A 51,777-nucleotide genomic window follows, 5' to 3' on the forward strand; every position below is an offset into this window, starting at 1 on the left:
AACATAAAAATAATAATTTTTTGCTTGTAAAAAATCAAGAAAAGAGTATTTTCAATATTAATTTCAATAAACCTTTCTATTAATCCTAATCAGTAAATACTAAATGTGTTGCATAAGTGTTATTTGTTTATCCAGATGCGTTTCATGAAAATATGGTCGTAAAATAACAGTATTCGAAATAAAAACACATTTATTAACTTTTATAATCAACATATATATATATATATATATATATATATATATATATATATATATATAGATATATATATATATATACAAACTGTTATTTTTACTGGTTCTTGATCTTTACACCATGTAAAGGAGGTTCTTGAAAGAACGGTTTTAACAGTGCTAACTCTAAATTAAATTTGTTGAATAAAATGATGAAAGACGGCCCTGAGTTTACTAAATTAAAAACTAAAGCGCTAAATAAATTCATACATGTAACATTAATATAGGTGGAGCTACCATTTTTCGGAACATGAAAAACGTTGCAGGATCTTGTAAAAATAATTTAGGGACGTATTGTTTATTAAGATAGGCTTTTGTTTAATATAACCACAAATGTTTATAAAAAACATGAAATAAAATACAAGACCTTTACCTTTAAGACTTTATTATTATTGTATTACATTATTAGCATTGTATTACAAGTGACATTGTTTTCCAGTCTTTTTAAAATCAAATGCGCCGAGGATTGTTTTCAATGATAAAACCGTTTTAAGCTATAAGGCTTCTAAAACTGCCTATTACGCAAATATTATTTGGGCAAATGTTACATGGGCAATAATAAACTCCGTACCTATATCCGCGTCACAATTAAAACTTCTGAGTTTTATATATATCATTTGCATATATATCAATATACACAAAAGATTTTAGAAGCCACTCCTGGTATCAATGACAAGGAAATCAAGGGACACAAACTACCAACAAATAAACAAGTAATTTTTTGCCTGCTTGTAAACCTTGAGGATTTAAGTTTTAATGATGCATTTTCTCTTACAATTGATAATGTCCTGAAGCATTACATGAAGACGAATATCCCTCCGATGAGTGGAGGAAATAATATTGGCAAAATTATCAAGGAAGTACATGATAAGCTTATGAAGTTAATGAAAATCAAAGACATTTGGATAACCTAGAAATTTATGTCAACAATAGATGCTACCATGAAATTTTATTAAAAAATCTGTTCTCCAAGATATGGAAGCTTAGAAACGACATAAAACAACAAAGGAAAATAATTGCAGGCATTGCTATGTTCAAAGAACCCCTCAATACAGACATTTCAATGATCAAAGAAAATTTTGAATTTCAGTTAACCAGCAGTACTTGTGATGAATTGGTTGGGGGGACTGCTGGACCCAGCTCAGCCTGCTCTGAAATACCTGGTGTTTGGGAACAAAATTTATAATGCTAAGATGAATTCATTAGTTCATTTGATGATTTTTGTCTGCGAACAAGATGTTTCAAAGATAAATCTAAGTTCCAGTTCAGCCCATCGGTATCGAGCATTAGTACTACCCCATATCGGTAAGCAAATAAGAAACAAATGAGATTCGTCCCCAAAAATGGTGGTAGATTGGGATAGAAAACTGATGGCTTTCCTAGACTTCAAAGACACAAAAGATCGTTTACCTGTTTTAATATCTGGATTTAATGAAACTAAACTTCTAGGTGTACCACCCCTTCTAAATTCAATCACAAAAGAACATAATAATGACTTTCTTTAAATGAAGACAATTGTTCAAAGTCTTCAAGTAGCCAATAAAGCTGTTGAAAGAAGAGTAAATCTATGTCATGATTTCTTGGGTGTAACAAAGAACGAAGAAAAGCTTCAAGTTGTACTCCAAGTAGTTGAAAGTTTACGGGAAAAAGTTCCACATCAGCGCAAACTATAATCATGTTTTCAAGAGAAGTCGAAGCTCCAGTTGGACTGGCGTTAATTTTTAAAAACCATAAAAACACATACAATTCTAGTGTTTATATAATAAAATACAGTTGCAAAAATTTGAACAGCAATTTTGAAAAAAGTGGCTGGGTAACCCTATATATATATATATATATATATATATATAATATATATATATATATATGTATATATATATATATATATATATATATATATATATATATATATATATATATATATATATATATATATATATATATATATATATATATAAATATATATATATATATATAAATATATATATATATATATATATATATATATATATATATATATATATATACATATATATATATATATATATATATATATATATATATATATATATATATATATATATATATATATATATATATATATATATATATATATATATATATATATATATATATATATATATATATATATATATATATATATATATATATATGGTGGCCGGTTCTAGACAAGAATTCAGGAAAGCCTTTCTAGGAAAGAAACATGAAAATTCTTGCTATGATAGAAAAAAACATGATTACTTTTTAGGATAGAATAATTGAAGGATAGAAAAGAAGAAAGAAATACATATATCCTTTCTGGCAAAGAAAAATGAAAAACTTGCTAGCAAAGACTTTTTTAGGATAGAAATCGCACAAGTAAAAGTCATTTTCTTTCTAGCAAAGAAAATTGGAAAAACGTACTAGCAAAGAAATTTTAGAAAATAAATTTTAAAAACGTGCTAGCAAAGAAATTTTAAGAAAGAATTTGCGCGCAATTTGGTAATTACAGTTATGATTTTTAATTGAATAAATGTTAAATAATTATAATCGCATTAATTTTGGTTCGATCAGAAAAATTCATTTAAAATTCAAAATATTTTATTAATAAAATATCTCAAATTTACTATATAATATTCTATTTGCACAAATCTTAGTTGCATTTTTTTATTAAATTAGTTTACTGCATAAAGCCCTTCAAAATATTTATTCTAACGCAACAAAATGCTAAACTATGAGTAAACCAGTTAATTCCAAATTGATGTACAAAACAGGTTTAGAATATCAGCCCTTTTAAGCCTTGCCTTTTAACGGGTGATGCGGAAGTTATCGGACAAAATAAAAACGTCAATAACTTATTTATAAATAAAAAAACAAACTACTATTATATATTTTTTAAATAAAGCGTTTATCTTTTAATAAAAATATATTATTATTTTTTTCCTATAAAACGAACACTTTCTGGGCATGTCTTTTTATTGTTTGTGTAGTATCCAGAACTTCCAGGCATGTTGTCCCCTGCAAAACAAAAGTATTTTTCGTCATCGATGACTAGAATGGTAATTCTGTCGTAGCAAGTTTTTTTGGATTAATGAAATAAAATTCTGTCGTAGCAAGTTTTTTAGATTAATTAAATAAAATTCTTTCCTAGCAAGTTTTTCTCATTTATTAAACAAAATTCTTTCCAAGCAAGTTGTTTACGTTTATTAAAAAATATTCTTTCTTAGAAAGTATTTCAAGTTTTTTTTCAAAATTTCTGCCAAAAAATATTCTTTTGTAAAAATTCTTTTCTAGTAAGGTTTCTATCATAAAACATTCTATTCTGAAATTATTCTTTCCTAGTTTTCTATCCTCATTTTATTCTTGTCTAGCATGGCACACCCTAAATTACTTATATTCTTTTTATGATTATTGTAATTATTTTTATTGTCGTCATTTTATTTTTATTAATATCATTATACTCTTATCATTGTATTGCTATTATTGTTACTACTACCACTTTTATTTCTATCATTATTAGTATTTTACTCCTTTGTTAATGCTAATAGTAATATTAATCGTCCACTCCAGTGGACGATTAATATTACTATTAGCATTAACATTATATTTAATAGCTTTTATTTACAAAGTTTTTACTTAAGATTGGTACATGTACTATTTGTAAACTTCCGTGAATGTAACAACTATTTCAGAATATATGAAATGACGAAAGACCTAAGATACACATAAAAGATGACCATTGATTTTCAAAGCAATTATTAATTGCTTCAGACCGAACACATTCTTTATTTTTAGTGAGATCTCGATCACCAACAGTTTTAGACAACGTCATCTTTAAAATGTTATCATAAGAAAAAGTATTATATTTACCACTGTTAATTGTATCATTAAATATTGGATGTTTCGAATAAAAATCAGCATTAACAAACAATTCCATTGAGGTGAGAACCCTTAAAATATCAACTAATGAATTATTTCCTACAATAACTAATGAGCTGTAGAGACAGTTACCAGATGAAGTTGATCTAAAATGATTTTAAAAATTTACTTTTGCAATTAAAAATTACAATACTTACATATATATATATATATATGTGGCTTTATTATTACGGATTTCTTGATATATATATATATATATATATATATATATATATATATATATATATATATATATATATATACATATATATATATATATATATATATATATATATATATATATATATATATATATATATATATATGTATATATATATTTATAAATATATATGTATATATACTTATATATATGTATATATACTTATATTTATATATATATATGTATATATATGTTTATAAATATATATGTATATATACTTATATATATGTATATATACTTATATTTATATATATATATATATATATATATAAATATTTATATATTTATATGTATATATTTATATATATATTATATATATAATTTAACTTATTATTGCAGTATATATAAGTATATATATATATATATATATATATATATATATATATATATATATATATATATATATATATATATAATATATATATATATATATATATATACTTACATATAAATATATACAAACATACACATACACACATACATGTATACATATACACATACATACATATACATTCACACTTATTCGCACGCGCTAATCACAAACACTTATACATAGATACACATATCTTTGGATTTATAAACTGTATCCGATTAGGAAGTAATGGAATAAGCTACTTTTAAAAACATTGATTGAATGGAGAGCTTTTAGGTCATAGGGAAGGTTATTTCAAGATTTTATACTTTGGTTTTTTATGGACGTATATCCATAAGTAACAGAACGATGATTTAAGACTGCAAGATTCAGATTATCAGTTGATCGAAGATAGTATCGGTTATTTGCAAATTTTGGGAAGAAATTGTTGAAAGTAAGAGGTAGATTTTTGTGTTGGTGGTTCCAGACAAACTGGCAATTCAAGAATTGAACAAGGTCACATAGTTTAATGATCTTAGAAGTAAGATAAAGCACATTAGGATTGGATTTGTAATTCTGAAAATGTATTATTTTTAAAACTTTGTTTTGAAGATGAGATATCCTTAAAACTTCTTGCTGTTGAGATTGTCCCCATTTTTGACAAGCATATCGTATATGCGAGCCAAAAATGGCATGATATATGTTTAATAATCTTTTCAGATTGACATAATGGCGAACTTTAGCCAGCATTCCATTTGATCTGCTCAATTTTATGGCTAAGTCTTTGAGGTCGGATACAAACGGTAGATTGGAATCAATTATAATTCCAAGATATTTGATTGAGTTTACAGGAATGATTTTCTGGCCACTTAATCTAAAGTTTAAAGTCTGTTTCAATTCACCAGTTGTCAATTCACAAAAATTTTTGTCATTATTCTGAATTTGGACTTGATCGTTTTTTTTTTTTTTGCATTTAATAGATTAATACAACCAAGGGTTAACGAGTTGAACCCAACAAGAAACAAAGTAATATATATAATGATCTGTCAGATAGGTAAGTTACCATCAGGGATTGCTTTTACACCCAATCATTTTGTACCGCTTGTTGTTTATGATTTTAAAGAGTCACGTAAAAGAATTTTTTTTTCTGTTATGATGCCAGCCAAATTAATAAATTTTGATGAAACTCCAACAAAGGAAAAAAAGCAACTTTTTTTGAATTTTTTATCCTCTAAAGGAGCTACTAAAGCTTCAACAACATCTTATAATTAGATTTGTCTGCCAAAGATAATTTCAGTGGTGATACCATTAAATGTTTGATTGTACCTAATGTTGAAAGCTCAATTGACTTTGTTAATAAATCTTTTGACGAGTTTGATGTTGCAAATTTTTGAGAACATTGAAGAGAGTTATGTAATGTAACAAAATGCTATTTCATCAAAAAATTCTTCATTTAGGAAAGAATGTGTTTATCCCAGATAATTCTTTCAATTTTCCAAAAGGCAAAAACAATAGAAATTTTTCAAGGAAATGGCTAGAGACATTTTCTTGGCTTTGTTATTCTAAAAAATTAAATGATGGATTTTGCTTGCCATGTGTATTATTTAGAGATGATTTTCTAACAAGAAATTACAAGGTTTCAGTGCTGTTTAAAGAACCACTGAAAAATTTTAATGATGCTTTCCCAGCCTTAAAACGCTATTGTAATCCGAACATAAATGGTTTGCATTCTCAAATGCAGAGTCTGTTTAATGATGTTATGAGGCAAGCTGCTGGTGATACAAAACTTATTTATGATATCATAGATCAAAACACCCTTGCAGAGATATCTGAGAATAAAAAAAAACTTGGGCCGATAATTGATATTATTATTTTGTGAGGCTGTCAAGGACTTGCTCTAAGAGGTCATAATGATGACTCTCAGTATCACTCAGAAGTTGGCCAATATAGACCTCTTGTTATGTTGGAAACTTTATGGAGATTCTTAATTATCGTGTTAGAGACGGTGATACTGAATTAAAAAATCATCAAAAAAACCACAAGAAAATGCATCATATCTTTCAAAAACTATGCAGAATGAATTAATATTCTGTTGTGGTGAGATAATTTCTGATAAAGTTGTTTCCAATATAAAGACTGCCAAATTCTTTTCTATTTTATCAGATGAAGCCATTGATGTTTCAAACAAATCACAAATGCCTTTTGTGTTGCGTTATGTTGACAGTGTTAATAACATCGTTGAAGACTTTGTTAAATTCTTACACAACAACAATAGTTTAAGTGGGGAAAGTTTATCTGTTAACATTTTAGACACCTTTGCATCCCTAGGTTTAGATATTTCTAATTGTCGAGGCCAAGGTTATGACGATGCTGGAGCTGGAGCTGGAACAAAAAAGGGAGTTGCTGCACGAATTTTAAAGTTAAACAACAAGGCTTTATACACTCATTGTTTTAGCCATTGATTGAATCTAGCTGTATGTAATTCTTGCGAAGTTCGATTTCTCTGTAATGCAATGAACCACATAAAAGAAGTTTCTTATTATTTTATTCTTTCTATTAAAAGAAATTCTATCCTCGAGACAATGATTTCAGAACATGGTCCTGATTAAAAAAACTAAGAGATGTTTGTCGAACTAGGTGGCTTAAAAGAATAGATGGGTTAAACACATTTCAGGAGTTGTATGTTCCAATAGTTTATACCCTTGAAGCTATAAGCAATGACAGAAATAAGTTTGGGGCAGACTCCCAAACAGCTACATCTTTATTTAAACTGATTACTACCTTTGAACTTTGTTTCTTTGGTTGTGACTAGAGCTGTTTTTGATGAAACACATGTAATTACTAAGATGTTACAATCTAGCAGTTTAAATATTCAAACCTGTATAGATCTTATTTTCTGTTTGACTAATAGAATTAGAGCTATTAAAAACAAAATTGATAGTTTTCATGATAAGTGTTGTCTTGATGCCAAAGTTATTGCTGAACAAATTGGGGTTGATGAATGTCAAAGAAGAGCTGTTGGGAGGCAAATCCACCGCGATAATCATCCAGCAGAGTTTACATCAGAATATTTTAAACGCGTTTTAACCATCCCTGGGATTAACAAAGTCAATTGAAACAGATCTTTCACAAGAACATGTTGTCACAGGTGAAGTTGCTAATAACTGCAAACAAACAAAAATATAGGCAAAAGTTTTTATACATTTGACTTTAGAGTATCAGAAACATTGTTTGAAATGGGATAATTAGTGGTAGTCCAGTATATCTCCCAAAGACCACACTCTGCTTCTAAAGCTAATTTATATATATGGATATATATATATATATATATATATATATATATATATATATATATATATATATATATATATATATATATATATATATATATGTATGTATACATATGTTTGTATATATATACATATACATATAAATATATATATATATATATATATATATATATATATATATATATATATATATATATATATATATATATACATATATATATATATATGTATATATATACACACATTTATATATACATATATATATATATATATATATATATATATATATATATATATATATATATATATATATATATATATATATATATATATATATATATATATATATATTTAAGCATCTTTAAAATGTATTTTACATATATACATGTATATATATATATATATATATACATGTATATATGTATATATATATATATATACATATATACATGTATACATATATATAGCTTCTAAAGCTAATTTATATATATGGATATATATATATATATATATATATATATATATATATATATATATATATATATATATGTATGTATACATATGTTTGTATATATATACATATACATATAAATATATATATATATATATATATATATATATATATATATATATATATATATACATATATATATATATATGTATATATATACACACATTTATATATACATATATATATATATATATATATATATATATATATATTTAAGCATCTTTAAAATATATTTTACATATATACATGTATATATATATATATATATATATATATATATATATATATATATATATATATATATATATATATATATATATATATATATATACATATATATATATATATATATATATATATATATATATATATATATATATATATATATATATGCGTATATATATATATATATGTATATATATTTATTTATATATATATATATGTATATATATATATATATATATATATATATATATATATATATATATATATATATATATATATATATATATATATATATATATATATATATATATATATATATATATATATATATATATATATATATATATATATATTTATATATTAGGGTAGGCCACAGTCCCACATATATTTTTCAAAGTATCAATTTTTCTAGTAGCTGCATAAAATATTGTTCCTTTTACTATAAAAATCATTTTTTGTTATGAAAGTGTTTATGTAGCTCATCTCTAAGTTCTGCCGAATTTCATTTTAAGTTTCAGTTATATGAATAAATCCAAAACACAAAACTTCCATTACTTCTGTTCCGTTTTTTAATTTGTTCGGCATAATATTTACTAATGACGGCATATTTCTATTGTATTTCATGTAAACAAACGATACACGCGACGCATTCTTGTTTATTTAAAAATAATGTAAGCAACATAATCTACTGCAGCATGCAGCAGTGTTTTTCTATTTTAACTTATTTGTTGTATTTTGATTCGAATTATTCTTTTTTTTTTAAATATTTTGCATAAGTAACAGCCGCTAAATCATAAAGTTTACGTACAAAAAGAAATGTAATTAAAATTCTTTTTTATATAATTAAATACCATGAAATTTTACGATTCTTAAAGATTTTTGATTTAAAAATAAAATAACTTGTTATTTTCAAACAACATAGTTAGCTTAGATGTGTTTAAAGATAATTTAAAAAACAAGGTTAATAAAAAAAACGAAGAAGCACGTATCATAACACTAATATATTTTTTAAGAAAGCAACTAAATTTATTAATTCTATAATTATATTCATCTTTCCATTCGTTTTTAAGAAATGAAGATGTTTTACGTTTAATTATTTTTCTAGCAGTCATAAAATTTAATTCATTTTAACATTTTAACATGGCATCGCATACACAAAAAAGAAAAGAGAATTTGTCTGTAAAAAATAACTTGACTGAGTCAATTAAAAAGAAATACTCAAAAGTATTGAAATCGACAAATGAAATATGGTTGGTTGGATATCCGCTGGCAGATATTAACACCAGTTCTCTGCCTACTACTAGAGATGTCTACAGATTTTTTAGGTTTATACTATTTAAAGATTTTTATAACTTAAATTTTTTATTTCCAAAAATAACTTTATTTTTCAATTTGAAAATAAACTTAAATTCATCTTCTGTTTTGCTTGTTAAGGTATCAATTAAAAATGATGAACAATTCGATTCAAGTGTTTTCTAAATGTACAAAAGAATTAGGTACTAAAAGCAACATTTCAAAATTAAAATTAGCTGCAAAATTAACAATGAAAATCGTTAAAGTTTTTTGGGATAAAGCTGATATTCCTTGCAAGCAGGAAAAGTATATTATTGAAAGTATTATTAAGTTACATGATAAATGGAAAAGTCTTGCAAAGTCTAAACATAAATGTTTTTCAAAAAAAGATTTACTTATTCAAGGCTTTAAAAAAATAATGGATAATTTTTTTGATATTAGTTCTCCGAATTGGAAAGAATATGTTAAAAAAACCAGATCAAATTTAAATGCAGAAGAAGATATTCTCTGGTTTTCAACACTCAAAAGTGGAGTAAAAACTGGAGGACTAGGTGGAAAAGATAATTTGTTAAAATTGAGTGTCAAAAGAAAAATAGAGAAGGAGGAAAAAGAAAAATTAAGAATCGATGAAGAAAAGAAAAGAAAATTAAATGATAAAGAAATTGATTTCAGCGTTTATAAAAGTGATAGTGACTCAACTAAAGAATCATTTTTTGCTGCGTCTAGAGGTTCTATGTACTCAGATTCTCAGAGCTCTTCTAAAATTGATTATGAAGTAAATAATTTTGAATCTTCTGCAGGTGTAATGGAAAATGTTGTATCAGATAATATCAATTTAATTTTGCCAAGAAACTTTGTTTGTCATCCAATGATAACAGCAACTGCTGATAGATCTAAACTATCAAACGCATAGCTTATGATGAATGTTTCAGCAATCCTGGTTCTAGGTTACTTTTTGATTGATATTTAAATCACTAATCAGTTTCATGAGTTTTTTATTAGTGTGATTAGTTGATAAGAAAAATTATATTTTGTATTTTTTAGGTGGGGTTAAAGCTAATAATGTAGATATTTCACTAAACACAATTAGAAGAGCACGTAAGCAAAATAGACAAATTATGGCAAGAAATATAATGGCAGAATTTAAAAAAAAAGTTAGATTAGATTATTTAACTCTTCACTGGGATGGGAAACTTATGAAGCAAATATCTGATAAAAAGTTTGACTATTTAACTGTTTTAGTAAGTGGTTTTCCAAACTGCGAGGAAGGTAAAATTATATCTATTAAACCTATTCAGTCAGGCACAGGTCATTCTATATGTAAAGGAATCATAGAAGATTTAGAAAAATGGGATCTTAAAGATAATATTGTTGCCCAAGTTTTCGATACAACGGTTTGTAATACTGGAGTAAGAAACGGAGCGGCAACTCTTCTTGAAGAATGCAAGTCTATAAAAACGCTTCTCTGGCTTGCATATCGTCATCATGTTTTAGAATTAATCCTAGGGTTGTTTTGGAAAGCTTTATTTCAAAAAGAGACATTATCTGATGATAATATAGAGTTTAATAATTTTCAAAAAGAATGGCTTCACTCTAAAAAAATTCCTCTCAAACTTTCAAATAGATCCCTTGATCTTGAAAATTCATTCTTAAAACAAAAAGCAAATGAAACTCGCAATTTCTTAGAGAAAGTATTGCACTCTAAGCATCACCCAAGAGACGATTACAAAGAGGCTGTAGAACTAGCAATTTTTTTATTAGGTGGAGAATAGCCCAAGAAGTGGAAAACATGTGGTGCTCACCATCATGCAAGATGGATGGCGCATTTGCTGTATGCACCAAAGATGTTAATATTTAAAAAAGATTTACCCAAATCTGATTTAAAAAACCTTAAAATTTTTTTGACTTTTAGCTCAGCCATTTACATTAAAGCTTGGTTAGAAGCGTCAAAGGCTTGCGATGCACCAATTAATGATATAGAATTATTTAATGATCTAGAAGCACTTAAAGGTATACCAAACTTCAGTGTACCTGCTGAAAAAGCCCATATGTTTTAAGCAGACACTCTTAGTATCTAACCGAGCAGGTGTCTGTATTAAGTTTATTTTCAAATAAACTTTCTCTAAATGATAAAGATAAAATTGCAAAAAAAATGCTAGAATACGGAAAACCACTTGGTATCAATTGCGGTAAACCAACTCTTCCAGTGATTAGAAAAAATTCCGATATTTTATCTTATATTGGGAACAAGTCTTGGTTGATTTTTCATAATTTAAAAGATGATGGAAAATGGCTTAAAATTCCTTTTTCAGAATGGGACGACAATGCCTATTATTTGAAAATGAAGCTGTTTATCAAAACTCTAAAAGTGACTAATGACGCAGCCGAGAGAGGATTTAAGTTGTGTTCTGATTATCTCCAAATACTTACAAAGGTAAACCGTAAAATTAGTTGAGAAGAAATTATGAATAAAAATCTAAATAATCATACAAATCTACTTTTAGAATAAATTATAGATAAATAATATTTCTTATATTTAGGACGAGGCTGGACGAAACAAAGTTTTTATCGTGGTTGAAAATCACAGAAATCTTGTAGGCAATTTTAATAAGAAGCAATTATTCGTTGATTTAGCTGAGTATAAATAATAACCACTTTTTCATTAGCTTTTCTGTTTTTAATTAGACCCCAAAAAAATTCCAAATAAAATAACTCTTCTGTAATCCAGGCAATATACGATTTTAAAAGGGGTTATAAAAGCAGTTATTACTTGTATTGTGGTAAACCCATCCCCATATGGGGAAGGGGTATTGAAAGTGTCACCAAATATCACAAAAAAAATTACTTAGAGATATATCTTTTTTAAATATAATAGCACTGCGCATAAAAAAGGGGGCTGGGGAGGAGTTGATAAACAAGTAACACAAAATTATACATGGGGGAAGTCCAAAAAGGTTCAAAAACGTGTTGCCTATTAAATGAACAGCCTCAAATATCAACAAATATTTCCTATAGATATAAAAATTTTAATCTTTTTTCACTTTCCTACAAAATCCTTATTTTGACATATTTTAGACTAAAAATGAAAATAATCAAATCAAATTCGGCAGCACTCAATGATATTTTTTTCCAAATTTTTTTATATAGTTTGTATTCATATGTAAAAAGGATCACGTTTTTTTGCAGACATGTTAAATTTTCAAAATTTTTTGTTTTTGGCCTACCCTAATATATATATATATATATACACACATTTATATGTATATTTATATACACACATTTATATATATACATATTTATATATATTTATATATACATATTTATACATATATATATATATATATATATATATATATATATATATATATATATATATATATATATATATATATATATATATATATGTATGTATAGATACATATATATATATATATATATATATATATATATATATATATATATATATATATATATATATATATATATATATATATATATATATATATATATATATATATATATATATATATATATATATATAGTCCAAGGCGTTATAGTATTGTTAGCATGTTTAGGAGGAGCGCTACCATCATACATTCGTACTCTTGATTCCCACCAATTTCCAGATATACCAATAATATGCATTCTAATATATTTTAAATAAACCCCATTACCCTTTCCTGCAGTATCTATCAATATATATTCACTACCATAAGATGTATTAGTATATCTAAATACATCAGATCGTAAAGTAAGATCTGCGATGTAAGGTGGTAATGATGGATTTCTAGCAACAAAAGGTTGTATCCAATAGTTAAGAACAACTCCAGTAGCGTTATAAAGTTCAATTTTTAAAGTTTTTTTAAATGGCATATCAAATGTAAAATATCCTCCAAATTGAGTAGGAGTATGCACATTACTATTATTTTTATTTATACACTATACTACATTATTATTATTTAGTCCATCTCTTCTAATAGATGTGTTATTAGCTTGAGACATTGTTAATCCGTTTACTATTGATTGTGTATTTGAGTTTGAAGTTCTTCCGAATATATCGACAGGCATTTTATATATGAAAGATTTAAAAAATCTTTCAGATTCATGAAAAATCTTTGATTTTTTATATTTTTGCATTCAATAAGTTTTCAATAATATCTTGAAAACCGTATCCTTCATCTAATTTCTTTAAAAAGTAAAGACACGAGTGGCCGCAATAAGAAGTATTTCCAAATTGAACTCTTTCACTATTATAATAAACAGGATAGCGTAAGTATTCAACAAGTTCAGATGGTGGAATTTGGCTATAAGAGTCAAAAGTATACTTTACTTTATCGTCTTTATACCAACAAATCCAATGAAATCCATTAGTACTTTAATCTCTTGTATTTAATATTCCACATTCTTTTTTTATTGTTCTATTTGGTAATTGATCTCTAACAAATACACTTCTAAAATTTTTTATTTTTAGTTTTTTTGCGGCTTCTATTAATTGAAAATTAGTTAGAGGTTCATTTGGTAAGATTAATCCTTCAACATTAATAAACTTGTCCATTTTATATATAATAAACTTTTTATTATATATATTAATGATTAATTGTTAGATTCTTTAGATTTATATGTACACTTCTATATTCAAGTCTTCTATATACATATTATACAAGTTTATAAATGAATCATATTTATCAGTGTTTTGTATGAAATAGATTGAAATATCAACATTATTAATACATTCTTCACCGTAGTATTTGTAATATTGTTTTACAGCTTTTATTATTTTTTGATTAATTTCTTTAATATTATTTGTATATATCTTTATTAATTTTAATTTATGATCGTCTAATAACAAGTTTTTTAACTTGATCTACTTTATTTAATAAGCAATGTTTATAATCTTCATGTGTTATATACTTTTCAACAACATTTTTCTTTACTCCTTTACATTTTTTGTTATCTTCTCCGTGTACTTTGTAAGAATACAACTTTGATCTGAGTCCTACAAATTCTTCAATTTGTACTCCACCTGCTTCATCTTTGAACATTCCAATTACTTTCTTATTAAGACCAACTTCAAATCCTACATTAATTGCTTTAATCAATCACACTTGTATCAAATTTACTTTCAACATCATTTTTAATATCATCGTAGAAATCTTCTGTTTTTATTTCATATGCTAATGAATCTGTATCTGTGAATAATAGTTTTGCTCGATCAGCATATTTTTTCTTACATTAGAGTTTTGCTTAATTCTAAAATGCACATTCCTGAGTAAATTGGTTTGTTGTACATTAATTTTGTTCTTTTCATATGTATATTCATATGCTATTAAATTTTCATCAAATAATGTTCTACTTTCATAGTTTGATCTTGATGCAAACTTTACAGCTTAATCTCTGTTCGTTACTAATCTAACATCGACTCTGTTTTCAATATTTTCCATTGTTTTACCAAAGACTGAATTATTCATCAGTTTAAAAAAGTCTTTTTCAAATTCATTTGTTGCTTTAGTTCAAAGATTAGTATTTAGTTCAATGTATTTGCTCAACCAAGCGCTTTCTTCAAACATGACTCCTCTATGAATTTTTGTGATCTTTAGACCCAATCTTTCATACAATTTTAGATTTTCATAATGTATAACATAATTTTTCTTATGATTTAAATTTGGAATTAGTTTATCGACTTTATTTACTTTTACCCTTTCAGGAGCAAGTGGGTAATCATTATGTTCATCGTGAAGACTTTCTGGATAATCTAAATCTACTTCTTGTATGCATGGAACTGATTTCCAGTTTTTTATTTCATTTTCGTCCATCCATTTAAAACCATGTGTTGGAAGTGGTTTACTCATTGCCCATCCATATAGATTATTAGCATCTAGATATTGGATGAATGTTAATTCTTTGCTTTTGTCATATGCGCCATCCATGTACTTATTATTAGAAGCTCTTAATCTATTTGATATCATACTGATTCCACCTCTTATACCTTTCTTTATCATAAGTATCATATCATAATCACTTAGCAATTCAAATTTTACTTTTGTTAATTTTAAAGCTGCATCTCAAGCTAATCCTGGTGATGTATAATACCAAGCTGGATCTAATTTATAATTTTTCATGCAAACGTCTCTAAAATTTTCAAAGACGTCAGCTAGTAAAAGCACATCTGAAACATTGTATAAGTCATGATAGTCTCTAAAAGATTTACAATGAAACTCTCTCCATACATTTTGTGCATGTGAGTAATTATCATCACTTATATCTTCATTGTTTAATTTTGAAAAGAATAATTCTTTTGGTGGTAATTGGGTTTCATTAAATTTATCAACAGAGTCTACCCAATCATATGGATATACGCCTTTTCTGAGTAACAAATCTAATTTTTTGCCTGAATATAAATTTCCGATGTTTTTGCACTGGTCTTTTGCTAAATTCTTTGATAAAGCGTCTAAACTAAAAGGCTCAAATCTATAACTATCTAAGAAACGAAGCTCACGTTTAATTTCAATATTCTCCCCCTCTTTATTAGTAAACTCTCCAACTTTAATTTCTCTAGAAAAGCTAATGTACTTTTCTTCATTGTTTGTTATGCAACTCAATTTCCCTCCCGATAATTTCTTTATAAACAAGTGAGAATCATAGCCAGATAAATTGTGAAATAGTGCTGGAAAGAATTTTGGAATTTTATAATTTAAATTACAATTTTGATGAGCAGCACCTCTATATTTTCCAGTAATATGACAATGGTCACGTACTTTATCTTTTCTAAGATCTTTTCCACAAATGTGACATGATATTGCTGCATCAAAATAAATCTTGTTTTCAAGAGTAACTATCGTCTTTTTTGGAAATTTAATCCTATTACAAATTTTTATGATATCTTTTTGTAAACTATCAACAAAAATTTGTGCAACATCATCTGTTTCACTACTTACAGTAAATGTGGCTGGACTGCTTTGATAAAAACTTTCATCAAAACATTTAATGTAGTAGCAGAACGAACTAGGTGTATGCTTTTGATATTGTTTAGTATAAGATTCATTCGGATTTGGTGTACAAGTATTAATGGGTTTAATAAAACTTTCAAAGTCTGCATACACAACAAATGGTACTCTCATCGACCTATTATGATGAATAAATTGCATTGTTGAACCTGGTTTAGGAAGTTCAATGCGCACTGAATCATGTGTATTACAATATAGTTTGTGTTTAGATAATGATACAATATAGTTTGTGTTTAGATAATTCAGAGTTGTATCCAAGTAAACAATTTCTTCAATAGTGAATAGTACATTTTTTCTTGGATGTTTGTGAAGAAAGTAATTTGCTCAAACTTTTTATTAAGCAGTAATGATTGGTTTCACTATTTGAGATTAATAATAAATCTATTAAATGCTGACGATCATTATTCTTTGAAACACGTAAAGGATAAACTGAATTCTCGTATCCGTATACATTCACACTGATATCTTTATTATTTTTCTCAAATTGTGTAATTTTATCTAATGAAACTGGAAATTCTATCTTATCCCAATTTATTTTTTCAGCTTCATTTTTAAGGTCTTTATCAACTCTTTCAGGATGATTATTTGTTGGATTTAAAAATCTTGCAATACACCATTTAAAGCATTCATTATCTTCATTTTTCATATTAATTGTTGCTTTTTTAGTTGCTTAATTTTTATCAAGTGGAATATATGATTTAGCTTTAATAGGATTATACTCTATCATATTTATATCCATCTTTTTAATAGAAACAAATCTCCAATTTGATCCTAGCTGTTGAAATGATGATAAGTTTTCTAAATTTTTAGACTTTGCTTCTTCATAAAACTCATCTAAATCTGTTGATTCTAATACAACAGTACTCTTCATTGTAAATGGAGCAGTTGTGGTTATAGGTTCTCCTGTTTTAATATCAGTACGCTCCATTTCACAAGTGAGAACTATATTAACTTTTGATTTTCTATTTTCTTTAAGTATTTTAGTTGCACTTTTTTTAGCAGCATTCATGAAAGATATAGCATCATATCCTTTCATTCCTTCAACTGTAAATTGTTTTGTCACATTTTTAACTGCTGATTGTGACAATTTAAATTCTATTTGTTTTTTGTATACTGTATTAGAAACTATAGATTTTATTGATTCTATTTTTTTTTTAATATCAGATCCTGTATCTTCTACTTTCTTCTTAATTGGATTTGGAATATATGGTTTAACCCACTCTACAACATCATTGTAGCTGTTGATGAAATAAGACGATACATTTTTTGCAACTGTTGTCAACCTTGAAAAGAGTCCATGTTCTAAAACAGGTGCTTGAACTGATAATGGAATTTCAGGCCCATAAGAAGTTTGCCTTTGAATAATAAGACGAGGAGCAGGAACTGGTCTTTAAATAGGACGAGGAGCAGGAACTGGTCTTTAAATAGAACGAGGAGCCGGAACTGGTCTTTGAATAATAGGACGAGGAGCAGGAACTGGTCTTTGTCTCTGAGATAATGCATTAATAAGTTCATCTTTTCGCATATTATAATAATATTTAATTTTTCGCTCTTTAGCGATTTTTTTTAATTCTTTTACATTTTTGCTATTCATATCGTTTTCCATTTTATATATGAAAGATATTTTTTATTACAAAAAATTTATTTATATCATTTTTCAAAATATTTTTTCTTGTTAAAATATTTCATATGATAAATTTCATATAAAATATTATACACGCCCCCATCCTCTAACTCTACAATAATATTCTACTGTTCGCAATTTTTCAAGTTGTCTCTCATTTTGAACAGTTGTTATTCTATATACAAAAGGTTCAGGAGTTAATATTTCTGATGATATGTATGGAATCGGTTCGTCAAGTAGGTCTTTCAGACCCATGCGAAGTAGGTCTTTCGGATCCATAAGAATTATGTTTTCTATTTTTTATATAGCAAGATTTTTTTAAATCGTTTAAATTATTATTTATTTCTTCTCTTTTCCAATACAAACTGCGAGACGTAGGCTTATACATTCTATAAAATTCCATAGCTTTATCTCCCATTTTTATATATTTTTTAAATCCTTAGATTATTAAATATTTTACAACTCATCATCTGATTCACTTCATCTTTTTAACAATAACTACTTCTTGAAGTTTAACTTGTATTGACTCTATCATTGAACCAATAAAAATACCTTCAATCGTTAAGCATCCAATAGCTTCACATCTTTGTTTGATATAATCATAAGGTGAAGCTATAACAAGTGATTTTACAGTATCCTTCGGATTTACTTTGCATTGATCCGAAGGATTTACTTTGCATTGATCCGAAGGATCTACTTCACTTTTAGTTTTTCTACGACGGAAAACTGTAGTTATTTCTAAATCTTTATTACTTGTAAATAACTTTCCATATATTATTGGAGGTTTACCTGCATTATATCTTAAAATTTTTAAATTAGCAAGATTAACATTAGATTTTTTTATCTTATTTTTATATATTTCAATTTGATCTCTACAAAATTTTTCAATAGATTCAATCATTACAATAAACTTTTCTTGTTCATCAGATTTTTCTTTATCACATACAAATGACATTGAATAACCATTAAGTTTATCATTTTTAAAATCTCTATTTTCACACACACCATAGGAAAAAGAAGGTAATGTTTTAATGAGAACAGGACCAGCACCTGTTGGATATTTATATGCAAGTTGTAATTTTTGATATGGAACTGGCTTATCAGCTTTGAATATATCTTTTACAAATAAATTTTTAATATCAAATGATTCAATTGTTATAAATGCCATTATTTTTATATATAAAATATTTTTTTTATTTAATTTAAAAAAAAATATTTTTACAGTGTAGAATTTTTTTACATTTTTTTTAACTTTTCAGAATTGAATACTTCAATCTTATATCCATTATCAACCTTTCCATCACGCGATTCAAAATATTCATATCCATGTTTAGTTTCTTTCATAGCTCTATATAATGATTTGTATACTATTTCTTCCCCTGTATCTACGTTTGTTAATTTAATAGTGACTGGCTTTTTCTTAATTGATCAATCTTTCATATTTTGGATCTATTTCTTTTTTCTTTTCTTTTATCTCATGTATTCTACGACAACCAACAGGTCTTTTATCTACATTTTCTCCTTTTACTTCATGAATTCTAGGACGACCAACAGGCCTTTTTTCATCAGTTGATTCTACTACTTTTGACATTATTTTATCTTTATCTATCAACTTATTATCTATAGCTAGCATTAATAATGTTACATAACTGTCTGATGTTTTTGTTATATTATTTTCTCTCAATAGATTTTGTAAATCTTTTCTAGTATAATACATTTTTATTATATAAAGAAAAAAATTTTCAAAATGCATTTTTATATAAAATTAATGAATTTGAGTAAGCCTGTTTCCATCTGATTGAAAGTTTAATAATTTATCTGATATTACAAGAGCATATGCCGTAGTATTTGCTGGTACTGCAGTATTAAATGTTGCATTAATTGATATATTTACTATTAATGAATCTAATCTTTCTCTTTGATTACTAACATCAAAAACCATAATTGGAAATAAATCTCTATATTCAGTATATAGAATGTTTCCATTTGTAATCAAGTCACTAGTTCCATAAAATTTTTCACTAAAATCAGATGCAGTACCATAAGCTAATGAATACTTCATATTTGGAAATGATAGATTATAGTTAAGTTCAGGATAATTTTTATTACTAACAACAACTTGCATATTTTGCAAGTCGCAATGATCGAATAATGAAGGATTTGTTGTTTGATCTAATAACTTATTTGTTTGAAATCCAACAATGACATATCTAGGTCTTTCAGAAGATGCCTTTGGACTAAGTTGCCAATTAAATGATGTAGTTTGTGGTACTGTCATACTATTAAGACGACGCTCTCTGTAAGCTGATTTGATAGTTACTTTTGATGATATCATACTGAGAAGTTTAGATTCTTGTTCAAATGATGAATCTAACTGTGGAATGTATAATGCTACTTTATCAAGAACAACTTTACCAGCAACTACATTATTAGCTCTAAATATGGCATTATTGTCACTTCCTCTAGTAAGATGAATGTTTGTATAAATCCAAAAACAGATTTGTCATATTCATCGCAGAAATCAAAAATGTGGTTCAAAGGTATGCGAAATGAAAATGCTCCTTTTGTAGTTGGTTTTTGTATTATTACTCCTTGCCTAATTGCAAATCCAACGTTATCTGTTAGCGATGCTGTTGTTGAGAAATCTTTATACCATTATTGATTTAATCCCTTTGAAACTTGAAAATTGTTAGAATATTTTAACAATCCAAGCATTGTTGTCGCTACACCTGGATTATCAATTGTCTCTACATCTGATAATTTATATGATATCCTATCGAATAGATGCATGATACCATTATTTATTAAAGATATTACATCTGTATTAGCATAAGCTGTCCCATCATTTTTAAAAAGTGTCCCTTCAACTAAAATATAAGCTTTAGATGGTAGTGTATATAAATCAGTTTGATCAATTGTAATTCTTATGTCTCCGCTATTTAGATTTGTACCAATTATCGGATTATAGGCATAATATTGACATCTTTCAATTCCTACATCTTTCATTGGCTCATCATAATTAAATATTTCAAAAGTTGTCATTTTTTATATAAAATAAAAAAAATTTTTTTATCTGATAATGAATTTTTAAAATAATCTGAGCCCATTCCCTTTTTTAATTAATTCTTCAATTCTAATAGCATTTTCACTTCGAATTGATTTCTTTGGTTTTATTGAAGATCCATATGCTAAATTACTAAGATTTGCTTCATTACTTTGTGTTCCAGATCTAATCAAGTTTGATAATAGCTCTTCACTTTTTTTTATCAAGATTTGATTTAGATACTTTATCAATTAATTTTTTTCCTTTTTCTATTGCAGTATTTTTTGCAGCTTCTATTGCTGATAACGATAGTTCTTTTCCTTCTGATTTAGCAGCAGTTAATGCACTTTTTCCTAAATCAGTAGCTGCAAGCTTTTTAACCATAGCTGATGATACTTTAGTTACATTTGATGCTGCTGCTCTTCTAAACATCTCTCTTAGAGTATCGAAAAGTCCACTTCCTCCAATAACATGCTTCTTAATATATCTCTTATTTTTAATGATGATCATTTTTATTTACTAAATATTTTTTATTACTCATATTGATAAATGATTTTTATTTATTGCAATATATTGATCACTAGATATCTCACCTTGCCTTAATAATTCATCACAAATTGCTAAAGCTTCATTTCTTGATGAATTATTACCAGCCTCCCAAGCAGCTATTCGCAATTCTAACATTTCAACTAATACATTAGGATCGCTTGGAAGAATTACAGTTTGATTTACAGTTTTAATTCTTCTCTTATCTCCAACTCCACTTCCTTTTCTCTCATACTCTAGTTTTCTCCTTGCTCCCTTCATATCCTTCCAAATTGGAGATATTAATTCATTGTATTTTTCACTTCTTGACGACTTTGGTTTGTTTGGATTACTAGAAGTAATTACGTCTGTTTGTAGTAATATATCTCTATAGTTTTCAATATCTTCATTGTTATATACTTCTTTATTTGGATTAAATTTTGTTATCAATTCCCACAGACCTTTTGTACCAATATAATTTTTTCCATCAATGTTTATATTATTTTCATCAATAGTTATTGGCTTTTTACCAAGGTATAACTCTCCATCTCTAGAATGTATTCCAAATACTGTATCTGTAGACTTTTTGCTTGATGTATATAATCTAAGATAATCCGTTACAATTTTGCCTAACTTTAATAACTTTGAACTATCAAACTTAATCTTAGATGCATAAAGATCCTTTTGATCCATACGGAGTAGATCCTTTTGATCCATACGGAGTAGATCCTTTTGATCCATACGGAGTAGATCCTTTTGATCCATACGGAGTAGATCCTTTTGATCCATACGGAGTATTTCAGTATTTGGAAAAGTAAGTGCTAATTGATCTTTCAACTTTGATATCCCTTTACTTATACCAGATTGACTCTCAATGAGTGGACTATACAACTTTGTCAAGTCTTGATTAAAATTAGATTCACCAATCTTTTCATTAAGAGCATTTTGTTGTACTATTTTTTTCAAAGCTTTGTATTCTTCAATAGCTTGATTTCTCTTTTCAGGATCTGTAATTTTTAAAAACGACATTTTTAATATGCAAAAATAAAAAAACATAACAAAACATAGAATTTTATGTTATGTTTTTATTTATATTTTTCAATATTAATTATATTTTTAATTTCAACGCCTTTATAAGTGACGTCATCTGATTCTAATAATCCTGTTAGTACTGCAATTGATAAAATACTTTTTATTAATTTTTTTTCTTTAAAGTCACACTCTAATTGAAGTATATATTTATCTATCATTCTCAATTTATAATTCTTTTTAACATTACTCCATTGTTTATTATGATCTTTAATTTTACTTTCTACTTTATAAAAATCACTATCTTCATTCCAGATAAGTTTATAAAGTTTATTTCTCTCATCATCAGTATAAGTTGATGGTATCTGAAAGTTTCCATAATCAGTAATAAACATAGAGTGACTTCCTGAATCAACAATAAAACCTTCTTTTCCAAATCCAAGAAGTTTCAAAAAAAAATTTTATTCAAATCTCTTTCACGCATACTACATTCTAAAAAGAACGGATAAAACATATTTATTAATAAATAATAAATATATTAACCTATACATATAGTTATTTTGTTTTTTCATTTTTTTGATCCTTCAGATTTACTTTGCATTGATCCTTCGGATTTACTAAATCTCATTTGAAGTAAATTAATCGCTTCTTCTCTTTCTTGATTAGTTAATGATATCTTAGTTTGTTCATCAATATCTTTTTTAGTTTTTGTCCTAATATCTTCAAGCACAACTTTAGACTTTTCAAATTCGCTAAGTATCAGCTCAAATTCTTTATCGTCTATTTTCCCATCTACTAAAGCTTTAGAAATATGATCGCTTATCGTATTCAATTTTGAACTAGCAAGTATTTTAATGCTTTCATGCTTTTCTGCTTTTAAATTTAATTTTTTATTCACTTGACCTCCTTTCAATGAAAGAGCTCCAATCGCTAATGCTGCACCTTCACATGCAATAGCTATTGGAGTTGCTACTATTGTGGCTAAAAAACCAATTCCAACAGTTCCTAGTGCCATTGTACTTCCAATTAACGCTACATCAACTGCAGAAATTACTTTTATTGCCTTATGATACTTTTTACTTAATGTTAATCTCTTTTCTCTCTCAATTTTTATTTCTTTTTGAATTTCACTAATATTATTCAGACGGTAAGCAATAGGATCTATCTGCTGTATTTCAGTATATTCATTTGGTAACGTCGGATATAATTTATTCATATTTGAATTATATAAATACTCCATTTTATAAAGCAAAATAAAATTATTTATTTTACTAAATTAACATAGCATAATACATCACCTTTTTTAATTGTTATATCTTCAATTGAATTATTGTTTTTAATAATCACAACAATATCATCAACTGATTCTGATACAATACTGTTATCTAAACTTAGCATTTTTAATTTTAAACTTTTTTCTAAAGAAATTAATACAAAACTAGGATCATCAATTTTTACACCTATTTTGGGTCTTTTATAACAGTACAAGGCGAACTAGTATCTACTAATTGATAATTAGGAGTATTAATAATACAACTTGGATGTGGCCTCTCATACCAAAAAGCTCTTTGTCTTTTATTTATAAATTTATGCATCGGAGGATGATATACCATCTTTATATATCAAGATTGTTTTTAGTTTCATGAAAAATCTTTGATTTTTTAAATTCTTTTTTTACAAAATCAAATTCAAAAAAGGTATATATGCAAATGGTGAATTAGGCCCTAATAATAGACCTGCTCCAGTTCTCACATAACCATTTCCAGCACTTAAGTATAGTCCATCTCCTAATGATCCTCCACTTTTCCATGGACTCATAAATAATTCACCTCCCATTTTAGTGAACTTAATTCCTTCTCCATTTCTAACTTTAAAAAATCTTTTTTTACCAATACCATTTCCAGCAATTTTATTAATCAGATTGTTTCCAGTTGCAGCTCCTACACCTGTAAGAAGTCCTGTTGCTCGAGACGTTATTACTTTTGATGCTAAAAAACTTCCTGCTGATCCTAAGAATGGTAAAAGTGCTCCTAGAAATCCTCCCTTCTTTATTTTAGCATTGTACATGAGTTGTTTTTTGCTTAATTTTAGCACTCCTTTACCATCTTCTATGCTTTTGAAATTTTATTCATCTGTGTATTTGTTACAGCTAATGCATGTTCTCCATTAAAATCTGAATGTGATAATTCAATACTAACTCCAGTCTTTTCACTGATTGCTTTTTCAATTTTTTTCAATTGTCCTTCTGAAAGATGTATTTTAACATTAGTATAATTTGTCATTTTATTATAAGGTTATTTTTTTTCTCTTATGTGAAATCTAATAGAAACTTTTTCACCTCTTAAATTAATTAGATTTCCATCTTGATCAACTATTGTATTTACTAATGTTGAAATCGAATCTAACAATACACGTTGATATATTAAATTAATCGGTTCTTGAACAATTTTATATCCAGGACCGACATTTGGAAAAAATGAATATATAATTTTTTGTGTTTTTCCATCAACATATAAATCTTCTACTATACTAGATGTAACGTGTATAGTATTCACTTTTAATATTTTCACAATACTTTCAGATTCATAATAACCTGTTGAATATATTCGATAACTAAAACCTAAAATAGTCCTAATTGAGTTTGGAATTGTAAAATCTACTTTATATTCTGTTTGAATATTTAAAGTTGAACGTAATGTATTGTTATTAGCTCCAATTGTTATAGCTGGAACTCCTGATATTACATTACCGTTTTTAATTAAAAATAATTCAATATACTTATTTATATCATCAATCTCATATGCTCCTACTGGAAGTAGAACATCAAACCAATTCACCCCATTATCAGGACTGAATCTAAAATTGTTATTTGAAAAATCAATATTTGGAAAACTATAATATGTCTCTAAACCAACTAGAGCCATTTCATATTGTTTATTTTTATCCAGTTCAATACTATAACTAAATTTAGTTACTATTTCACTACTGTCTCCGTTTACATATATGCAAGGCATTTATATCTATTAAAAAATTTATTTATCAAAAATCTTTAAAAAATCAAAGAATTTTCTATAGATCTTAAGGATCTTTAAAATAGTCAGATGTAATATAAAAATTATCAAATCCACTTCTATACTTTCCATCATCTTTTTCAGAAGATAAATCTATTACAACAAATCCATGCTTTTTCTTCCATGCAGTTCTGCATAATTTTTTAAACTCATCCTCTGACATATCACTCGATACATGATCTTTAGAAATATGATTTAAGTTCTTTGAATCTTGTGGAAATAAACAAATAAAACTTGCATTTTCTCTTATAGTCTGTCTAGGCAACATAAAATAATTTTGTGCAAGATAGAAACAATCTACATTACTATGCCTCCCTCTTATATAATACTTCTCACATTTATTTTGCTTTGTCAGTTGCAAATCATCAAATATCATAAAATTATTATTACTAGCATCGAGATCTTCAGGATCTGGTACATCATCTTCTGTCTCAAAAAATTTACACTCCATATCAACTTTACTATTTTTCTCATTAAACGTTTTTGAAACTTCTTCAATAACTTCTTCAGGATTTTCTATTTTGTCCTGATACTTAAACAAATTAAGAATAACTTCTTTTGGTAATTTTTCTTCAAAAGATCTTTTTAATATTTTGTATTCAGGCTGAAATAGAGATTTTCCAAAAACTTGTAAATTATTATAATCTAATCAACCAGGTCTTAAAAATAAATTTAATAATAAAGTAGTTTTTCCACAACCTGACTTTCCAACAATAATTCCTCTTATACTTTTAGATAACAACTTACTATTATTTCGTTTATTTCTTTTTACGTTCCATTATAAATCGACAACATCCATTTTTATATATAATTATTTTTTATATATAAAATAATGTACTGTGTCAAATGCAAAAAAAATACAAATACACTAAATCAACAAAACTTTGTCAGCAAAAACAATAGAAATATGATTCGCGGAACTTGCGACATTTGCGGAACAACAAAAACTCAATTTGTCAGATCCACTAAGAAAGGAGGAGACTTAGTCAACTCTATTAATTCAATAACTAAAAAAGTAAAATTACCATGGGCAAAATTCCCAGGTGAGATGCACTTACCTGGAATGAACTTTGCTGGTCTTGGTACTAACTTAAATGAGAGACTCACTTCTACTGACGCATATAAAGAATGGAGTAAACCTATAGATAGAGTTGATAATGCTGCTTATCATCATGATCTCGCGTATCAACATTTTACAGATACTGCAAATAGAAATTTAGCTGATAAGATGATGATTGAAGAAATGGACGCTTTAAAAAATCCAACTACACGCAAAAAAATTGGAAGAGGCATTATAAAACCTATCATCGCTTCTAAAGCAAAGTTTGGACTCGGTCTGAAAGACCCATGCAAAGTCGGTATTTAAAAAAACTACAATTGATCAGCGAAAAAGTCAAAGAAAAAAATGTGAAATGGTCTGACGAACTAGCGAACGAACTTCATAGACCCGTTATAAAACATTTTAGAAAAAGAAAAGTAATTGCAAATGGAATCGATGAAATATGGGCTGCTGATTTAGTCGACATGCAATCTTTCTCTAAATTCAACAACGGTATAAAATACTTACTCATGGTAATAGATGTATTCTCAAAGTATGGATGGATTGTTCCATTAAAGAATAAAACTGGAGTTGATGTTGCAAATGCTTTAAATAAAATATTTAAAGAACGAAAGTGCAGAAAATTGTAGGTAGATAAAGGTCAAGAATTTTATAATAAGCATGTTAAAGCTCTAGGTGGTGAGTTATACTCAACTGAAAATGAAGAAAAAAGTTGTGTAGTTGAACGTTGGAATAGAACAATGAAAGAGAAAATGTTCAAATACTTTTCAGCTAATTCTAATAGAAAATATATTGACGTCTTAGATGAAATGGTAAATAAATACAACAACACAAGACATTCTTCAATTAAAATGACACCAGTTAAAGCTAGTGATGAAAAGAATAAGAATATTGTTTGGTTAAACTTGAACGGAAATGCACGATCAGAGTCTGTAAGACCAAAGTTTTCAATTAATGATAGAGTCAGGATAACTAAAAAGAAGACAACATTTGAAAAAGGATATACACCAAGATGGACTGAAGAAGTTTTTACTATATCACAAATTCAGTACACAGATCCTCCAACTTATAAAATAACTGACAATAATGGTAAAGAAATACAAGGAACTTTTTATGAACAAGAACTGCAAAGCACGAATCAAGAAATATTTAGAATTGAAAAAGTGATTCGCAAACTCAAAAATAAATCACTAGTAAAGTGGTATGGATATTCTGAATCGTTTAACTCATGGGTTGACAATAAAATTGATGGATCTTTTAGATCCATAAGAAGTAGGTTCTTCGAACTAATGCAGAGTAAGTCTGAAAGTCATGTGACCTAAGGTTGGTTTCCATATAGTCGCACGACAGTCGTGCGACAACTGTCGCGCAACAACATTTGCAATAATTGTCGCTCGAGCAGCTGTTTACCATGAGTGAGACTAGGTTTTTTCAAACCGAGACGAGACCGAGACGAGAAGTTTTATTTCTCGTGAGGCCGAGAACAAGACGAGACGAGAAATTTAACAATTTTTGAAAACAAATTTATTAAAATCCAAATAAATAAAAAAAATGTAAACATGGTTTTGACAAATAGACACAAATGACACACGGTCGTTTAGACTTTAGAAATAAGTGGAAAGTTATTATACGCAAACGCAGTAGAGTTAAAAATAATTTAAAATTTTAAAATGGCTGCGGATGCAACGTTTTTAAAAACTTATCATTGACAACGAGTAACTTGTTTAATTTTAGATAATTAAATAGGCTTTTAACTATTTTTTCAAATGAAATTATTGTGAAAATAACTTGCAGCTGTACTAAGAAATGTTTTAAATAAAATACAAGACCTCTGAATGTGAATAAAATCTACTTTCAGCTAAAGCTACTTTTACTGTTTTTGTTTATAATCTTTAAACCTTTTTTAAAAAAATTTTGAGCGTAGAAATTTTTAAATTTTTATTTATTCAGCAAGATATAACACCTTTCAAGATATAACACCTTTCAAGTACTCAATGGAGGAATTAGGCCCTTGTTCAATAACGACTCGAACTACATTGGAAGCAACTACCTCTGAGCGTGACTTGGGAATTCAAATTACCAATGATCTTAAAGTAGAAACCCAATCCATCATTGCCTCATGTAAAGCAAATCAAATGCTAGGCATCCTAAAACACACTTTCCAATCTCGTGATGCTTTTTTATGGAAACAACTCTACTCCACCTACATCCGTCCTTTACTTGAGTTTGCAATTCCAGCTTGGAACCCTCATTTGGTAAAGGATGAACAAACTATTGAATCAATACAGCGCAGAGCCACAAAAATACCAGACAAACAAAAAAAGTTAAACTACAAGTCCAGATGTTTACAACTTGGCCTATCTTCTATTGGTGAACGTCGTAAACGAGGTGACCTCATCCAAAAATATAAAATTATTAATAACATCGACATAGTCAACTGGCACTTTTCTCTCATCACAATTCCACCAAGAGCAAATCACAGAGAAAGAATTCACCGTGAAAAGTACAGCAATAATTTAGCTCGTTTCCACTTTTTCAACAATCGCATTGCCAACGCATGGAATATGTTACCAGATAAAGTAATCGGTTCTCCAACTGTCAACAGTTTTAAAGCGAGCCTCGATAAGCTCTAATGTTACTACAGCTCGCAGCTATCCTTAGTAAAAGTTGCAATATGAGCTTCACAAAAACTGACTATAATCTGACATTCTATGATTTGTATTTTGTCAATTATTTTTACTTTTGTTGTAACAAATATATACTACTACTACTACTACTACTACTACTACTACTACTACTACTACTACTACTACTACTACTACTACTACTACTACTACTACTACTACTACTAAGATGAAGCTTTTATTTTTTTTGCATTTTTTACTTATATGAGGATTCCATTTTTTTTGCAGGGTTAAAATAAAACCTTAATCGTTAACTTTTTGTAACCTGTTGCTATGGTACTCCTTTCCGATGTATATGTATATATATATATATATATATATATATATATATATATATATATATATATATAATAATAATAATAATAATTAGAGATTAAAGTGCCATTATTTACAACAATCACAATAGTGATGAAGTAATTCAGAAGCACTAAAACAAGTTTGAAAAAGCGTTTATAAAAAGTTCATATTTTAGTCTTTTTTTAAATGCTTCTAAAGAGGTTGAGTTTCGTGTGTTCATAGATAAACCATTCCAAATTTGAGGTGCAGTCATACAAAAAGAATTTGAGCCCAGAGAAGTTTTTTGTTGACGACGCGTAAGTTGACAACTGTCTAATGATCTAGTACTTTGTTTTGAAGTTCGGACTTCTAGGAGTTCAAATAAATATGCAGGAGATTTAGATAATAAAATTTTATATGTGATATTATATATATATATATATATATATATATATATATATATATATATATATATATATATATATATATATATATATATATATATATATATATAAAGAGAAATAGAGAAAGAGATCCTAAAAAGAGTATGAATATATAGGAATTGGTTGATAAATATGGATAATTACTAGGATTTGTAAAAAAAAAATATTTATATAATTGTATATATATACCATTTTTTAAATATTCTAATATTAAATAAAATGGAACTTCACTACAAAAATATTAAACTCCTTTGCAGAGTTTGTGGACAGTTACTTGGTAAAAAGCATTATTTTATAGGAGAAATTCTTAAAGTAAAATTCGAGTAGCTGTTTCATGTTGAAATGACAGATTTGAAAGTTGTCCATCCTCCAAAAATGTGTAAAAAATGTTATTGTACAATAAACAATGTGCTTTCAAGAAAAACATTAACTGCCCTTGGTCTCTGTACTAAATGGAAACCACACTGTGATGACAGTTTTACTTGCCAATCAGTAAAAAAGCTTAGAAAAGATTTAGTAGTTTATAAACAACAATCTAGAAACAAAGCAAGATGTAGTGGCCGCCAAAAAATGATTCAAAGATGTGGACATTTGCAATGTTGACTACTATAAAAGAAGCAATAACCATAATACATAATGAAGACATAGATATATCAGAGCTAAATAATGAGTTAAACCCTCATTTGCAACATTGCTTATGTAATATAAACTTTAAAAAAATGCGAGCATCTTTTCTGCTTTTTTTAGTATTGTAGAAAATATAAAGTTAAAGCCAATTAGTAAAGCAATACATCCTCAATGCCAAGAACATTTATTATATAAAAATTTATTAACAAGTAACAAAACAAATTCTTTCTAAAATGTTGACTGTTGCATGTATTTTATGCCAAATGAAACTTAATATAATTCAAGAATATGAAATCTATAAAAATCATAAAAGACATATATTCTAAAAAGGCCACAATTTTGCCATTAACATTGCCATTAACCATTGTCATCATTAGCAGTGTCACCAACAACTTATTTAAAACCGAATTCATCTAAAACCAACATATCAGATGTTTTAAAACTGGCAAAAGACAGTGTAATTCCAAGAATAGTTAAAAATGCTGTTATGGCTAAAAATGAAGAAAACGTTACATTTAGAAGTGGAGGGCCAAGAGTATATATATTAGGGATATGACTTTTTAATTTTTTTTCAAATAAAATGTTTCCTGTATCATAAATCGATGAACTTTTACCTAAAATCATGAAAAAAGGCCCAAATAGCTTTCTGCAACAAAAAAAGGTCACCCCCAAAATAAAAATTTGATTTACCATTTTTATACATTCATTTTTGACCGATGTTTTAATCTTAAGCTTAATTCTCAGCTTAATTCTATTTATTTCATTATTTTGTTATGAATTTATAAATATAACGCCACACGTTACCATGGCAACGAAACGGCCGTGTGCCGGCAAATACTTGGAATTGTAATGTGATGACGTCATTGTGTTACCACGGTGATATAGACGACTGTAACAGACTGTAGAAGATTATAGAACTTAGTAGAACATTCTGGAAGCTCTAAATAATTATATAAGCGAGCTGCTGTCAGAGCTCAGTGTTGATAATGTGAATAGTTCTATGAAGTACTCTGCGTGTAACTGAGCTAATAAGGAACTACTGTAGCGAACTAAAGACGCTGTAAGTGTACGAAATATAAGTAGTTGTAGCATTATCGTTAGGATACGGACTGGATTATCGAACTGTTATCAACATTGACTGGATTATCGAACTATAATTGGATTACTATACAGTTAAAGTATTTTATTAATTAAACGACTTTATTAAACGGATATTTACGCTCAGCTATCCGTAAAGTCGTAACAATATTATATGATGTCTCACAAGAAAAGTCATACCACAGTAACAAAGAACAAGAAGACTTGGACTAAAAATTTGGTGAGATTTCAAGAGTCACACAGAAGAAGAGGAAGCGTGGCTGTAGAAGAACATTCACTCGATGAAAAATCCAGTATACCACTTCAATTGCAGATCGTAGGAAGATACCAGTTTCTCGGAGCATATGTTAAAGGAAGAAAAGAACGAATAGACCAAATTTCTAAGGAAATTACAAAATTGTGGGACAATAAACTGAATTTTCCACGTGTGTCTGATCAAGTGATAAGAGCAAAGCTTATGAAGGTGCTGAAGGTCTATGATGAATGTGTCAAGCGTGGAAAATATGATGTTCTCAATGCATTATTTGACATCACGAAAGTGAATGGCCAGTGGTTATCCTCGGAAGATAAACGTCTATACCACCTACAAAAAGAAAGTAAAGGACAGGTGGGGTACTCAACAGGACAAGTGGCAAGTAAAGAAACCATTCACCCTTCCAAGAGAAGGAAAGTCCAGTCTGGAACAGCAATACCTTCCTCATCACAAGTCCTGTCTACCACAGACAGTGGTACTGAATCTGAAAACTGCAAAAGTAAGAGTGAAGATGATGAAGACGACGACGGTGATAAAGACGATGATGAGGACACTCAGAAAAAAACTAGAAAGCACTACAAAAGTAAATTTGCTGTAAGTATGGTTACATCAAGTGGAGTTTCCTCAAAGAAAGCTGCTAAAATATGCAATGTATTATCACAACAAGGTATTGATATTCCAACTCCAAGTCAATCAGCAATTTACAAGTCCATATTCAAAGAGGCAGATAAATTAAAAAAAGAAATGATACAACAACTTAAAATGGAACAGTGGTCCTTACACTTTGACGGCAAACGAATAGATGATAAGGAATATCAGGTAGTTGTACTTCAGAATGAAAGAACTGACGTGAAACTTGATGCACTGCGTTTAAAAGATGGCAAAGCTGAAACTGTTGCTGAAAAAATTGCCAAACTTATTGATGAATACAATTTGTGGAATTCAATTAAGATGATCATTACTGATACAACAAACGTCAATACTGGGAAGAGAAATGGAGTTGTTGTGAAGTTGCAACGTATGTTTAAATTAAAGGGTGTCACAATACCACAATTTATCGGTTGTCAGCATCACGTACTAGACAGGATTCTCCGTCTGGTGATGGACGAAGAACTTGGGGGTGATACCAAATCTCCAAACATTGAATACCCATTTGTGTCTGAACTGTTGAATAAGTATGATGAACTGAAGGATAAGTTTGTGAATGGAACTGTAAAAATTCTTGATAAATCAGGGTGGAGAGACGATATGAAGTTTTTGAAGAACAAAGAAACTTCCCTCTGATTCACTTTCAGAACATTCCTAATATGAGCAATGCCAGATGGAACTCAAGAGCCATTCTCGCCATTCTGGCGTTCATTCTTATGCCTGAAGCGAGAAAGAATTTGGAGAAGGTTTGCAGGTTCATTTCATATGAGTGGGCAGAACATTGGTTTAGTAGTCAAAAGTACAATGACAATGACTTCAAGAATTTATCTGATGTATTGAAGCCTTACAAAAAGGCATTGCAGTCATTCAAAAATCACTGGAAGAAAGAGCCATCCGTCATCGACATACCACGAAGTAATCAGATAGCTGAACGTGCAATCAAGGTGATGCAAGACCTGTATGCTTCCTGCAGAAAGAAAGACAAACTGCAACTTCGATTCATTCTAAGTAATAAGCGCTAGACTCTTTATGAGACGTGAGCATCATGTGACCCATGTACTAAACACAGTAGGCCTATAGACACAGACAGTTATGTATATTGTTGTACTAGACGCTTTGATACTGTTAATTTTGTAATACTTGTATAATTATATATCACATAATGTTTTTTGTTATATCACAGTACATGTTGCATAAATAAATAAAATAACAACAAGAGTATGACTCTTACAACATCTTCAGCCTTTAATATTCATTTACTGTACAAAAGTGTACCTATTGAAAATTCGATTTTTTGGTTTTGGGGTGACCTTTTTTCAAAATATGTCAAAATGAAACATCTATTCGTTCTTTTTACATAAAAGTTCATTGAATTACGATACAGGCCTAGTAGGTTGCAAAAAAGTCATATCCCTAATATATATATATATATATATATATATATATATATATATATATATATATATATATATATATATATATATATATATATATATTTAATGTGATATCAAGTACTGTTACTTCACTTAATTGTAAATGTCTTACGTGTATATAGTACATTATATACTAATTTGTACAACTATTTTAGACTGTTTTGTTTTCATCTGTTTCACAAGTTTATGTTTGCAGCTTTTTAGAAAAGAAAATGCTTAAATTTGTTTTTTCACGAATTGCTGATTCAATTCGTGACTCAATTCGCGAATCAAGACCTGCTTCGAGATTCAAAAATTGAAACATAAAATGTCGATTTGCAGGGCCCTAATATATATATATATATATATATATATATATATATATATATATATATATATATATATATATATATATATATACATATATACATATATATATATATATATATATATATATATATATATATATATATATATATATATATATATATATATATATATATATATATATATATATATATATATATATATATATATATATATATATATATATATATATATATATATATATATATATATATATATATATATATATATATATATATATATATATATATTCTATGTATATAAATTATGTATATATATATATATATAACATATATATATATATATATATATATATATATATATATACATATATATATATATATATATATATATATATATATATATATATATATATATATATGTATATATATATATATATATATATATATATATATATATATATATATATATATATAATATATATATATATATATAACATATATATATATATATATATATATATAACATATATACATATATATTTTATGTATATAAATTATGAATATATATATATATATTATGTTACTAACATATAACAATATTATGCTCTCTTCTTTAAGAATATTGAGCACTCTATTTGTCAAATACACTAACATTGTTAGTATATTTGACAACTAGAGTGCTCAATATTCTTTAAAAAGAGAGCAGTAAAAGAGTCAAACATTTATCTAGTTTTTTGTTCTTTGACAGTCTGTTCAACTCCTTCAGAAGGTTTAACAAAAAAATAGATAAGAAGTGTTTATTCTATATATATATATATATATATATATATATATATATATATATATATATATATATATATATATATATATATATATATATATATATATATATATATATATATATATATATATACATACATATATATAGGTACGTGGAAATCGCGGTTTACGGAACCGATTTTTATGCTAAAATTTTGGTTCTCGTTTTTTTAACTCTTTTTTAAGTTGCGTGAGACAGACGTAGTTTTGTGGAGTTTCTTTTTAGAAACATATATACACATAGATACTTTTTGGAAAGAAGAAAAGCTAATCTTGATTTTTTAAAGACTTTTATGCATGGTTCTAAACATTTTATGGGATATTTTGCTCCTGAATATTAGGTTGATGTTCTCTTATGAATTTGTGGTCGAAGAAATGTGAGTCCGCTTTTTTTATTATTAAAATAGTTTATTTCATGCATTTTCTATTCACATGCCAAATTTCAGCGAAAAATAATTATAAGCAATTAGTTTAATTAGTGTTATACCAAGTGTACCACTTTTTTCAGGTAGCCTTAGGCAAACGGTTTTTGAGGTGGTTTTTTTTAGAAACATATATAAACCTTGACTACTTTTGAAAAGAAGAAAGGTTTGGCTTGATTTTTATATAACTATTATGTATCGCTACCATACTTTTATATGGAGTATTTTGCTGAGAATTTTACATGAAAATTTGGTTTATGTTGTTACGTGGATTTGTAGTCGAAGAATTATAGAGTCCGCTTTTTTTATTGTTAAAATAGTTTGCTTCATGCATTTTCTATGAACATGCCAAATTTCAACGAAAAATAATTATAAGCAATTAGTCTAACTGGTGTTGGACTTTAGGTACCTTATTTCGGTTTTTCTGTTGTTGTTGTTTTTTTGGTAAGCGAAATCCGGGTGGGGCCGAAATCCGGATAAGGGGGCGATTCAAATAAAAATCTTATTTGAATTATTTTGATTTATATTATTAGATTTAATTGAATCAGGACAAGCTTAATAAAACTGTTTTAGATGCACTAACAGATAGTAAGTTTAATTTTTTTATTCATGATAATAGTATTAACAAATATTTTCAAATCCAAAAAATAATGATTAATGTTAAAAGTTTTTTTATGGAACATAAAAAAAGAATAATGTTTCAGATTAAAACTGTTGGTATTCAATAGCAACAGTTTTAATATTTTAAAACACTAAAATTTAATATTTTAAAAACACTAAGAAGTTTTTTGTTAAGATTAAACTAATGAAGTATGTAGGGGAGAGTGGGGAGCATTGGGCACTTTTTCACATAAATGCTAATAAAACTGTTATTTTTTATTATAATCAAAATTTTATTTGAAATATATCTAGCACACATATTTGGCTGTAATTATTGCTAAGAAGAGTTTTAGTATTAAAATTACTCACAAAGTTACATAAGATTTTCTAACACATGTCCAAAGTGCCCAAACCTCCCTGTGGTTGGGAGGTTTGGGCACCCCTGTGGGGAGGTTTGGGCACTGTATTTAATATGCACGATATTGTTTTAATATACTACTATGCTTAAGTAATATATAGCATTGCTATAAAAAATTGTGATCCAACTTGTAATACAAACATTTTTTCTTATCATAAACTTTACAAAAAATTAAACAATGTCACTTGGAATCAATACTGCACGATGTAGGACTTAATAAGACTTATCTTAAATTTGGTATAACCCAAAGAGGCTTGTCAAATTTATATTTTAGACTGCCACGTTTTATCCATGTTGTTGGTGTAGGCAATTTTGTCTTTATATCCTCCAGGGGGACGCTGGCTACGTCCTCGATGTCAGGAAACATAAACGTATTTCTTATCTTACTCGCTCTCATGAATTTGACAGTTGCCATGGAGTGATTAACCTCTTCGACTATTCCAACATAATGATAAACAGTTTTTTTGGTGTCAAATTTAACTAACACAAAGTCATTGATTTGGAATTTTCTATCCATAACAATCACATCGTCTACATCAAAATCTTCTTCCGATGAATCAATTTCAACAAGGTCTACATCAGAAACGGAAGCATTTTTTATTTCATCATCACTGCTAATCTTCGTGCTTTTCTCGTTTCTAGAGCATTTTCGATTTTTGTTGAGCTCTTTGATCTTATCTTTTCTTTTTCTTTCTTTTTCTTCCATTTCTATAATTCTTTTCTTGGGTGTGTCTGTCAATATTCTAGTTTTTCCTTTCTTTTGTTTCATGCCATCCAATTTTCTGAGGCCGGCTTTCGGAAATGGTCTTACTAAATCAGGTGTTACATTGACAGTGCCCCTAGTCTGGTTTTTAGATAAAGATTCCAGTTGAGATGGCCCAGTGGCTTCCACATTTGAACTTGTACGATCCTCCAGACTCAGGTTTTCTTCTGTTGAAGGCTGTTCCATGATAGGTTGTTCTAAAATCGATTTTTCTGTAGCAACATTATTCTCTTCCGGCAAGCAGCGATCAGTTATAGAAGAACAAACAAAATCTTCATCAGAGAAAATGTTTGAATTGAATGGCCAAATGCCAGGTTTTTTAAATCCTGTTTGAATATTTTGCAACTTGAATGCAAGTGGGATGGCGTTTGCTGCTAATTTTGGGATTTCATAAATTGTTACGGTTTTGCCAGGATTGCTTACCATCCAATCTGTTACAACAGTGTTATAATAAGTTTTGAGTGGTCCATAGACAGTCAGGTCTAGGGGTTTCAGTTTATGGCTGCAGTGCGGTGGGAAAGTCATTAAAACAATGCCTGATTCTTTACAAAAATCAAGAACTGGTACTGAAATATGGCTCTCGTGATTGTCCAGCAGCAATAGAACTGGTGAGGAAGGCGTTGGTTTTGCGTGTTTTGCAAAATGGTGTATATATTTTAAATATATATATATATATATATATATATATATATATATATATATATATATATATATATATATATATATATATATATATATATATATATATATATATATATATATATATATATATATATATATATATATATATATATATATATATATATATATATATATATATATATATATATATATATATATATATACATATAGTTGGTTTTATAAACTTACGTCGTGTGCTTAAATAAAAATTATGAACTTACAACAGCTTTATAAGATTATTTAACTTACAAAAGGATGGCATGAAACAAAAGAAAGGAAAAACTAGAATATTGACAGACACACCCAAGAAAAGAATTATAGAAATGGAAGAAAAAGAAAGAAAAAGAAAAGATAAGATCAAAGAGCTCAACAAAAATCGAAAATGCTCTAGAAACGAGAAAAGCACGAAGATTAGCAGTGATGATGAAATAAAAAATGCTTCCGTTTCTGATGTAGACCTTGTTGAAATTGATTCATCGGAAGAAGATTTTGATGTAGACGATGTGATTGTTATGGATAGAAAATTCCAAATCAATGACTTTGTGTTAGTTAAATTTGACACCAAAAAAACTGTTTATCATTATGTTGGAATAGTCGAAGAGGTTAATCACTCCATGGCAACTGTCAAATTCATGAGAGCGAGTAAGATAAGAAATACGTTTATGTTTCCTGACATCGAGGACGTAGCCAGCGTCCCCCTGGAGGATATAAAGACAAAATTGCCTACACCAACAACATGGATAAAACGTGGCAGTCTAAAATATAAATTTGACAAGCCTCTTTGGGTTATACCAAATTTAAGATAAGTCTTATTAAGTCCTACATCGTGCAGTATTGATTCCAAGTGACATTGTTTAATTTTTTGTAAAGTTTATGATAAGAAAAAATGTTTGTATTACAAGTTGGATCACAATTTTTTATAGCAATGCTATATATTACTTAAGCATAGTAGTATATTAAAACAATATCGTGCATATTAAATACAGTGCCCAAACCTCCCCACAGGGGTGCCCAAACCTCCCAACCACAGGGAGGTTTGGGCACTTTGGACATGTGTTAGAAAATCTTATGTAACTTTGTGAGTAATTTTAATACTAAAACTCTTCTTAGCAATAATTACAGCCAAATATGTGTGCTAGATATATTTCAAATAAAATTTTGATTATAATAAAAAATAACAGTTTTATTAGCATTTATGTGAAAAAGTGCCCAATGCTCCCCACTCTCCCCTACATACTTCATTAGTTTAATCTTAACAAAAAACTTCTTAGTGTTTTTAAAATATTAAATTTTAGTGTTTTAAAATATTAAAACTGTTGCTATTGAATACCAACAGTTTTAATCTGAAACATTATTCTTTTTTTATGTTCCATAAAAAAACTTTTAACATTAATCATTATTTTTTGGATTTGAAAATATTTGTTAATACTATTATCATGAATAAAAAAATTAAACTTACTATCTGTTAGTGCATCTAAAACAGTTTTATTAAGCTTGTCCTGATTCAATTAAATCTAATAATATAAATCAAAATAATTCAAATAAGATTTTTATTTGAATCGCCCCCTTATCCGGATTTCGGCCCCACCCGGATTTCGCTTACCAAAAAAACAACAACAACAGAAAAACCGAAATAAGGTACCTAAAGTCCAACACCAGTTAGACTAATTGCTTATAATTATTTTTCGTTGAAATTTGGCATGTTCATAGAAAATGCATGAAGCAAACTATTTTAACAATAAAAAAAGCGGACTCTTTAATTCTTCGACTACAAATCCACGTAACAACATAAACCAAATTTTCATGTAAAATTCTCAGCAAAATACTCCATATAAAAGTATGGTAGCGATACATAATAGTTATATAAAAATCAAGCCAAACCTTTCTTCTTTTCAAAAGTTGTCAAGGTTTATATATGTTTCTAAAAAAAACCACCTCAAAAAACCGTTTGACTAAGGCTACCTGAAAAAAGTGGTACACTTGGTATAACACTAATTAAACTAATTGCTTATAATTATTTTTCGCTGAAATTTGGCATGTGAATAGAAAATGCATGAAATAAACTATTTTAATAATAAAAAAAGCGGACTCACATTTCTTCGACCACAAATTCATAAGAGAACATCAACCTAATATTCAGGAGCAAAATATCCCATAAAATGTTTAGAACCATGCATAAAAGTCTTTAAAAAATCAAGATTAGCTTTTCTTCTTTCCAAAAAGTATCTATGTGTATATATGTTTCTAAAAAGAAACTCCACAAAACTACGTCTGTCTCACGCTGCTTAAAAAAGAGTTAAAAAAACGAGAACCAAAATTTTAGCATAAAAATCGGTTCCGTAAACCGCGATTTCCACGTACCTATATATATGTATGTATATATATATATATATATATATATATATATATATATATATATATATATATATATATATATATATATATATATATATATATATATATATATATATATATATATATATATAGAATAAACACTTCTTATCTATTTTTTTGTTAAACCTTCTGAAGGAGTTGAACAGACTGTCAAAGAACAAAAAACTAGATAAATGTTTGACTCTTTTACTGCTCTCTTTTTAAAGAATATTGAGCACTCTAGTTGTCAAATATACTAACAATGTTAGTGTATTTGACAAATAGAGTGCTCAATATTCTTAAAGAAGAGAGCATAATATTGTTATATGTTAGTAACATAATATATATATATATATTCATAATTTATATACATAAAATATATATGTATATATGTTATATATATATATATATATATATATATGTTATATATATATATATATATTATATATATATATATATATATATATATATATATATATATATATATATATATAACATACTATATATATATATATATATATATATATATATATATATATATATATATATGTATATATATATATATATATATATATATATATATATATGTTATATATATATATATATACATAATTTATATACATAGAATATATATATATATATATATATATATATATATATATATATATATATATATATATATATATATATATATATATATATATATATATATATATATATATATATATATATATATATATATATATATATATATATATATATATATATATATATATATATATATATATATATATATATATATATATATATATATGTATATATGTATATATATATATATATATATATATATATATATATATATATATATATATATATATATATATATATATATATTAGGGCCCTGCAAATCGACATTTTATGTTTCAATTTTTGAATCTCGAAGCAGGTCTTGATTCGCGAATTGAGTCACGAATTGAATCAGCAATTCGTGAAAAAACAAATTTAAGCATTTTCTTTTCTAAAAAGCTGCAAACATAAACTTGTGAAACAGATGAAAACAAAACAGTCTAAAATAGTTGTACAAATTAGTATATAATGTACTATATACACGTAAGACATTTACAATTAAGTGAAGTAACAGTACTTGATATCACATTAAATATATTTATATATATATGTATCTATATATATATATATATATGTATATATATATATATATATATATATATATATATATATTAGTGATATGACTTTTTTGCAACCTACTAGGCCTGTATCGTAATTCAATGAACTTTTATGTAAAAAGAACGAATAGATGTTTCATTTTGACATATTTTGAAAAAAGGTCACCCCAAAACCAAAAAATCGAATTTTCAATAGGTACACTTTTGTACAGTAAATGAATATTAAAGGCTGAAGATGTTGTAAGAGTCATACTCTTGTTGTTATTTTATTTATTTATGCAACATGTACTGTGATATAACAAAAAACATTATGTGATATATAATTATACAAGTATTACAAAATTAACAGTATCAAAGCGTCTAGTACAACAATATACATAACTGTCTGTGTCTATAGGCCTACTGTGTTTAGTACATGGGTCACATGATGCTCACGTCTCATAAAGAGTCTAGCGCTTATTACTTAGAATGAATCGAAGTTGCAGTTTGTCTTTCTTTCTGCAGGAAGCATACAGGTCTTGCATCACCTTGATTGCACGTTCAGCTATCTGATTACTTCGTGGTATGTCGATGACGGATGGCTCTTTCTTCCAGTGATTTTTGAATGACTGCAATGCCTTTTTGTAAGGCTTCAATACATCAGATAAATTCTTGAAGTCATTGTCATTGTACTTTTGACTACTAAACCAATGTTCTGCCCACTCATATGAAATGAACCTGCAAACCTTCTCCAAATTCTTTCTCGCTTCAGGCATAAGAATGAACGCCAGAATGGCGAGAATGGCTCTTGAGTTCCATCTGGCATTGCTCATATTAGGAATGTTCTGAAAGTGAATCAGAGGGAAGTTTCTTTGTTCTTCAAAAACTTCATATCGTCTCTCCACCCTGATTTATCAAGAATTTTTACAGTTCCATTCACAAACTTATCCTTCAGTTCATCATACTTATTCAACAGTTCAGACACAAATGGGTATTCAATGTTTGGAGATTTGGTATCACCCCCAAGTTCTTCGTCCATCACCAGACGGAGAATCCTGTCTAGTACGTGATGCTGACAACCGATAAATTGTGGTATTGTGACACCCTTTAATTTAAACATACGTTGCAACTTCACAACAACTCCATTTCTCTTCCCAGTATTGACGTTTGTTGTATCAGTAATGATCATCTTAATTGAATTCCACAAATTGTATTCATCAATAAGTTTGGCAATTTTTTCAGCAACAGTTTCAGCTTTGCCATCTTTTAAACGCAGTGCATCAAGTTTCACGTCAGTTCTTTCATTCTGAAGTACAACTACCTGATATTCCTTATCATCTATTCGTTTGCCGTCAAAGTGTAAGGACCACTGTTCCATTTTAAGTTGTTGTATCATTTCTTTTTTTAATTTATCTGCCTCTTTGAATATGGACTTGTAAATTGCTGATTGACTTGGAGTTGGAATATCAATACCTTGTTGTGATAATACATTGCATATTTTAGCAGCTTTCTTTGAGGAAACTCCACTTGATGTAACCATACTTACAGCAAATTTACTTTTGTAGTGCTTTCTAGTTTTTTTCTGAGTGTCCTCATCATCGTCTTTATCACCGTCGTCGTCTTCATCATCTTCACTCTTACTTTTGCAGTTTTCAGATTCAGTACCACTGTCTGTGGTAGACAGGACTTGTGATGAGGAAGGTATTGCTGTTCCAGACTGGACTTTCCTTCTCTTGGAAGGGTGAATGGTTTCTTTACTTGCCACTTGTCCTGTTGAGTACCCCACCTGTCCTTTACTTTCTTTTTGTAGGTGGTATAGACGTTTATCTTCCGAGGATAACCACTGGCCATTCACTTTCGTGATGTCAAATAATGCATTGAGAACATCATATTTTCCACGCTTGACACATTCATCATAGACCTTCAGCACCTTCATAAGCTTTGCTCTTATCACTTGATCAGACACACGTGGAAAATTCAGTTTATTGTCCCACAATTTTGTAATTTCCTTAGAAATTTGGTCTATTCGTTCTTTTCTTCCTTTAACATATGCTCCGAGAAACTGGTATCTTCCTACGATCTGCAATTGAAGTGGTATACTGGATTTTTCATCGAGTGAATGTTCTTCTACAGCCACGCTTCCTCTTCTTCTGTGTGACTCTTGAAATCTCACCAAATTTTTAGTCCAAGTCTTCTTGTTCTTTGTTACTGTGGTATGACTTTTCTTGTGAGACATCATATAATATTGTTACGACTTTACGGATAGCTGAGCGTAAATATCCGTTTAATAAAGTCGTTTAATTAATAAAATACTTTAACTGTATAGTAATCCAATTATAGTTCGATAATCCAGTCAATGTTGATAACAGTTCGATAATCCAGTCCGTATCCTAACGATAATGCTACAACTACTTATATTTCGTACACTTACAGCGTCTTTAGTTCGCTACAGTAGTTCCTTATTAGCTCAGTTACACGCAGAGTACTTCATAGAACTATTCACATTATCAACACTGAGCTCTGACAGCAGCTCGCTTATATAATTATTTAGAGCTTCCAGAATGTTCTACTAAGTTCTATAATCTTCTACAGTCTGTTACAGTCGTCTATATCACCGTGGTAACACAATGACGTCATCACATTACAATTCCAAGTATTTGCCGGCACACGGCCGTTTCGTTGCCATGGTAACGTGTGGCGTTATATTTATAAATTCATAACAAAATAATGAAATAAATAGAATTAAGCTGAGAATTAAGCTTAAGATTAAAACATCGGTCAAAAATGAATGTATAAAAATGGTAAATCAAATTTTTATTTTGGGGGTGACCTTTTTTTGTTGCAGAAAGCTATTTGGGCCTTTTTTCATGATTTTAGGTAAAAGTTCATCGATTTATGATACAGGAAACATTTTATTTGAAAAAAAATTAAAAAGTCATATCCCTAATATATATACTCTTGGCCCTCCACTTCTAAATGTAACGTTTTCTTCATTTTTAGCCATAACAGCATTTTTAACTATTCTTGGAATTACACTGTCTTTTGCCAGTTTTAAAACATCTGATATGTTGGTTTTAGATGAATTCGGTTTTAAATAAGTTGTTGGTGACACTGCTAATGATGACAATGGTTAATGGCAATGTTAATGGCAAAATTGTGGCCTTTTTAGAATATATGTCTTTTATGATTTTTATAGATTTCATATTCTTGAATTATATTAAGTTTCATTTGGCATAAAATACATGCAACAGTCAACATTTTAGAAAGAATTTGTTTTGTTACTTGTTAATAAATTTTTATATAATAAATGTTCTTGGCATTGAGGATGTATTGCTTTACTAATTGGCTTTAACTTTATATTTTCTACAATACTAAAAAAAGCAGAAAAGATGCTCGCATTTTTTTAAAGTTTATATTACATAAGCAATGTTGCAAATGAGGGTTTAACTCATTATTTAGCTCTGATATATCTATGTCTTCATTATGTATTATGGTTATTGCTTCTTTTATAGTAGTCAACATTGCAAATGTCCACATCTTTGAATCATTTTTTGGCGGCCACTACATCTTGCTTTGTTTCTAGATTGTTGTTTATAAACTACTAAATCTTTTCTAAGCTTTTTTACTGATTGGCAAGTAAAACTGTCATCACAGTGTGGTTTCCATTTAGTACAGAGACCAAGGGCAGTTAATGTTTTTCTTGAAAGCACATTGTTTATTGTACAATAACATTTTTTACACATTTTTGGAGGATGGACAACTTTCAAATCTGTCATTTCAACATGAAACAGCTACTCGAATTTTACTTTAAGAATTTCTCCTATAAAATAATGCTTTTTACCAAGTAACTGTCCACAAACTCTGCAAAGGAGTTTAATATTTTTGTAGTGAAGTTCCATTTTATTTAATATTAGAATATTTAAAAAATGGTATATATATACAATTATATAAATATTTTTTTTTTACAAATCCTAGTAATTATCCATATTTATCAACCAATTCCTATATATTCATACTCTTTTTAGGATCTCTTTCTCTATTTCTCTTTATATATATATATATATATATATATATATATATATATATATATATATATATATATATATATATATATATATATATATATATATATATAATATCACATATAAAATTTTATTATCTAAATCTCCTGCATATTTATTTGAACTCCTAGAAGTCCGAACTTCAAAACAAAGTACTAGATCATTAGACAGTTGTCAACTTACGCGTCGTCAACAAAAAACTTCTCTGGGCTCAAATTCTTTTTGTATGACTGCACCTCAAATTTGGAATGGTTTATCTATGAACACACGAAACTCAACCTCTTTAGAAGCATTTAAAAAAAGACTAAAATATGAACTTTTTATAAACGCTTTTTCAAACTTGTTTTAGTGCTTCTGAATTACTTCATCACTATTGTGATTGTTGTAAATAATGGCACTTTAATCTCTAATTATTATTATTATTATTATATATATATATATATATATATATATATATATATATATATATATATATATACATATACATCGGAAAGGAGTACCATAGCAACAGGTTACAAAAAGTTAACGATTAAGGTTTTATTTTAACCCTGCAAAAAAAATGGAATCCTCATATAAGTAAAAAATGCAAAAAAAATAAAAGCTTCATCTTAGTAGTAGTAGTAGTAGTAGTAGTAGTAGTAGTAGTAGTAGTAGTAGTAGTAGTAGTAGTAGTAGTAGTAGTAGTAGTAGTAGTAGTAGTATATATTTGTTACAACAAAAGTAAAAATAATTGACAAAATACAAATCATAGAATGTCAGATTATAGTCAGTTTTTGTGAAGCTCATATTGCAACTTTTACTAAGGATAGCTGCGAGCTGTAGTAACATTAGAGCTTATCGAGGCTCGCTTTAAAACTGTTGACAGTTGGAGAACCGATTACTTTATCTGGTAACATATTCCATGCGTTGGCAATGCGATTGTTGAAAAAGTGGAAACGAGCTAAATTATTGCTGTACTTTTCACGGTGAATTCTTTCTCTGTGATTTGCTCTTGGTGGAATTGTGATGAGAGAAAAGTGCCAGTTGACTATGTCGATGTTATTAATAATTTTATATTTTTGGATGAGGTCACCTCGTTTACGACGTTCACCAATAGAAGATAGGCCAAGTTGTAAACATCTGGACTTGTAGTTTAACTTTTTTTGTTTGTCTGGTATTTTTGTGGCTCTGCGCTGTATTGATTCAATAGTTTGTTCATCCTTTACCAAATGAGGGTTCCAAGCTGGAATTGCAAACTCAAGTAAAGGACGGATGTAGGTGGAGTAGAGTTGTTTCCATAAAAAAGCATCACGAGATTGGAAAGTGTGTTTTAGGATGCCTAGCATTTGATTTGCTTTACATGAGGCAATGATGGATTGGGTTTCTACTTTAAGATCATTGGTAATTTGAATTCCCAAGTCACGCTCAGAGGTAGTTGCTTCCAATGTAGTTCGAGTCGTTATTGAACAAGGGCCTAATTCCTCCATTGAGTACTTGAAAGGTGTTATATCTTGAAAGGTGTTATATCTTGCTGAATAAATAAAAATTTAAAAATTTCTACGCTCAAAATTTTTTTAAAAAAGGTTTAAAGATTATAAACAAAAACAGTAAAAGTAGCTTTAGCTGAAAGTAGATTTTATTCACATTCAGAGGTCTTGTATTTTATTTAAAACATTTCTTAGTACAGCTGCAAGTTATTTTCACAATAATTTCATTTGAAAAAATAGTTAAAAGCCTATTTAATTATCTAAAATTAAACAAGTTACTCGTTGTCAATGATAAGTTTTTAAAAACGTTGCATCCGCAGCCATTTTAAAATTTTAAATTATTTTTAACTCTACTGCGTTTGCGTATAATAACTTTCCACTTATTTCTAAAGTCTAAACGACCGTGTGTCATTTGTGTCTATTTGTCAAAACCATGTTTACATTTTTTTTATTTATTTGGATTTTAATAAATTTGTTTTCAAAAATTGTTAAATTTCTCGTCTCGTCTTGTTCTCGGCCTCACGAGAAATAAAACTTCTCGTCTCGGTCTCGTCTCGGTTTGAAAAAACCTAGTCTCACTCATGGTAAACAGCTGCTCGAGCGACAATTATTGCAAATGTTGTTGCGCGACAGTTGTCGCACGACTGTCGTGCGACTATATGGAAACCAACCTTAGGTCACATGACTTTCAGACTTACTCTGCATTAGTTCGAAGAACCTACTTCTTATGGATCTAAAAGATCCATCAATTTTATTGTCAACCCATGAGTTAAACGATTCAGAATATCCATACCACTTTACTAGTGATTTATTTTTGAGTTTGCGAATCACTTTTTCAATTCTAAATATTTCTTGATTCGTGCTTTGCAGTTCTTGTTCATAAAAAGTTCCTTGTATTTCTTTACCATTATTGTCAGTTATTTTATAAGTTGGAGGATCTGTGTACTGAATTTGTGATATAGTAAAAACTTCTTCAGTCCATCTTGGTGTATATCCTTTTTCAAATGTTGTCTTCTTTTTAGTTATCCTGACTCTATCATTAATTGAAAACTTTGGTCTTACAGACTCTGATCGTGCATTTCCGTTCAAGTTTAACCAAACAATATTCTTATTCTTTTCATCACTAGCTTTAACTGGTGTCATTTTAATTGAAGAATGTCTTGTGTTGTTGTATTTATTTACCATTTCATCTAAGACGTCAATATATTTTCTATTAGAATTAGCTGAAAAGTATTTGAACATTTTCTCTTTCATTGTTCTATTCCAACGTTCAACTACACAACTTTTTTCTTCATTTTCAGTTGAGTATAACTCACCACCTAGAGCTTTAACATGCTTATTATAAAATTCTTGACCTTTATCTACCTACAATTTTCTGCACTTTCGTTCTTTAAATATTTTATTTAAAGCATTTGCAACATCAACTCCAGTTTTATTCTTTAATGGAACAATCCATCCATACTTTGAGAATACATCTATTACCATGAGTAAGTATTTTATACCGTTGTTGAATTTAGAGAAAGATTGCATGTCGACTAAATCAGCAGCCCATATTTCATCGATTCCATTTGCAATTACTTTTCTTTTTCTAAAATGTTTTATAACGGGTCTATGAAGTTCGTTCGCTAGTTCGTCAGACCATTTCACATTTTTTTCTTTGACTTTTTCGCTGATCAATTGTAGTTTTTTTAAATACCGACTTTGCATGGGTCTTTCAGACCGAGTCCAAACTTTGCTTTAGAAGCGATGATAGGTTTTATAATGCCTCTTCCAATTTTTTTGCGTGTAGTTGGATTTTTTAAAGCGTCCATTTCTTCAATCATCATCTTATCAGCTAAATTTCTATTTGCAGTATCTGTAAAATGTTGATACGCGAGATCATGATGATAAGCAGCATTATCAACTCTATCTATAGGTTTACTCCATTCTTTATATGCGTCAGTAGAAGTGAGTCTCTCATTTAAGTTAGTACCAAGACCAGCAAAGTTCATTCCAGGTAAGTGCATCTCACCTGGGAATTTTGCCCATGGTAATTTTACTTTTTTAGTTATTGAATTAATAGAGTTGACTAAGTCTCCTCCTTTCTTAGTGGATCTGACAAATTGAGTTTTTGTTGTTCCGCAAATGTCGCAAGTTCCGCGAATCATATTTCTATTGTTTTTGCTGACAAAGTTTTGTTGATTTAGTGTATTTGTATTTTTTTTGCATTTGACACAGTACATTATTTTATATATAAAAAATAATTATATATAAAAATGGATGTTGTCGATTTATAATGGAACGTAAAAAGAAATAAACGAAATAATAGTAAGTTGTTATCTAAAAGTATAAGAGGAATTATTGTTGGAAAGTCAGGTTGTGGAAAAACTACTTTATTATTAAATTTATTTTTAAGACCTGGTTGATTAGATTATAATAATTTACAAGTTTTTGGAAAATCTCTATTTCAGCCTGAATACAAAATATTAAAAAGATCTTTTGAAGAAAAATTACCAAAAGAAGTTATTCTTAATTTGTTTAAGTATCAGGACAAAATAGAAAATCCTGAAGAAGTTATTGAAGAAGTTTCAAAAACGTTTAATGAGAAAAATAGTAAAGTTGATATGGAGTGTAAATTTTTTGAGACAGAAGATGATGTACCAGATCCTGAAGATCTCGATGCTAGTAATAATAATTTTATGATATTTGATGATTTGCAACTGACAAAGCAAAATAAATGTGAGAAGTATTATATAAGAGGGAGGCATAGTAATGTAGATTGTTTCTATCTTGCACAAAATTATTTTATGTTGCCTAGACAGACTATAAGAGAAAATGCAAGTTTTATTTGTTTATTTCCACAAGATTCAAAGAACTTAAATCATATTTCTAAAGATCATGTATCGAGTGATATGTCAGAGGATGAGTTTAAAAAATTATGCAGAACTGCATGGAAGAAAAAGCATGGATTTGTTGTAATAGATTTATCTTCTGAAAAAGATGATGGAAAGTATAGAAGTGGATTTGATAATTTTTATATTACATCTGACTATTTTAAAGATCCTTAAGATCTATAGAAAATTCTTTGATTTTTTAAAGATTTTTGATAAATAAATTTTTTAATAGATATAAATGCCTTGCATATATGTAAACGGAGACAGTAGTGAAATAGTAACTAAATTTAGTTATAGTATTGAACTGGATAAAAATAAACAATATGAAATGGCTCTAGTTGGTTTAGAGACATATTATAGTTTTCCAAATATTGATTTTTCAAATAACAATTTTAGATTCAGTCCTGATAATGGGGTGAATTGGTTTGATGTTCTACTTCCAGTAGGAGCATATGAGATTGATGATATAAATAAGTATATTGAATTATTTTTAATTAAAAACGGTAATGTAATATCAGGAGTTCCAGCTATAACAATTGGAGCTAATAACAATACATTACGTTCAACTTTAAATATTCAAACAGAATATAAAGTAGATTTTACAATTCCAAACTCAATTAGGACTATTTTAGGTTTTAGTTATCGAATATATTCAACAGGTTATTATGAATCTGAAAGTATTGTGAAAATATTAAAAGTGAATACTATACACGTTACATCTAGTATAGTAGAAGATTTATATGTTGATGGAAAAACACAAAAAATTATATATTCATTTTTTCCAAATGTCGGTCCTGGATATAAAATTGTTCAAGAACCGATTAATTTAATATATCAACGTGTATTGTTAGATTCGATTTCAACATTAGTAAATACAATAGTTGATCAAGATGGAAATCTAATTAATTTAAGAGGTGAAAAAGTTTCTATTAGATTTCACATAAGAGAAAAAAAATAACCTTATAATAAAAT

At 27.8% G+C, this 51,777-nt stretch overlaps 3 protein-coding genes across 3 annotated transcripts; 1 reads left to right on the plus strand and 2 right to left on the minus strand.

The window, feature by feature from the left end:
• Positions 1-9,850: 9,850 nt before the first annotated feature.
• On the plus strand, positions 9,851-12,700 carry LOC136079754 (uncharacterized). Its single transcript, XM_065796062.1, has 3 exons — positions 9,851-10,072; positions 10,182-12,474; positions 12,581-12,700. Exons 1-2 carry the CDS (start codon positions 9,888-9,890, stop codon positions 10,951-10,953), a joined length of 957 nt encoding a protein of 318 aa, XP_065652134.1. The 5' UTR covers positions 9,851-9,887; the 3' UTR covers positions 10,954-12,474; positions 12,581-12,700.
• Positions 12,701-16,102: 3,402 nt separating this feature from the next.
• On the minus strand, positions 16,103-17,690 carry LOC136079347 (uncharacterized). Its single transcript, XM_065795080.1, has 2 exons — positions 17,333-17,690; positions 16,103-17,217 (listed from the first exon to the last, which is right to left on the minus strand). Exons 1-2 carry the CDS (start codon positions 17,688-17,690, stop codon positions 16,103-16,105), a joined length of 1,473 nt encoding a protein of 490 aa, XP_065651152.1.
• Positions 17,691-22,248: 4,558 nt separating this feature from the next.
• LOC136079348 (uncharacterized) lies at positions 22,249-23,265 on the minus strand. Its single transcript, XM_065795081.1, has one exon. It carries the CDS (start codon positions 23,263-23,265, stop codon positions 22,249-22,251), a length of 1,017 nt encoding a protein of 338 aa, XP_065651153.1.
• Between the last annotated feature and the right edge of the window lie 28,512 nt (positions 23,266-51,777).

This window comes from Hydra vulgaris, chromosome 04, assembly GCF_038396675.1.
Source record: "Hydra vulgaris chromosome 04, alternate assembly HydraT2T_AEP".
In the NCBI taxonomy this organism is placed as follows: Eukaryota; Metazoa; Cnidaria; class Hydrozoa; order Anthoathecata; family Hydridae; genus Hydra; species Hydra vulgaris.

Excerpts from the sequence above, each read along its gene's own strand:
- LOC136079754 (XM_065796062.1), top strand. The coding sequence starts at position 9,888 with ATGGCATCGCATACACAAAAAAGAAAAGAGAATTTGTCTGTAAAAAAT. Across the intron at positions 10,073-10,181 it reads GATGTCTACAGATTTTTTAG|GTATCAATTAAAAATGATGA; the intron begins GTTTATACTATT and ends TTGCTTGTTAAG.
- LOC136079348 (XM_065795081.1), bottom strand. The coding sequence starts at position 23,265 with ATGTCGTTTTTAAAAATTACAGATCCTGAAAAGAGAAATCAAGCTATT.
- LOC136079347 (XM_065795080.1), bottom strand. The coding sequence starts at position 17,690 with ATGAAAAATGAAGATAATGAATGCTTTAAATGGTGTATTGCAAGATTT. Across the intron at positions 17,218-17,332 it reads ACAAACATCCAAGAAAAAAT|TGCGCATTGAACTTCCTAAA; the intron begins GTACTATTCACT and ends CACATGATTCAG.